Source organism: Zea mays, chromosome 7 (genome assembly GCF_902167145.1).
Source record: "Zea mays cultivar B73 chromosome 7, Zm-B73-REFERENCE-NAM-5.0, whole genome shotgun sequence".
Lineage (NCBI taxonomy): Eukaryota > Viridiplantae > Streptophyta > Magnoliopsida > Poales > Poaceae > Zea > Zea mays.
In genome coordinates this window covers 137,763,621-137,834,170 of record NC_050102.1, presented here as the reverse complement: position 1 = coordinate 137,834,170, position 70,550 = coordinate 137,763,621, and the positions used below count along the sequence as shown (strand labels likewise).

General features: G+C 51.1%; 2 protein-coding genes and 3 long non-coding RNA genes across 5 annotated transcripts; 4 read left to right on the top strand and 1 right to left on the bottom strand.

Moving 5' to 3' along the window:
- The first annotated feature begins 35,761 nt into the window (after positions 1-35,761).
- On the top strand, positions 35,762-36,393 carry LOC103632929 (uncharacterized). Its single transcript, XR_002748897.1, has 3 exons — positions 35,762-35,845; positions 35,917-36,040; positions 36,129-36,393. It is a non-coding gene; the product is annotated as an uncharacterized lncRNA (long non-coding RNA).
- Positions 36,394-36,674: 281 nt separating this feature from the next.
- Positions 36,675-37,157, top strand: LOC109940754 (uncharacterized). Its single transcript, XR_002263404.1, has 3 exons — positions 36,675-36,783; positions 36,867-36,938; positions 37,014-37,157. It is a non-coding gene; the product is annotated as an uncharacterized lncRNA (long non-coding RNA).
- Positions 37,158-38,473: 1,316 nt separating this feature from the next.
- LOC109941164 (calcium-transporting ATPase 5, plasma membrane-type) lies at positions 38,474-39,086 on the bottom strand. The gene is made up of 3 exons (XM_020541676.2): positions 38,951-39,086; positions 38,691-38,789; positions 38,474-38,617 (listed from the first exon to the last, which is right to left on the bottom strand). Exons 1-3 carry the CDS (start codon positions 39,062-39,064, stop codon positions 38,474-38,476), a joined length of 357 nt encoding a protein of 118 aa, XP_020397265.1. The 5' UTR covers positions 39,065-39,086.
- An 11,801-nt stretch (positions 39,087-50,887) lies between these two features.
- On the top strand, positions 50,888-52,596 carry LOC118473033 (uncharacterized). Its single transcript, XM_035961244.1, has 7 exons — positions 50,888-50,960; positions 51,050-51,204; positions 51,300-51,512; positions 51,598-51,723; positions 51,804-51,937; positions 52,011-52,086; positions 52,177-52,596. Exons 1-7 carry the CDS (start codon positions 50,888-50,890, stop codon positions 52,594-52,596), a joined length of 1,197 nt encoding a protein of 398 aa, XP_035817137.1.
- Positions 52,597-52,808: 212 nt separating this feature from the next.
- On the top strand, positions 52,809-53,160 carry LOC103632928 (uncharacterized). The gene is made up of 3 exons (XR_556223.3): positions 52,809-52,873; positions 52,957-53,073; positions 53,147-53,160. It is a non-coding gene; the product is annotated as an uncharacterized lncRNA (long non-coding RNA).
- Positions 53,161-70,550: the final 17,390 nt, after the last annotated feature.

Below are 70,550 nucleotides of genomic sequence, written 5' to 3'. Positions count from 1 at the left end.
ATTTCAAGTTAATATTGTAGTAACCACCTCATCCAAACGTGCAATGTTCTTTATACCTGAGGAGTTCGTTGGTGAAAACATCCGGGTGGTTAGAGATTTTCCGGATGTCTTTCCAGAGGAGTTACCAGGGATGCCACCAGATAGGGAAGTTGAGTTTGTGATTGATCTTCTACCTGGAACTACCCCTATTTCTAAACGGCCTTACAGGATGTCTGTAGAAGAGTTGAAGGAACTTAAGAAGCAATTGACGGAGTTACAAGAGGCTGGGTACATTCGTCCGAGTTCCTCACCTTGGGGAGCACCGGTGTTATTTGTACAGAAGAAGGATGGATTGCAACGGATGTGTGTGGACTATAGATCACTTAATGATGTTACTGTGAAGAACAAGTATCTGTTACCCCGTATAGAGGATTTGTTTGATCAGATGAGAGGAGCCAGGGTATTCTCGAAGATTGATCTCCGATCGGGATACCATCAAATGAAGATTAGACCATCGGATATTCCCAAGACGACTTTCTTGACTCGATATGGATTATATGAGTTCACTGTTATGTCATTTGGATTGACCAATGCACCAGCTTATTTTATGAATTTGATGAATAAGGTGTTTATGGAGTATTTGGACAGATTCGTCGTGGTGCTCAACGACGATATTCTTATCTATTCTAAGAATGAAAGTGATCATGAAGAACATCTAAGGTTGGTGCTACAGAAGCTACGAGATAATCAACTCTATGCCAAGTTCAGCAAGTGCGAGTTTTGGATTGACAAGGTGCCATTCCTTGGTCATATTATTTCTAATGGAGGAATAGCAGTGGATCCTGCTAAAGTGAAGGAGATAATGGAGTGGAGAGTGCCCACTACAGTTACTGAGATTCGGAGTTTCTTGGGGCTTGCAGGCTATTATCGGAGATTTATTGAAGGGTTCTCTAAGATTGCCAAGCCTATGACCTCGCTTTTGGAGAAAGGAAGAGAATTTAAGTGGGATGAGAAGTGCCAAGAAAGCTTTGATAAACTAAAGAAGAGATTGATGTCACCCCCAGTGTTGGTTATGCCAGATCTACAGAAAGGATTTGACATTTATTGTGATGCATGTGGCCAAGGATTGGGATGTGTGCTTATGCAAGAAGGACATGTGATCGCCTATGCGTCTCGTCAGTTACAAAAACATGAATTGAACTACCCCACTCATGACTTAGAACTGGCAGCCGTTGTGCATGCACTTAAGATTTGGAGACACTACATTATGGGAACTAAGTGCCAAGTATACACGGATCATAAGAGTTTGAAGTACATATTCACTCAGAAGGATCTCAACCTTAGGCAACGCCGTTGGTTGGAGCTCATTAAGGATTATGATTTGGAGATTCACTATCACCCAGGCAAGGCAAATTTGGTTGCAGATGCCTTGAGTCGTAAGGAGCATGTTCACTCTGCTATTGTTGTTCAGCTACCCGATGAATTAGCAAAAGACTTTGAGAGACTCAACTTGGGAATTGTTACACACACTGAAGGAGTTACCATCGAGTTGGAACCTACCTTGGAGCAAGAGATTCGTAAAGGTCAGGTTGGTGATGCTAAAATTCAAGAGATTAAGGATCTTATTACAGAAGGTCGAGTTCCGGAATTCATGGAGGATGAGCAAGGTACTATATGGTTCAAGGATCAGATATGTGTTCCAGAGATTGATAGCCTCCGTGAGACTATACTGAAAGAAGCTCATGATTCTGATTACTCCATCCACCCTGGTAGCACTAAGATGTATCAGGATTTGAAGCAAAAGTATTGGTGGTATGGACTGAAAAGAGATGTTGCTGCACATGTGGCTAAGTGTGATGTGTGTCAAAGAGTTAAGGCCGAACATCAAAGACCAGCTGGACTATTGCACCCGCTTAAGATTCCTGAGTGGAAATGGGAAGAAATTGGTATGGATTTTATTGTTGGACTACCCCGCACCCCTGCTGGGTATGACTCTATTTGGGTAATTGTGGACAGATTGACCAAAGTGGCTCATTTCATACCTGTGAGGACTAATTATACGGGAGCCAAGCTAGCAGAATTGTATATGACTCGGATAGTTTGTTTACATGGAGTGCCTAAGAAGATCGTGTCTGATCGAGGATCACAGTTTACTTCTCGATTTTGGAAGAAGTTGCATGAGAGCTTGGATACAAAGTTGAATTTTAGCTCAGCCTACCATCCCCAGACTGATGGACAGACAGAGAGGACTAATCAAGTGCTGGAAGATATGTTGAGAGCTTGTGCTCTCAAGCATGGTGGCAGTTGGGAGAAGAGCTTACCCTATGCTGAGTTTTCTTATAATAATAGCTACCAGACCAGTTTGAAGATGTCACCATTTGAGGCTTTATATGGCAGAAAGTGCCGGACTCCTCTATATTGGGATCAGACTGGAGAAAGACAATCCTTCGGACCTGAGCTTATTCAAGAGGCAGAAGAACAAGTTCGAATGATAAGAGAAAACTTAAGAATTGCACAATCCAGGCAAAAGAGCTATGCTGATAATAGGAGAAGACTACTGGAGTTTAAGGAGGGTGATCACGTGTATCTGAAGGTGTCACCAATCCGGGGTATGAGGAGATTTAAAGTCAAAGGAAAGTTGTCCCCTCGCTTCATTGGACCTTTCTTGATCTTAAAGCGAGTGGGAGAAGTTGCATATCAACTAGAGTTACCCGATCATCTGTCAGATGTACATGATGTATTTCATGTGTCTCAGCTAAAGAAGTGCCTCAGGGTACCTGAGGAGCAACTACCAATGGAGGACCTTAGTGTTCAAGATGATCTGACTTATGCTGAGTACCCTATCAAGATTCTGGACACTTCGACTCGAGTTACAAGAAATAAGGTGATAAAGATGTGTAAAGTACAATGGAGTCACCACAGTGAAGATGAAGCTACTTGGGAGAGAGAAGAAGAGCTTCGCATAGACTTTCCCCATCTTTTTTTCCTAGTCCTTCCTAAATCTCGAGGACGAGATTCTTTTTAAGAGGGGTAGGATTTGTAATACCCAATTTGTAAGAGATCATATAAAAGAAAAAAAATATTTCCTTTATGTGTATGTGTATATTGTATCTACTTATCATCACATGTGAAAACCTCACTTAAACAAATAAACAATTAACAAAAGACACCTAAACAACCTATGCATCATGTTGGATTTATTTGTTTGTGCATTTAATACCAGCAATATTAATAAAAATGTATTATTATCCAAATTTGAAGTTGACCTAAGTTACACTTAGGAATTTGGAACATAACATAGAAAAGGAGAAGAAAGAGAAAGAATATATATATATATATATATAATATGTATCTTCAAAGTCAGTATTTTTGGCACAATATAAACCTAAGTATAAAATGGCCACAAGAATGGAATTTAAATTTTAAATGAGTTTGAAATTGAAAATGAAGAAAAGAAGGTGGGAAAATAAAAAGAAAAAGGTCAAAAATGTTGTTTGGGTCGGCTCCTAACCAATTCGGCCCACTACACATGCTCTCCCCGCCAGCCCAAGTGCCCAACGTCGCCACGGCGGATCTCACTTGCGCGTGGGGCCCGGCTGTCAGCCGCCACCAGCTATTTCTTGCCCGCGCCGCTCTCTTCGCCTCTGTCTCTGGCTCTTCGGGCCCACTTGGCAGTTGTCTCCTACCTCCGTAACGAGCGGGGACCGAAACAGACGGATCCGCGGCGTGTGCGAGAACTCCGGCGGCCATCACAGATCTCCTTGACCAACCTATCTGCGTGTCGTCGGGGGATAAATGGGGCATCGTATCTTCATTTTTTTCTTCCTCTATCCACCTCGGCGCATCGTAACCAGATCGGAGAGAAGCGAGAGAGAGGAGAGAACTTTGGCGGCCGTCGCACTCGACTCCCCACCTCCGCTGACGGTCGGTGGTCGGAGAAGGGTCGTGAGGGCTCGCCATTGTGCAAGGATCGGGCAGGTGCGGTTCATCGGGCGCAGACATCGACTGGTGTGGGTGAAATCGCCCACCGGACTTCGGCTCTCACGGCCGAGCCGCCGTGCAGCGAGGACGAACTTCCTCGGAGCCTAATCGCCGGTAAAATCACCGTCTATACCCTTGTTGTTCTATTGGCTTCGTTTTGCACTAGTCAGGATGGGTAATGGACAACCCGAGAGCGCGTTTGGATTTCTCCGGCGAGCCTTTGCCGTGCACGCTGGGCGCCGCCGCCGCCATGCTCGTCCGTAGTCGGAACGGGGCTGTGTGCCGTTGGATCCGGATTCGATGGCCTTGATTAGACCTAGGTTACCGGTTCAGGGAGAAATGATCTTGAGCGTTGATAATCGATCGTGCGGGTGTGGTTTAATCTCACTTCATAAAATCTTGAACCTCGGATTAATATCGGACGATCGTAGCTTCATACCGATTTACTATTGAAAACTTCTAATCTGTGCCGTCCGTAGTGGATCGAGCGGCCGACACCTCGTGATACCCCTTCGCGAGCGTAGACTTGCATATAGGCCCCCGAAATATTTAGGTATCAACCCGCCGTCCCACGCACTGTGGGCGGTGTCTCGGGATTCTTGCGGGGTCATCCCTGCTCTTTCCGGTATTATTGTGCCCAGTCCAGACAACAGTAAAACCATAGAAAAATAAAACAGAAATTAGTTTTTAATGCATAAATAAATGCTAGAACTTGTTTAAATTGTAGAAAATTCATATGAACTCCAATTTGGTCCATTACAGTTCCTAAATTTTTATAATATTATTGTCTAACCATTAGTGTCTCTGTTTTAACATGAAAGATGATTTAAAATTTATCTAGCACTTAACCTTGTATTAAGCACATAAAACATTAGAAAATCCATAACTTAAAATCTATACCTCCAAATTTAATGATTCCAGTTCCTGTGATCTTATTTTAATGTCTAGTTTATTATTGTATATTCTATTTGCATGTTTGATGTGATGTTAATTTATGCTATGCTATGTATGTATTGTGTTGATGCGAGTAGACGAGCAAGCCACTGTGGAATCTGAGGTTCAACTGGTAGAGACTGCTGAGCAGGAGCTTGTTGAAGGCAAGTTGTGCCCTTGATCACTTCTTTTACCCATTCATGTTCTCATTATTCATAATGATCTGCATAGGTTAATTTTGATGGGACCCAATAGGATACCGTAGATTTGACTATCTTTATACCTTGTTTCACCACTGGTTTTACTACTAAAGTTTTGGGTAGTACATGCTATTGCTTTATGTGGATTTGGGTATAGAGCTATTTATCACTCATGATTACACTTTTTGTTATCTGTTCATTATTTTATGTTCATGATAAGATCATTATGTTAATGGGAACATGGAGAACCACCCGGGAAAACAGTGCTACCACAAGGGTTTAATGGGACGCCCTTGGCTGATTAACTAGGAAAGCTAGTGGAGGGCTACCTTACCCGAAAGGGGCAAGGGCAGTAGGGGAGTGGTCAGTGTAGGGAGGTCCTTGGGTTGATTTTGCTGCGATGGCGGTCAGGCGAGGGATTCCTACACTGGAGCTTCCTATAAACTGTAGCGGGTAGTCTGAAGCTAGTGGAACTTTGTAAAGGCCTCGTAGTGGTACCCTGCCTCGCTTCCTTGGTAGAGGTGTATGGGGTCTGATCAACTCCGTGGCAAATGGGTAACACAACTTGTGGGTAAAGACGCGCAACTTCTGCAGAGTGTAAAACTGGTATACTAGCTGTGCTCACGGTCATGAGCGGCTCGGACACTCACATGATTAAATTATGGAACTTAAATTCAATTTTGTCATTTGCATTGCATGGGTTGTTATTAATTTTGTTCTATTGCTTTACTTATGGTTTGGTATTTACTTACACTTAGTAACTGCTAATAAAATATTGACCAACTACTTAAAAGCAATGCTCAGCTTTAACCCCTATCATTGATTAGCCTTATACATCACATGAACTCACACCTTTGTGAGTTTATGTCCACTGGTTCCCCACAACTTGTTGAGCTATGATCATGTGTGAGCTCACTGTCGGTGTTTCGAAAACCGGGGGGTCCCTGGACCGACGAGTGAATTGTCGCCGCGTGCCCCAGCCCAGATGGGTTGGCGCGAGGCGGAACGCGAAGGGGGGAGAGAGCAGCCGGAGGGAGACAGGCGTGGGAGGTGGAATCTGTGGCCTTCGTGTTAGCCCCGCGCCCAGGTCGGGTGCGCTTGCAGTAGGGGGTTACAAGCGTCCACGCGGGAGGGAGCGAGCGGCCTTGCGCGAGCGCCGTCTCGCCCTTCCCCGCGCGGCCAACCCTCTGTAAGAGGGCCCTGGTCCTCCCTTTTATAGGCGTAAGGAGAGGATCCAGGTGTACAATGGGGAGTGTAGCAATGTGCTAACGTGTCTAGCGGTGGAGAGCTAGCGCCCTAAGTACATGCCATCGTGGCAGCCGGAGAGGTTTTGGCACCCAGTTCGCATGATGTCGTGGCCGTCGGAGGAGCGCTGGAGCCTGGTGGAAGGACAGCTATCAGGGCTGTCGAGTCCTTGCTGACGTCCTCTTGCTTCCGTAAGGGGACTGAGAGCCGCCGTCGTCACAGGGCATGCGGGGCGCCATCATTACTCGTATAGTAGAGCGAGCCAGATGGGACGCCGGTCTTGTTCCCCGTAGCCTGAGTCAGCTCGGGGTAGGGTAATGATGGCGCTTCCTATTGACGTGGTCAGTCCGTGCCCTAGGTTGGGCGAGGTGGAGGCTCTTCTGAGGTCGAGGTCGAGTCTGTCTTCCAAGGTCGAGGTCGAGTCCGAGCCCTCGGGTCGGACGAGGCGGAGACCGTCTGCTGAGGCCAGGGTTGAGTCCGAGCCCTAGGGTCGGGCGAAGCGGAGTTCGTCGTCCTTCGGGGCTGAGCCTGAGTGCGAGCCCTGGGGTCGGGCGAATCAGAGTTCATCGTCCTTCGGGGCTGAGCCTGAGTCCGAGCCCTGGGGTCGGGCGAAGCGGAGTTCGTCGTCCTTCGGGGCTGAGCCCGAGTCCGAGCCCTGGGGTCGGGCGGAGCGGAGTTCGCCGTCTTCCGGGGCTGAGCCCGAGTCCGAGCCCCGGGGGTCGGGCGGAGCGGAGTTCGCCGTCTTCCGGGGCTGAGCCCAAGTCCGAGCCCTGGGGTCGGGCGGAGCGGAGTTCGCCGTCTTCCGGGGCTGAGCCCGAGTCCGAGCCCTGGGGTCGGGCGGAGCGGAGTTCACCGTCTTCCGGGGCTGAGCCCAAGTCCGAGCCCTGGGGTCGGGCGGAGCGGAGTTCGCTGTCTTCTGGGGCTGAGCCCGAGTCCGAGCCCTGGGGTCGGGCAGAGCGGAGTTTCCTATGACGCCTGAGACCGGACTTGGCCGCTGTCAGCCTCACTCTGTCGAGTGGCTCTGCAGTCGGAGCAGCGCAGGCGGCGCTGTCCTCTTGTCAGACCAGTCAGTGGAGCGGCGAAGTGACTGCGGTCACTTCGGCTCTGTCGACTGGAGGGTGTGCGTCAGGATAAAGGTGTCAGGCCACCTTTGCATTAAATGCCCCTGCGATTTGGTCGGTTGGCGTGGTGATTTGGCCAAGGTTGCTTCTTGGTGAAGACTGGGCCTCGGGCGAGCCAAAGGTGTGTCCGTTGCTGGAGGGGGTCCTCGGGCGAGACGTAGGTCCTCCGGGGTCGGCTGCCCTTGCCCGAGGCTGGGCTCGGGCGAGGCGTGATCGCGTCCCTTGAATGGACCGATCCTTGACTTAATCGCACCCATCAGGCCTTTGCAGCTTTGTGCTGATGGGGGTTACCAGCTGAGATTTAGGAGCCTTGAGGGTACCCCTAATTATGGTCCCCGACAGTAGCTCCCGAGCCTCGAAGGGAGTATTAATACTCGCTTGGAGGCTTTTGCCGCACTTTTTTGCAAGGGGACCAGCCTTTTCTTGGTTGCATTTTGTTCCGGTGGGTGCGCACGAGCGCACCCGCCGGGTGTAGCCCCCGAGGCCTCGGAGTAGTTTGACTCCTTCGAGGTCTTAGTGCGTTTCGTAACACTTCGGTTGGTCTGGTTGTTCCCTCATGCGAGCTGGCCGTAGCCCGGGTGCACGGTCGGGTCCCAAGTTCTTGGGCTGGTATGTTGACACTGTCAACGGGTCGGCCGGAGCCGGGTTTTGCGAGAGCAGCCCCCGAGCCTCTGCACAGGGCGAGAGGACGGTCAAGGACAGACTCGACTTTTTCACATATGCCCCTGCGTCGCCTTTCCGCAAAGAGGAGGGGGGGAAAGCGCCATGTTGCCCTCGGAGGCTCGGAGGGCGCCGAACATGGTGTCTCTGGTGAGCTGCTGGCGGGTAATCCGAGCGGACGCCCGTGCCCCATTTGTTAGGGGTCGGCTAGAGGCCCGGAGGCGCGCTCCAAAAGTACCTGCGGGTGATCTGCCGGACCCGGTCCCCTTTTGACGGGGTCCGAGGGCTCGATGCCTCCCTCTGATGGGATTCCGTCACAAGATCGTTCCCGCTGGTCTCGGAAATGTCCTAGGGTACCTCGGGAGCGTAGCCCGAGCCTTGGTTATGTATCAAACGTACCCAGGGTCATCCCTCGCTCTGTGTCTGAGGCGACTGTGAACCCTTCGAGGGCCAGCCTACAAACCCCTGATCAGTAGTGGGCGCGGAGCCCGAGTGGCCTGAGGCGGCCGTTGAACCCTTCCGAGGGGCCGGCCATCGAACCTCTGACCAGTAGTGGGCGCAGAACCCAAGCGCTCTGAGGCGGCCGTTGAACCCCTCCGAGGGGCCAGCCTTCGAACCTCTGATCAGTAGGGAGGCTCGGGGCCTGTTTCCTTCACGGAGAAGGATCCTTTTCAGGGTACCCCCCTTTCCCGGTCCCTGTTGTAAGAGAGAGAAAGAGGAAAAGGAAAAGGGTACGAAATCGAATGACGTGGCGTACCTTTTTCGACGCGGTCATTATGGCGAAGGCGAAGCGTCGCTTGCTTCTCCCGCCTGAGGCGCCGCCTGTCCCGCCGCGGAGTTAATGTGACGGGGCGAGTGGTTCGCGAGGTGGCCGTTGCGCGTGTGCGAGCCGTTCGAGGAACGGTCATTTCGCTTTGAGTCTTTGCTTCCCGCGGCGGGTTCGGGCGACGCGTTGAACGGGTCTTGCCTTGGTCTTTATATACTCGGGGGAGGGCCTGGTGACGGTTCTTTGCTCTGCTTCTTGCCTTCTTCTTAGGTTTTCGCAACCTGAGAGATTCAGCCAGAGAAAAGGAAACCGCTCAGCCAGTCCTTTCCGCCGCCACCCCTTCTGCTCGGTGATGGCCGACCGGGTGACCATTATTTCGCCGCGCGACCCATGGCCTTTCTCCACAGTCACGGTGGGTGACCTGGAGGACCTCGTTGCTGAGGGTTTACTTTGCCCTCTCTCTGATGAGAGGCAGCCGGAGTGGATTCCCCCCCGAACGGAGCCGCCCCGTCCCCGCCGCCGGGGTACGTCGTGAGCTTCGTCTCCTTCCACGAGCGGGGATTTGGCGTGCCGGCGAGCCGCTTCATGCGGGCGATCCTGCATACCTACGGGGTGGAGTTGCACAACCTCAGCCCCAACTCCATCTCGCAAGCCGCCATCTTCGTAGCGGTGTGCGAAGGATACTTGGGGATCGACCCCCACTGGGACTTGTGGACTCATTTCTTCTCCGCGGAGCTTTTTGCTTCGCCGACGGGAGAGAGAAGGGTCCGCGTGGCAGTGCGGGCCGGCGGCTACATCCTCCAGCTGAGGCAGTCGCGGGCGTCGCAGTATATTCCCGCCGTCCTCACGTCCTCGAATAAAGGGTGGCAGCGCCGGTGGTTCTATCTCCGGAATGACGACGAGAGGCTCCCGTCGTTTTCTCAGCGAGTGGTCACCGTCGCCGCCGATGCTTGGCGCTACGGGACCCCGCACGACAGACAGAAAAATCTCGAGCCCCTTCTTAAGGCCCTGGAGGCGTTGCGGAAAGGAGGGCTCACCGCTGCGGGAGTGATTGCCGCCATTCATCGCCGGAGGGTGCTTCCCTTGGTGGAGCGGCGGTTGCCGCTTTGGGAGATGACGCCGGAGGCTGACTTGGAGGGCTCGCGGATGTCCTCAGATCCCCTTCCCATCGACGTTCTCTACGGGCGGGTGGCGGCCGCGTTGGGAAAACCGGATGCCAGCGCCTTCTCCCAGCCCTTGATGCGCCCTGACCGCGGGTGTGTGTCCCTGGTGAGTGTCCGCTCCTTCTTTCTTCTCGCGTCGGATTGCCCCTGGTCCTTACGGTCGAGACTTTTCATCTGTCTCCAGGAGGTAGGGTGTCACAAGCCTTCCCGGCCACGGGTCCCGGAGGACGCGGTGGACCGAGCAGCGCGGCGGGTTGCCGCGGAGGAGAAGAAGAAGAAAATGGACGCGTAGAAGGCTCGGGCCCGCGAGCGGACGCGGGCCCGAGACGCCTTGGAAAAGCTCCGTCGCCGGCAGGAGAGAGAGATGGACTCCCGAGGGAGCCGTCGCCGGAAACGCCTGACGACGATGATGATGAAGACGATGACGAGGATGACGACACGGCTGCCCGCCTTGGCCTCAGCCCGGGTTTGAGGCTAGGCCAGGAGTCGTCAAGCCAGCCCCCGAGCGGGCTGGCGCCGTCAGTTCTCGGGGTCAGGACGCCAAGGTCCCGGCCCGAAGAGCGGGGGCAGACCGAGGGGGTACTCGACCCCTCGGCTGGGGAAGTTGAGGTGACCCCGGGGAGTCAGGCCGAGGCGCCTGTTCCCCGAGAGCCGTCGCCCATGCCGGCAGCGTAGGAGAGTGACCCTCGGATCGCCGCGGCAGCGCCTGGGCAGTCCGTCTCCCGGGTGTCCGAGGTGCCCAAGGCGAGGATGGTACCGAAGCAAGCGGCGAGGCGGACCTCGGCGGTGTCTTCGGGGGTCGAGATCCGGGAGACCTCTCCTCAGGCACGGTTGATCATGGCCCGGAGCGGGTAAGTACCTTGGAACGTCTTCGTCCTGACCTCTCATCTGTATGTCCCGACCGTGACTTTCCTTTCCCCCTCAGCAAGCGAAGCCATGGCTTGACCGATCTGGCTCCCCGGAAAGTCCTTAAGACGGCGTCGGCTTCCGCAGCCGGTGCCGCGCCGGGCCTCGCCGTTCAGCTGTCCTTCTCGCAAGGCGCCCCACAGCGGGAGGCTCAGGCGGCACCAATCGCCATGGAGCGAGTTCCCAAGGCCGGCTCTTCTGTCGAGGTGGCCGTCGCGCTGGGGGAGGCGGCTGGTGCGAACGTGACCTCGGGCCCACCAGATATGCCGCTGGCGCTGGCGCCAGCTGCTGCCGAAGCCGCCGCCATCCCGGTCGGGGAGCGACCTGTCGCCGCCGATGCTGAGATGGCCGAGGCGTCGGCGCTTGGTGCCTCGGAGGAGGGGGGCGTGGAACCGCGACTCGTCCCGCCGAGCGGCGGCCTTGTCCCTGTGCGGCAGAGCTTCGAGGGGCGACGCCAGTTGCTCTGGTTCCGGACCCGTGGGGCTTCGGATCCCTTCTTCGTTCTCGACGATGAGCGGGAGGAGCAGTCTTGGGACGAGCTCCGTGTAATACCCAAATGATTGGAGTTGTAGAATGTATAATTATTGGGAGATATAAAAAGGATTATCTGATTACTTACATGTTTTTCCCCATTTTTGCTTATTCAAATTTGGGGTCACATAGCTACTAACAATGGTATTAAAACAAAGGGAATAGTGCATCATGTGGAGTTTAGTGTTTCAGCATTCAATTATGATAATAAAAGTAAAAAAATGTATTAGTGTTGGGATTAGGGTTAAAACTAATTTGGAATCTAGAATTTGGAAATTAACTAGAAAAGGAAAAGAGAATCCATTATAAAGAAACTTATATTTGAACAAATATATTTTTCATACTGGTATGATTAAAGTCTACCTTTGATTTAAGTATAAAATTCACATTCCTATTTGAAGTTCAAATTGGGAATTAAAAATAAAAGAAAAAATTGAAATGTGAAAGAAATAGGAAGAAAGAAAAGGGAATAACAGAAAAAGAAAAGAAGAAGATGCTACACGGGCCGACTAAATTCATTTCTGGCCCAGCTAAACTATTCCGGACGCGCGGCCCCCCTCTCCTCGCGCTTGCGCCTGCCGATCCGGGGTCCACTAGTCAGCCTTGCCGCCTCGCGCTCACTGCCGCTCCTGTGTGACTTCCTGGTGGGCCAACCTGTCTGCCGCGCCGACTGCACCTGGGAGTCTTCTCCTCCGCGCGACTCGCTCACGAGCTCACCGGCCGCCGGGAAATTCGGGGGGCACTTAGGCCGGTTGATTACCTCCGCTCACCTCTGATACTATGAGTCCCCGCGTGAATCGGATCCTGCTGACCGAATAGGTCGTGGGCGAGATCTCTGCGCGCGCCCGATTTCCGCTGACCGGGCTCAGCAACCACCGCGGATTTCTTGCTCCGTGCCTTGACCGGATCCATGGGATATGACTAAGGCCGAGCGTTGTCTCTCTCGTCGTGTCCAGAAAGTCTAACCGCACCTCACTTTGTCAAATCCCAAGCCCAATACCGCGGAGGAAGCCACCTCGTCGCCATGGCCGGAGAGTAGACAGAGACCGTGGGAGGGATACTTGCCGCCGTGGACCTCCTTGCCCGCCGTCAACGAGGCCTCAGCGTAGACTCTGGGTGCTTCGTATAATCGCTGGGGTGGCGCCCGTGGCCGAGACTAGGAGGTTCAGCCACTGTGTCAATCCCAATTGCTCGTCGGTGTTCGTGTTGACGCATCCAAAACCGCTGTGCTCGTGGGCAGCTCACCGCTCCATCTTCACCCAGGTAAATAGCGCTCCAACACTTTACCCATGTCAGTAGCTTCGTGTTGGACCGTGCGGGGTTGCGAATGGGGCACCTGGGCACCGTGTTGGATGTCTCCGGTGGAACCTCCGCCGTGGGTGGCGGCGGCGCCGCCGCCTGGACTCCCTTGGGTTGGGTTGGATAACCGTGGGCTGTTCGATCAGTCATCGACGACCGTGATCACATCTCGCGTACCGTTTCATTGGATAGAATCTGGGCCGTAGGATCGTATCGGATGGCTCAGAGTAACGCAAGCTTCATAAAATCTGAACCTTTGAATGTTAATCCAACGATAGCAATCACATACCACATCATAAAACGTCTTGATCTAATCCCGACGGTAGAAGGACGATCGGACGGATCTGGTTCGTCTATACCCTTTCGGTCGAGTAAAAATGCATAAGGCACCCTGTGCAATATTCAAATCAACCCGCAGTCCGCGCCGTAGCCTTCTGTGTCTTAGGAAGAATTACACCGTGGCCCCTGGACTTTCTAGGAATTGAGGCCTAGTCCAGAGCTGACTTAAATTTGAATAAATGAATTGAAAATAGATTTTTAATATGAAAATAATTGCTAGAACTTTAATAATTCCTAGAAAATTCATATGAGCTCCAAATTACTTCATTCCAGTTCCTAAAATTTTGTAATTTTATTATCTATCACTTAGAGTCTCTGTTTTATCATGAAAACAATAAGAAAAATAATCTCTCACTTAATCCTATTTTAAGCACATAAAACCTCTAGAAATTCATAACTTAAAATCTATAACTCCGATTTGATTCGTTCAAGTTGCGTTAGTCTCGTAGAAATGCGTAAATCATCGTTATACAGTATATTCTTATGTTTGGTGTGATGTTAATTTTGTCTATATCATGTTTGTCTGTATTGCTACGACTAGCGCAAGGACACGTGTCATCTGAAAAGCAAGTTGGTACCTGGAATCTCAAGTGCCAGGCAAGTTGTGCCCTTGATTCACTTTTGTTACCCAATAATGTTCTTTACAATCATTTACCATGCATAGGTTTAATTTTGATGGGACCCAATAGGTCACCCTAGATTGTTCTTCTCATTACCTTGTTTACCCCTGAATCACTTGGGTAGTTTGCTATTGCCTTATATGGTTTTGGGATAATCATTTATTATATCCATGTTCCAGTTATTTTGTTATTCTATTTATGTTCATGTCAAGATCATTATGTTATTGTTAATTGGAATATGGAGCTTAACTTGAGTAACACGTGCCACCACAAGGGTTTAATGGGACGCCCTTGGCTGACTAATTAGGAAAGCTAGTGGAAGACTACCTTACCCGAAAGGGGCAAGGGCAGTAGGGGAGTGATCAGTGTAGGGAGGTCCTTGGTTGATTTTGCTGCGATGACGGTCAGACAAGAACCCTGCATTGGAGCTTCCTATAAACTGTAGCGGGTTTTTGGAAGCTAGTGGAACTTTGTAAAGGCCTCGTAGTGGGTCCCTAGCAATTCACCTTGGTAGTGTCTAAGGGCCTAGCTAACCCTGGCGACATGGGAAACACGACTTGTGGGTAAAGGGTACAACCTCTGCAGAGTGTAAAACTGGTATACTAGCCGAGCTCACGGTCATGGGCGGCTCAGGACTCTCCGATGATTAAATTATGGAACCTAAACTCAATTTGTCATTTGCATTTGCATGGGATTTGTTATTAATTTTGTTCTATTATTTTATTATGGTTTGGTATTCACTTACACTTAGTAATTGCTAATAAAATTTTGACCAACTTATAAAAGCAATGCTCAGCTTCAACCATTCTCTTTGGTAAGCCTTACACTTCATGAGCTCCCACCTTTGGTGAGTTCATGTCACATTATTCCCCACAACTTGTTGAGCGATGAACATGTGTGAGCTCACCCTTGCTGTCTCACACCCCCCACAGGAGAAGAACAGGTGGTTTCAAGTGGAGTCAAGTATCGAGGAGTTCGATTCGATCTAGGTGGCGTTTCTCAGTTGACATTGGCGCCGACGATCCTTAGTTCGTTTTATATTTATCTTTTATTTTGTAATAAGACTTCCGCTATGTAATAATACTCTGATTATTATGACATTTATCTCTATACACTATGTTATTATATATGTTGTCTTCTTGGCGCATGTATGAGATGCACCTGGCTTTGTTCCTTAAAGTCGGGTGTGACAGAAGTGGTATCAGAGGAAATGTTGACTGTAGGACGAAACCCAGATAGAAATGGACTAAACCCTTCAATACTTACCTTACTCTGATTCATTCTATACTTACCTTACTCTGATTCTTTCTATACTTATCTTGATCCTGTCTCACCTTCTACTGTTCTACTCTGACCATTCTTATCGTCTCTATTCTAAGACAAGACAGATTTCACACTTTGGAATCCCTACCCCTATGACATTTTTAAGAGATAGGAGGCCTAAGACCAAACCAAAACTATTTTCTATATTTAAAAATGTTGTTTGATTGTTCTGATGATAAATGTCTGATTTGCTTCTTTGATTGATTGAGATATTATATATGGACATCTTAGCATGTACCACCATAAAGTAACGAATTAACTTTAGTAGGTGACCTACTAATGTACTTAGCTAATAAATCCCCCGCAGTAACATTCCTCGTAATTACTCGCCTTGTCTACAATCCTTTCTGTCGTACCATGTGTTTCTAACCCAGATGGGCTACCCCTATAGTGTTAGAAGAGAGCAGTATAGACATGATCCTTGGTATGTCATGGTTAAGAAAGGCAAAGGTAGTATATACACTGTGCTAAGGGAACCGTAGAACTCACCAGTTCTAAAGGACAAAGATTTGAAGTTGAAGTTGCAGTAACTACCACCATCAGACTAGCGACATTCTTAGTAGATGAGAAGTTTGTGGGTGACAACATCCATGCGGTTAGAGATTTTCCGGATGTCTTTCTAGAGGAGTTATTAGGGATGCCACCAGATATGGAAGTTGAGTTTGTCATTGATCTCTTACCGGGGACTACTCCTACTTCCAAACGGTCATACAGGATGTATGTAGAAGAGTTAAAAGAACTTAAGAAGCAGTTAACAGAGTTACAAGAGGCTGAGTACATTCATTCGGGTTCTTCACCTTGCGGAGCGCCGATTCTATTTGTACAGAAGAAAGAAGGATCGCAAGGGATGTGCATGGATTATAGGTCCCTTAACGATGCCACTGTGAAGAACAAGTGTCCATTACCCCGCATTGATGATTTATTTAATCGGATGAGAGGTGCTAGGGTATTCTCGAAGAATGATCTCCGATCGGGTTACCATCAAATGAAGATTAGGCCATCAGATATTCCCAAGACGGATTTCTCGACCTGATATGGTTTATATGAGTTCACGGTTATGTCATTTGGACTAACTAATGCACCCGCCTATTTTATGGATCTGAAGAATAAGGTGTTCATGATCTGGACAGATTCGTTGTGGTTTTCATCGATGATATTTTTATTCCAAGAGTGATGGTGATCATGAGGAACATCTGAGATTGGTGTTACAGAAGCTACGAGATAATCAACTCTACGCTAAGTTTAGCAAATGCGAGTTCTGGATTGACAAGGTGCCATTCCTTGGTCATATTATTTCTAATGGAGGAATTTCAGTGGATCCTGCTAAGGTTAAGGAGATAATGGAGTGGAGAGTACCCACTACAGTTACTGAGATTCGAAGTTTCTTGGGATTAGCAGGATATTATCGGAGATTTATTGAAGGATTTTCTAAGATTGCTAAACCTATGACTTCACTTTTGGAGAAAGGAAGAGAATTTAAGTGGGATGAAAAGTGCCAAGACAGCTTTGATCAATTGAAGAAAAGATTGATGTCACCACCAGTGTTGGTTATGCCAGATCTACAGAAAGGAATTGACATTTATTGTGATGCATGTGGCCAAGGATTGGGATGTGTGCTCATGCAAGAAGGACATGTGATTGCCTACGTGTCTCGTCAGTTGCGGAAACAAGAGTTGGACTACCCCACTCAAGACTTAGAACTAGCAGCCGTTGTGCACACACTTAAGATTTGGAGACATTATATCATGGGAACCAAGTGTCAAGTATACACGGATCATAAGAGTTTGAAGTATATATTCACTTAGGAGGATCTCAACCTTAGGCAACACCGTTGGTTGGAGCTTATTAAGGATTATGATTTGGAGATTCACTATCACCTGGGCAAGGCAAATTTGGTTACAGATGTCTTGAATCGAAAGGAGCATGTTCATTCAGCTGTTGTTGCCGAGCTACCCGATGAGATTGTTGTGGATTTTAGGAGACTTAACCTGGGGATAGCTGCTCACACTGAAGGAGTTATTATTGATGAGGAACCTACCTTGGAGCAAGAAATCCACAAAGGACAAGTTGGTGATGCTAAAATACAAAAGATTAAGGATCTAATTACTGAAGGTCGAGGTCTGGAATTCACGAAAGATGAGCAAGGCATGGTATGGTTCAAGGATTAGATATGTGTTCCTGAGATTGATAGTTTTCGTGAGACTATTTTAAAGGAAGCCCATGACTTGGATTATTCTATTCATCCTGGTAGTACCAAGATGTATCTGAATTTGAAGTAGAAGTTCTGGTGGTATGGATTGAAGGGAGATGTGGCTGCACATGTGGCTATGTGCAATGTGTGTCAAGGAGTTAAGGCTGAACACTAGAGGCCAGCTGGATTATTGCACCCGCTTAAGATACCCAACTGGCAGTGGAAAGAGATTGGTAAGTACTTCATTACCAGATTGTCTCGCACCTCAAAAGGATATGATTCTATATGGATTATTATGGATAGACTGACCAAAGTGGCTCATTTCATCCCGGTTAAGACTACTTATCAGGGATCACAATTGGCTAAGTTATATATGTCTCGGATGTGTCTCTACATGGTGTACCAAAGAAGATCGTCTCGGATAGAGGATCATAGTTCACCTCCAGACTTTGGAAAAGTTTTCATGAGAATTTGGATACGAATTTGAAGTTTAGTTTGGCCTACCATCCTCAGACTGATGGACAGACTGAAAGGACTAATCAAGTATTGGAAGACATATTGAGAGATTGTGCCCTTCAACATGGTAGTAGTTGGGACAAGAGTCTACCTTATGCTGAGTTCTCATATAATAATAGTTACCAGGCCAGTCTGAAGATGTCACCGTTCGAGACTCTGTATGGCAGGAAATGCAGGACTCCTCTATATTGGATCAGACTAGGAGAAGACAGCTCTTTGGACCTGAACTTATTCAAGAGGCAGAAGAACAAGTCCGTATAATTCGGGAGAACTTGAGGATAGCTCAGACCAGACAAAAGAGCTACGTTGATAACAGAAGAAGACCACTGGAATTTGAGGAAAGAAATCATGCGTACCTCAAGGTTTCACCACTTTGTGGAATGAGGAGAGTTAAAGTTAAGGGCAAATTGTCCCCTCGCTATATTGGACCATTCAGAATTTTTTTAGGCGAGTTGGGGAGATGGCATATCAACTCGAGTTACCTGCTAGTCTATCGGATGTGCATAATGTGTTCCATGTATCTCAACTGAAGAAATGTCTCCGTGTCCCTGAGGAACAGTTACCAATGGAAGAGCTCAGTGTTCAGGGTGATTTGACTTACACGGAGTATCCTATCAAGATTCTTCATACATTGGCTCGAGTTACAAGAAATAAGGTAATAAAGATGTGCAAGTGCAATGGAGTCACCATGGAGAAGATGAAGCTACTTGGGAGAGAGAAAGAGGAGTTTCGCATAGATTTTCCCCATCTTTTCACTAGAACTTCCTAAATCTCGAGGACGAGATTCTTTTTAAGGGGGGTAGGATTTGTAATACCCAAATGATTGGAGTTGTAGAATGTATAATTATTGGGAGATAAAAAAAGGATTATCTGATTACTTGCTTGTTTTTCCCCATTTTTGCTTATTCAAATTTGGGGTCACATAGCTACTAACAATGGTATTAAAACAAAGGGAATAGTGCATCATGTGGAGTTTAGTGTTTGAGCATTCAATGATGATAATAAAAGTAAAAAAATGTATTAGTGTTGGGATTAGGATTAAAACTAATTTGGAATCTAGAATTTGGAAATTAACTAGAAAAGGAAAAGAGAATCCATTATAAAGAAACTTATATTTGAACAAATATATTTTTCATACTGGTATGATTAAAGTCTACCTTTGATTTAAGTATAAAATTCACATTCCTATTTGAAGTTCAAATTGGGAATTAAAAATAAAAGAAAAAAAATTGAAATGTGAAAGAAATAGGAAGAAAGAAAAGGGAATAACAGAAAAAGAAAAGAAGAAGATGCTACACGGGCCGACTAAATTCATTTCTGGCCCAGCTAAACTATTCCGGACACGCGGCCCCCCTCTCCTCGCGCTTGCGCCTGCCGATCCGGGGTCCACTAGTCAGCCTTGCCGCCTCGCGCTCACTGCCGCTCCTGTGTGACTTCCTGGTGGGCCAACCTGTCTGCCGCCCGACTGCACCTGGGAGTCTTCTCCTCCACGCGACTCGCTCGCGAGATCACCGTCCACCGGGAAATTCGGGGGGCACTTAGGCCGGTTGATTACCTCCGCTCACCTCTGATACTATGAGTCCCCGCGTGAATCGGATCCTGCTGACCGAATAGGCCATGGGCGAGATCTCCGCGCGCGCCCGATTTCCGCTGACCGGGCTCAGCAACCACCGCGGATTTCTTGCTCCGTGCCTTGACCGGATCCCTGGGATATGACTAAGGCCGAGCGCTGTCTCTCTCGTCGTGTCTAGAAAGTCTAACCGCACCTCGCTTTGTCAAATCCCAAGCCCAATACCGCGGAGGAAGCCACCTCGTCGCCATGGCCGGAGAGTAGACAGAGACCGTGGGAGGGAGACTTGCCGCCGTGGACCTCCATGCCCGCCGTCAACGAGGCCTCAGCGTAGACTCTGGGTGCTTCGTATAATCGCTGGGGTGGCGCCCGTGGCCGAGACAAGGAGGTTCAGCCACTGTGTCAATCCCAATTGCTCGTCGGTGTTCGTGTTGACGCATCCAAAACCGCTGTGCTCGTGGGCAGCTCACTGCTCCATCTTCACCCAGGTAAATAGCGCTCCAACACTCTACCCATGTCAGTAGCTTCGTGTTGGACCGTGCGGGGTTGCGAATGGGGCACCAGGGCACCGTGTTGGATGTCTCCGGTGGAACCTCCGCCGTGGGTGGCGGCGGCGCCGCCGCCTGGACTCCCTTGGGTTGGGTTGGATAACCGTGGGTTGTTCGATCAGTCATCGATGGTCGTGATCACATCTCGCGTACCATTTTCGTTGGATAGAATCTGGGCCGTAGGATCGTATCGGATGGCTCAGAGTAACGCAAGCTTCATAAAATCTGAACCTTTGAATGTTAATCCAACGATAGCAATCACATACCGCATCATAAAATGTCTTGATCTAATCCCGACGGTAGAAGGACGATCGGACGGATCTGGTTCGTCTATACCCTTTCGGCCGAGTAAAAATGCATAAGGCACCCTGTGCAATATTCAAATCAACCCACAGTCCGCGCCGTAGCCTTCTGTGTCTTAGGAAGAATTACACTGTGGCCCCTGGACTTTCTAGGAATTGAGGCCTAGTCCAAAGCTGACTTAAATTTGAATAAATGAATTGAAAATAGATTTTTAATATGAAAATAATTGCTAGAACTTTAATAATTCCTAGAAAATTCATATGAGCTCCAAATTACTTCATTCCAGTTCCTAAAATTTTGTAATTTTATTATCTATCACTTAGAGTCTCTGTTTTATCATGAAAACAATAAGAAAAATAATCTCTCACTTAATCCTATTTTAAGCACATAAAACCTTTAGAAATTCATAACTTAAAATCTATAACTCCGATTTGATTCGTTCAAGTTGCGTTAGTCTCGTAGAAACGCGTAAATCATCGTTATACAGTATATTCTTATGTTTGGTGTGATGTTAATTTTGTCTATATCATGTTTGTCTGTATTGCTACGACTAGCGCAAGGACACGTGTCATCTGAAAAGCAAGTTGGTACCTGGAATCTCAAGTGCCAGGCAAGTTGTGCCCTTGATTCACTTTTGTTACCCAATAATGTTCTTTATAATCATTTACCATGCATAGGTTTAATTTTGATGGGACCCAATAGGCCACCCTAGATTGTTCTTCTCATTACCTTGTTTACCCCTGAATCACTTGGGTAGTTTGCTATTGCTTTATATGGTTTTGGGATAATCATTTATTATATCCATGTTCCAGTTATTTTGTTATTCTATTTATGTTCATGTCAAGATCATTATGTTATTGTTAATTGGAACATGGAGCTTAACTTGAGTAACACGTGCCACCACAAAGGTTTAATGGGACGCCCTTGGCTGACTAATTAGGAAAGCTAGTGGAAGACTACCTTACCCGAAAGGGGCAAGGGCTGTAGGGGAGTGGTCAGTGTAGGGAGGTCCTTGGTTGATTTTGCTGCGATGGCGGTCAGACAAGAACCCTGCATTGGAGCTTCCTATAAACTGTAGCGGGTTTTCGGAAGCTAGTGGAACTTTGTAAAGGCCTCGTAGTGGGTCCCTAGCCATTCACCTTGGTAGTGTCTAAGGGCCTAGCTAACCCTGGCGACATGGGAAACACGACTTGTGGGTAAAGGGTACAACCTCTGCAGAGTGTAAAACTGGTATACTAGCCGAGCTCACGGTCATGGGCGGCTTAGGACTCTCCGATGATTAAATTATGGAACCTAAACTCAATTTGTCATTTGCATTTGCATGGGATTTGTTATTAATTTTGTTCTATTATTTTATTATGGTTTGGTATTCACTTACACTTAGTAATTGCTAATAAAATTTTGACCAACTTATAAAAGCAATGCTCAGCTTCAACCATTCTCTTTGGTAAGCCTTACACTTCATGAGCTCCCACCTTTGGTGAGTTCATGTCACATTATTCCCCACAACTTGTTGAGCGATGAACATGTGTGAGCTCACCCTTGCTGTCTCACACCCCCCCACAGGAGAAGAACAGGTGGTTTCAAGTGGAGTCAAGTATCGAGGAGTTTGATTCGATCTAGGTGGCGTTTCTCAGTTGACATTGGCGCCGACGATCCTTAGTTCGTTTTATATTTATCTTTTATTTTGTAATAAGACTTCTGCTATGTAATAATACTCTGATTATTATGACATTTATCTTTATACACTCTGTTATTATATATGTTGTCTTCTTGGCGCATGTATGAGATGCACCTGACTTTGTTCCTTAAAGTCGGGTGTGACACTCCGCGAGTGTGCAGAAGCAACGGTGGGGTCGCTCCGGTCATCCTTGGAGGTTTTTTGCAGGGACGTCCCCAAGATCTTCCAGGTAATGACTTCAGGCATACCTTTTTTGTGATCAAGGCGTCCTTTGTGACGCCCTGCTTCCTTCCCTCAGGATCTGACGGATCTGAGCGCCGCCAAGTCGTCGTTTATCCGCCATGAGGTTGATGTCTGGGGCTCGCTGCGATCCCTAAGGACCTCGCTCGCCGGGGCTACCGTGCGCCTCTCCCAGCAGGGCGCCGAGGTGGCGGACCTTCGATTGCTCTATGCCGATCTGAGAGCAGAGGCAGCAGCGGCACGCGCAGAGGCACAGCGACGGCAGTCGGAGTTCGACCAGGTCGTCGATGAGCGAGATCAATCTCGGGGCTGGGCTGCCAAGGCCGAAAGCCAGGCCGGAGCCCTTGCAGCAGACCTAGCCGTAGCCTAAGCCGCAGCCTCGGAGCAGCGTGCCCGAGTCGGAGGTATGTCCTGGCTGTTTTCGATTTTCGTTTCAGCTTGTTTCCTCCACTTGTGTTTGAGGCCTTGCACTCTAGCTGTTCGCAGAGCTCGAGTCTGCCCTTGATGAGTCCACCAGAGCGCTTGCCCAGGCGACCGAGCAGAGGGAGGCCGATCATGCGGCCATGTCCGAGGCCATCTCGGACTTCTGCCAGGTCTTTGGCTTCAGCGACGTCCCCTCAGGAAGCTCCCCTCAGGGTCGCCTGCAGGCCTTGGGTGGCCACGTGCGCGGCAGACTCCGCGAGGCGCTACACCACGGCGTCAGGCGGGCCTTCGCCGTGCTTGCTTCCCACTACGTCGTGGATCTGGAGCGGGTCAGCGAGGGGTATTGCCTCCCTGATGAAGATGAAGCCGCCCTGGCTGAAGTCCGGAGGCTCGACGTAGCCGCCGCGGGCCCGAGCGCAGTGCTGGCGACCACCTTCGAGGCAGAGATCCTCCCGCCTGCGCCGTCGTCCGAAGCCGGGGTGGACTTTGCTGAAGGCGGGGACGAAGCCGAAGGCGCGGCTCCTTCCCCGGGCGACGCCTAACTCTGCTGGAGCAGTTTCCTTTGAATGCACGTGTGTCTTTTGCGGCCGCTGAGGCCCGAACACTTTTATTATCGTAGTATGAAGTCGTGGCCCTTTTTCTTTCATTTCGCGTGTCCGACCCCGTTCGTCAGTAGCAGGGTGGCTTGCCCGAATAGGAGTCATTTTTCGTGGTAGGTGACGAGTGAGGTGTCCGTAACCCAGAGGCATAGGAGTCCCTCGGCTCAGTCAGCCTTGCCACTTACATGCACTCGGGTTCGCTTCTTGGGGTCCTGCTACCGACATAGCCGGGGGAACGCGGAAGCCTTTTTGATTGAAAATTTTGACGCGAAGGGGGGGTTCCCCCCTTCTAGCCCCGAGGGAGGGTCGGGCTTTGCCGAGGTAAGGCTGACCCTTCCTTGACAACCAGACTTTGTGTGTGAACGAGGTATACGAGCAACTTGAAAGCATCTTAAGGGTAGAAGCGACGTAGCTGTTGGATGTTCCAAGCGTTGCTGTAGACCTCGCCTTGGCTGTTGGCCAACTTGTATGTTCCGGGCTTCAGAACCTTGGCGACGACGAACAGCCCTTCCTAGGGAGGCGTGAGTTTGTGCCGCCCTCGGGCATCTTGTCGCAGCCGAAGCACCAGGTCGCCCACCTGGAGGTCTCGGGACCGAACCCCTCGGGCGTGGTAGCGTCGCAGGGACTGCTGGTACCGTGCCAAGTGTAGTAAGGCCACGTCCTGAGACTCTTCCAGCTGGTACAGTGAGTCTTCTCGATTAGCTCGATTGCTTTGGTCGGCGTAGGCCCTCGTCCTCGGGGAACCGTATTCTAAGTCTGTGGGCAAGATGGCCTCGGCCCCATAGACTAGAAAGAACGTTGTGAAGCCCATGGCTCGGCTCGGCGTTGTCCTCAGACTCCAGACCACCGAGGGGAGCTCCTTCATCCATCGCTTGCCGAACTTGTTGAGGTCGTTGTAGATTCGAGGCTTGAGTCCTTGCAGAATCATGCCGTTGGCACGTTCTACCTGCCCATTCGTCATGGGGTGAGCCACGGCGGCCCAGTCCACCCGGGTGTGGTGATCCTCGCAGAAGTCCAGGAACTTTCTGCCGGTGAACTGGGTGCCGTTGTCGGTGATGATGGAGTTCGGGACCCCAAAGCGATGGATGATGTTGGTGAAGAACGCCACCGCCTGTTCGGACCTGATGCTGTTTAGGGGTCGGACCTCGATCCACTTGGAGAATTTGTCGATGGCGACCAGCAGGTGCGTGTAGCCCCCGGGTGCCTTCTGTAAGGGGCCGACGAGGTCCAGGCCCCACACAGCAAACGACCAGGTGATGGGTATGGTCTGCAGAGCCTGAGCGGGCAGGTGGGTCTGCCTTGCGTAGAACTGGCACCCTTCGTAGGTGCGGACAATTCTAGTGGCGTCGGCCACCACCGTCGGCCAGTAGAAACCTTGTCGGAAGGCGTTTCCAACAAGGGTTTGGGGTGCTGCGTGATGGCCGCAAGCCCCCGAGTGTATCTCTTGTAAGAGCTCCTGACCTTCGGCGATGGAAATGCATCGCTGGAGGATGCCCGAGGGGCTGCGGTGGTAGAGCTCCTTCCCATCTCCCAGCAAGACGAACGACTTGGCGCGCCGCGCCACTCGCCGAGCTTCGGCTTGGTCGAGGGGTAGCTCTCCTCGGTGGAGATACTGCAGGTACGGGGTCTGCCAGTTTTGGTTAGGCGTGACCTCGCTCCGCTCCCCCTTGACGCGCAGTGCCTCACCCTTGGGGCCGAGGGTACCTCGGGCTGAGCCGAGGGTACCTCGGACCGTGCCGAGGGTGCCTTGGGAAAGGCCTTCTCGGGCTCGGGCGCGTCGTCGGTCTTGACGGAGGGTTGATGCAGGTCTCGGGAGAATACGTCCGGGGGAACCGTTGTTCGCCCCGAGGCTATTTTAGCCAGCTCGTCCGCAGTCTCGTTGTAGCGTCGGGCGATGTGGTTGAGCTCAAGCTCGTAGAACTTGTCTTCCAGGCGCCGAACCTCATCGCAGTAGGCTTCCATCTTCGGGTCGTGGCAGTGGGAGTTCTTCATGACTTGGTTGATGACGAGCTGCGAGTCACCGCGAGCGTCGAGGCGTCGGACCCCTAGCTCGATGGCGATTCGCAACCCGTTTACCAGAGCCTCGTACTCAGCCACGTTGTTGGACGCCGGGAAGTGGAGGCGTAGCACGTAGCGCAGGTGCTTCCCGAGGGGCGAGATGAAGAGCAGGCCCGCGCCGGCCCCCGTCTTCATCAGCGACCCGTCGAAAAACATGGTCCAGAGCTCCGGTTGGATCGGAGCTGTCGGGAGCTGGGTGTCGACCCATTCAGCCACAAAGTCCGCCAAGACCTGGGACTTGATGGCCTTCCGGGGGGCGAATGAGATCGTCTCGCCCATGATCTCCACCGCCCACTTCGCAATTCTACCCGAGGCCTCCCGGGACTAGATGATCTCCCCCAGGTGGAAGGATGACACCACAGTCACCGGATGAGACTCGAAGTAGTGTCGCAACTTCCGCCGCGTCAGGATCACCGCGTACAGCAGCTTCTAAATTTGTGGGTAGCGGATCTTGGTTTCGGACAGTACCTCACTGATGAAGTAGACTGGCCTCTGGACAGGCAATGCATGCCCCTCTTCTCGTCTCTCAACCACAATCGCGGCGCTAACCACCTGAGTGGTCGCGGCGACGTAGATCAAGAGGGCTTCTCCGGCAGCGGGGGGCACCAAGATGGGCGCGTTCGTGAGGAGCGCCTTCAAGTTCCCGAGGGCTTCCTCGACCTCAGGGGTCCAAGCGAAGCACTCGACCTTCCTTAAGAGGTGGTACAGAGGCAGGCCTCTTTCGCCGAGGCGCGAGATGAAACGGCTCAGCGCCGCAAGGCATCCCATGACCCTCTGTACGCCTTTCAAGTCCTTGATGGGCCCCATGCTGGTGATGGCTGCGATCTTCTTCGGGTTGGCCTCGATGCCCCGCTCGGAGACGATGAACCCCAAGAGCATGCATCGGGGAACCCCGAAGACACACTTTTCGGGATTGAGCTTCACGCCTTTCGCCTTGAGACATCGGAATGTCACTTCAAGGTCGGAAAGGAGGTCGGAGGCTTTCCTCGTCTTGACTACGATGTCATCGACGTAGGCCTCGACCGTTCGGCCGATGTGTTCACCGAACACATGGTTCATGCATCGCTGGTACGTTGCACCCGCATTCCTCAAGCCGAACGGCATGGTAACATAGTAGTACATGTCGAAGGGCGTGATGAAAGAAGTCGCGAGCTGGTCGGACTCTTTCATCCTGATCTGGTGATACCCTGAGTAGGCATCAAGGAAAGACAGGGTTTCGCACCCAGCAGTGGAATCCACGATTTGATCGATGCGAGGCAGAGGGTAGGGAACTTTCGGACATGCTTTGTTTAGACCAGTGTAGTCTACACACATCCGCCATTTCCCCCTTTCTTTCTCACAAGCACAGGGTTGGCAAGCCATTCGGGATGGAATACCTCTTTGATGAACCCTGCCGCCATTAGCTTGTGGATCTCCTCGCCTATGGCTCTGCGCTTTTCTTCGTCGAATCGGCGCAGAGGCTGCTTCACGGGTCGGGCTCCAGCTCGGATGTCCAGCGAGTGCTCGGCGACTTCCCTCGGTATGTCAGGCATGTCCGAGGGACTCCACGCGAAAACGTTGGCGTTTGCGCGGAGAAAGTCGACGAGCACTGCTTCCTATTTGGGGTCGAGCTCGGAGCCGATCCGGATCTGCTTGGAGGCGTCGTTGCAGGGGTTGAGAGGGACAGACCTAACCGTCTCCGCTGGCTCGAAGTTGCCGGCGTGGCGCTTCACGTCTGGCGCCTCCCTAGAGAGGTTCTCCAGGTCGGCGATGAGGGCCTCGGACTCGGCGAGGGCCTCGGCGTACTCCACGCACTCCACGTCGCATTCGTACGCGTGTCGGTACGTGGGCCCGACGGTGATGACCCCGTTGGGGCCCGACATCTTGAGCTTGAGGTAGGTGTAGTTGGGGACGGCCATAAACTTGGCGTAGCATGGCCTCCCCAACACTGCGTGGTAGGTTCCTCGAAACCCGACCACTTCGAACGTGAGGGTCTCCCTTCGAAAGTTGGAGGGCGTCCCGAAGCAGACGGGTAGATCGAGTTGTCCGAGGGGTTGGACGCGCTTCCCGGGGATGATCCCGTGGAAAGGCGCAGCACCCGTCCGCACCGAGGACAGATCGATCCGCAGGAGCCCGAGGGTCTCGGCGTAGATGATGTTGAGGCTGCTGCCTCCGTCCATGAGGACCTTGGTGAGCCTGACGTTGCCGATGATGGGGTCGACAACGAGCGGGTATTTCCCCGGGCTCGGCACGTGGTCTGGATGGTCGGCCTGGTCGAAGGTGATGGGCTTGTCGGACCAGTCTAGGTAGACTAGCGCCGCCACCTTTACCGAGCAGACCTCCCGACGCTCTTGCTTGCAGTGCCGAGCCGAGGCGTTCGCCACTTGCCCGCCGTAGACCATGAAGCAGTCGCGGACCTCGGGGAACTCTCCTGCCTTGTGATCTTCCTTCTTAGCGTCGTCGAGGGCCTTGCCACCCTCCACGGGTGGCTCGACCTTGTGAAAGTGGCGTCGAAGCATGGCACACTCCTCAAGGGTGTGCTTGACGGGCCCCTGATGATAGGGGCATGGCTCCTTGAGCATCTTGTCAAAGAGGTTGGCTCCTCCGGGAGGTTTTCGAGGGTTCTTGTACTCAGCGGCGGTGACAAGGTCCGCGTCGGCGGCGTCGCGTTTCGCTTGCGACTTCTTCTTGCCTTTCTTCTTGGTGTCGCGCTGAGTTGACGCCTCGGGAACATCTTCCGGTGGGCAGCCCTAGGGCTGCTAGTTCTTCCGGAAGATGGCCCCAACCGCCTCCTGGCCAGAGGCGAACTTGGTGGCGATGTCCATCAGCTCGCTCGCCCTGGTGGGGGTCTTGCGACCCAGCTTGCTCACCAGGTCGCGGCAGGTGGTGCCGGCGAGGAACGCGCCGATGACATCCGAATCGGTGACATTGGGCAGCTCGGTGCGCTGCTTCGAGAATCGCCGGATGTAGTCCCGGAGAGACTCTCCCGGCTGCTGGCGGCAGCTTCGGAGATCCCAGGAGTTTCCAGGGCGCACGTGCGTGCCTTGGAAATTGCCGGCGAAGGCTTGGACCAGGTCGTCCCAGTTGGAGATCTGCCCCGGAGGCAGGTGCTCCAGCCAGGCTCGAGCGGTGTCAGAGAGGAACAGGGGGAGGTTGCCGATGATGAGATTATCATCGTCCGTCCCACCCAGTTGGCAGGCCAGCCGATAGTCCGCGAGCCACAGTTCCGGTCTCATCTCCCCCGAGTACTTTGTGATAGTAGTCGGGGTTCGGAACCGGGTCGGGAACGACGCCCGTCGTATGGCGCGGCTGAAAGCCTGCGGACCGGGTGGTTCGGGCGAAGGGCTCCGATCCTCCCCGCTGTCGTAGAGTCCCCCAGCCTGGGGTGGTAGCCTCGGCGTACCCTCTCGTCGAGGTGGGCCCGACGACTGTGGTGATGGTGCTCGTTGCCGAGGCGACCCGGGGCCACAGGCGCTGTGTTGCGCGTGCGCCCGGTGTGGACCGAGGCTTCCCGCATGAATCGGGAAGTCGCGGCGTGATGTTCCGAGGGGTACCCCTGCCTTCGGGAGGCGGAGCTTTCGGCCCGCCGGACCGCGGCGTCCTCCAGGAGATTCTTGAGCTCTCCCTGGATACGCCGCCCCTCGGTGGTTGATGGCTCCGGCATCGCGCGGAGAAGTATTGCCGCTGCAGCCAGGTTCTAGCCGACTCCACTGGAGTCCGGTGGCGGCCTTACCCTGACGTCGTCGGTGATGCGGTGCTGGATGCCCTGGGGGAGATGACGTGCTTCTCCGGCCGGAGGTTGGCCCGCCCATTCCTGCCCGATGTCCCGACGGATCGGCTCAAGCGTTCCTGCTCCCTCGTCGAGCCTGGCCTGCCTCTCGCGGAGTTGCGCGAGCTGTGGGTCAGGGCCCCCGTCGGGACGGGGACCACTGCTAGCTCCCGAAGGATGTCAACACGAGGCACGGGCCTAGGGGGATCACCGTTCTCCGGCATACCAAGATGGTTGCTTTCGCCGGGACCCCCTAGATCGACGTGGAAACATTCGCGACTTGGGCCGCGGTCCTCGTCGTCGAGGCCGCGGCTACCGTCGGAACAGTCGGAAAGACAGTAGTCGCATGCGGTCATGAAGTCCCGCATGGCACTGGGGTTACCAAGTCCAGAGAAATCCCAACAAAGGTCGGGCTCGCCATCTTCCTCGGACCCCGAGGGCCCGTAGGTCGAGACGGCCGTCAGCTGGTCCCAGGGTGACCGCACATGATACCCCAGAGGGTTTGGACTCGCCTCTATGAGAGTGTCCACCGAAGTGGAGTTGCTTGGCGGGTCGAGGCCGAATCCAAAAGGCGTGAGATGGGAATCAGTCGGTACCTTTTGGTCGACGGGCGGTGACGAAGTCACGTTAGGGACTGACTGCGCCGTCGTCTCAGGTACGAGGGTGACGCCTAGCAAGTCCTTCGCGAGCGTGCTGGCGTCGTCCGTTTGCTTGAAATTGGCGTGTTGCGGGGAGATGGCGCTCATCTTCGTCTCAGACGCGAGGCCGATGTCCGACGCGCTCCCCGTTGGGGCGCCGGCACCATCGACTCGCTTGATAGCCAACGAGGTGCCGCCTCTCGCTTGGCCTTGGTTGCCCCGCCTCCTCCTCCGTCGGCGGGGGAGGGGACGGGACAAGCCCGAATGTCGTCCTTCCACCGCGTGGGGAAGGTGTCGTCGATTTCCCTGCCGGCGGGCGGGTCGTCGACCGCCATTGTCGCTGTCGCGCGGCGGGGGAAGGAGTATCATGTCGTAGCTGCCGTCGAGGGACATGAACTCAAGACTCCCGAAACAGAGCACCGTCCCGGGTTGGAGAGGTTGCTGGAGACTGCCCATCTGGAGCTTGACGGGAAGCTGTTCGTCAACACGCAGCAGGCCCCTACCTGGCGCGCCAACTGTCGGTGTTTCAAAACCCGGGGGGTCCCTGGACCGACGAGTGAATTGTCGTCGCGTGCCCCAGCCTAGATGGGTCGGCGCGAGGCGGAACGCGAAGGGGGGAGAGAGCAGCCGGAGGGAGACAGGCGTGGGAGGTGGAACTCGCGGCCTTCGTGTTAGCCCCGCGCCCAGGTCGGGTGCGCTTGCAGTAGGGGGTTACAAGCGTCCACGCGGGAGGGAGCGAGCGGCCTTGCGCGAGCGCCGTCCCGCCCTTCCCCGCGCGGCCAACCCTCTGTAAGAGGGCCCTGGTCCTCCCTTTTATAGGCGTAAGGAGAGGATCCAGGTTTACAATGGGGAGTGTAGCAATGTGCTAACGTGTCTAGCGGTGGAGAGCTAGCGCCCTAAGTACATGCCATCATGGCAGCCGGAGAGGTTTTGGCACCCAGTTCGCGTGATGTCGTGGCCGTCGGAGGAGCGCTGGAGCCTGGCGGAAGGACAGCTGTCAGGGCTGTCGAGTCCTTGCTGACATCCTCTTGCTTCCGTAAGGGGGCTGAGAGCCGCCGTCACAGGGCATGCGGGGCGCCATCATTACTCGTATAGTAGAGCGAGCCAGATGGGACGCCGGTCTTGTTCCCCGTAGCCTGAGTCAGCTCGGGGTAGGGTAATGATGGCGCTTCCTGTTGACGTGGTCGGTCCGTGCCCTAGGTTGGGCGAGGTGGAGGCTCCTCCGAGGTCGAGGTCGAGTCTGTCTTCCAAGGTCGAGGTCGAGTCTGAGCCCCCGGGTCGGACGAGGCGGAGACCGTCGGCTGAGGCCAGGGTTGAGTTCGAGCCCTAGGGTCGGGCGAAGCGGAGTTCGTCGTCCTTCGGGGCTGAGCCTAAGTCCGAGCCCTGGGGGCGGGCGAAGCAGAGTTCGTCGTCCTTCGGGGCTGAGCCTGAGTCCGAGCCCTGGGGTCGGGCGAAGTGGAGTTCGTCGTCCTTCGGGGCTGAGCCCGAGTCCGAGCCCTGGGGTCGGGCGGAGCAGAGTTCGCCGTCTTCCGGGGCTGAGCCCGAGTCCGAGCCCCGGGGGTCGGGCAGAGCGGAGTTCGCCGTCTTCCGGGGCTGAGCCCAAGTCCGAGCCCTGGGGACGGGCGGAGCGGAGTTCGCCGTCTTCCGGGGCTAAGCCCGAGTCCGAGACCTGGGGTCGGGCGGAGCGGAGTTCGTCGTCTTCCGGGGCTGAGCCCGAGTCCGAGCCCTGGGATCGGGCGGAGCGGAGTTCGCCGTCTTTCAGGGCTGAGCCCGAGTCCGAGCCCTGGGGTCGGGCGGAGCGGAGTTTCCTATGACGCCTGAGACCGGACTTGGCCGCTGTCAGCCTCACTCTGTCGAGTGGCTCTGCAGTCGGAGCGGCGCAGGCGGCGCTGTCCTCTTGTCAGACCGGTCAGTGGAGCGGCGAAGTGACTGCGGTCACTTCGGCTCTGTCGACTGGAGGGCGTGCGTCAAGATAAAGGTGTCAGGCCACCTTTGCATTAAATGCCCCTGCGATTTGGTCGGTTGGCGTGACGATTTGGCCAAGGTTGCTTCTTGGTGAAGACTGGGCCTCGGGCGAGCCGAAGGTGTGTCCGTTGCTGGAGGGGGTCCTCGGGCGAGACGTAGGTCCTCCGGGGTCGGCTGCCCTTGCCCGAGGCTGGGCTCGGGCGAGGCGTGATCGCGTCCCTTGAATGGACCGATCCTTGACTTAATCGCACCCATCAGGCCTTTGCAGCTTTGTGCTGATGGGGGTTACCAGCTGAGATTTAGGAGCCTTGAGGGTACCCCTAATTATGGTCCCCGACACTCACCCTTGCTGTCTCACACCCCCCACAGGAGAAGAACAGGTGGTTCAGGAGGAGCCACAAGACGAGGAGTATGATCTGATCTAGGTGGCGTTTCTCAGTTGACATCGGCGCCAACGATCCTTAGTTCGTTTTATGTTTATTCTTTTATTTTGTAATAAGTCTTTCGCTATGTAATAAATACTCTGATGTTTTATGACATTTAACTCTATACACTCTGTTATTATATATGTTGTCTTCTTGGCGTATGTATGAGATGCACCTAGCTTTGTTCCTTAAAGCCGGGTGTTACAGTGATGTAATACCCAATTTGTAGATATAAAATAAAAGGAGAAAAGTTATTTTTCCTTTATCTATATGTGTGTGTTGTATCTACTTACTATCACAAGTGAACACCTCATTTAAAAACAAAGGATTAATAAAAGCCATTAAATTGTGCATCATGCTGGAGTTTAATTGTTTGTGCATTTAATAATAAAGAAAATATTAATAAGGTTACATTAGTGATGTGAATTGAAGATTAAAACCTAATTCAAATCTTAGAGTTTGGGAATAAAAATGTAAAGAAAGAAATATTATTCAATATAAAATAATATTAAAACTGAATAACTTCACCATATGATGGTGTGACTAAATTGCATAGTTAACATGAACTTGAATTTGCACTTAAGTGGAATTCAAAATTCAAATTCAAATGAATTAGGAATAAAGAAGAAAGCAGAAAAAAAAGAAAAGGAATAATCCCTGCAGTTGGGCCGAATTCACCCTCCTTGGCCCATTTCCAAACTGTACCCCGCGCAGCCCAGACCCTAGTACTCCGCTGACGTGCGGGTCCCTCTAGCCAGTGCCTCAAGCCACAGGCTCATGTGATCCGATCAGCACCAACGGATTGACCCCTTTGCCAGCGACCAAGTCGTTCCTGCCTTGCCATGCTCTGGCGTGTTCTCTACTGCCACTGGCTGGTGGAACCAGTGTGCTAGAATCTTCTTTCCCCACCTTCTTAACTGTGCGCTCCACTCTTCCACCTCTGCGCAACAGAATTCAGCGCAACAGAACGCCGATCCGCGCGCTCCTTGTGACCAATTCCGTGCGATCCTCTTCGCCCTCTGGTGAGTATAAAGGCCAGCGGCCAGGGTGTCCTATATCCATCGATTGGGAGCTAGATCGAGCTCTGTCGAGATCCCGTGTCACAAACGCCATTGCCGGCCCATGCTTCCGTCGTTCGTCGGAGGCCGCAGAGATGAGCGAGGCAAAACAAGTGCTATGTCACGACCCGGGCGCGAACATAATCATTAGTAGAGTGTTTGGTTTGAGGATTGAGATAGTCCATCATCTTCTCACTCCTCACTTATTTGTTTGGTTTGTGGAATGGAATGTGTTGATCCATCACCACCTCATTCCTCGTAGTTAGTTACTTAGTACTAATATAAGGAATGTGGTCATCCCACCAATTTTGAGGAATGAATCCATAATGCACCACCTCATTCTGAACGGAGTGATTCCTCAAACCAAACACCCCCTAGGTATGCTGCGACCAAGTCTCACACATATGATGAATCATGGCACATGATCGAATGTCACATCTTTACTATATAATCGGAGTTCTATACAAAATAAATAAATAATCTCTACTCCTATTAAGAACGTAACGAGGGCGTCCACAGTCTCTCGTGCCCCCGCCCGTGACGTCAGCAGCCGCCTACCCCGCGCGACAACGTCCGTGATGCCCGCCGCCGCCTACCCCGCGCGACAACGCCGATGGTGCCCTTCCTTCCCCGGCACCCGCCAGCTCCGCGCGAGCCGCCGGCGGGATAGCCGCCTCCCCCGCGCCCCCGACAACTCCGCGCGACAACGCCGATGGAGCCCTTCCTTCCCGGCACCCGCCAGCTCCACGCGTCCGCCGCAGTGATGCCGCGCGCGCGCCCACCACCAAGCTCGCCGCCTACCAAACCCGCCAGCTCCGCGCGAGAGCCGCCAGGCAGATCCGCTTGCTCGCCGCAGTGCTGGCGCGCGATGAAGGCCGCGCGGGGGAGACGCTGGGAAAGCCACACCTCCACGCCCCCATCAATCCCGCCCACCACCAAGCTCGCCGCCTACCAAACCCGTCAGCTCCGCGCGAGATCCGCCGCAGTTATGCCGCGCGAGGGAGACGGCGGGATAGCCGCCGGCCAGATCCGCTTGCTCGCGAGGGAGAGGAAGGAAGGCCGCTCGGGGGGAAACGCCGGGAGAGCCGCTACCTCCGCGCCCCCGCCAATCCCGCCGCCCACCAACCCCGTCCTCGAGCCCGCCCCCCTCCAAGCTCGCCCCATTCCATACTCGGCGACAGGATTCACCGCGCTCCCTTCCGCGCCTGCTATTAAAAGCTAGGACACAGGTGATCCCTCCAACCCATCCCCACTCTCCTCAGATCCACCGATTCACAGCTGTTCTTGCATTTCTCAGAGGTAGGCCGTTCTTGCATTTCTCAGAGGTAGGCCGTTCTTGCATTAATGTTTATGCCCGATGATGAAGGGACGGTAGATCAGGCATGCATGGTTGGTTGTGGTGCTTTCTGAATTCAGAACCTCACGCTTAACTGGATGTCACATCTAAAAATAATGATTGGAAACTTGTTGATTGCAGTGTTTCACTGTTGTTCATATAAAGGTAACTCATTCAGTCGTTCTAGCACGTACTACCTGTCAGGACGGATACAATATACTCGCGGATTTAGTTTGCTTTCTCCTCGCCTTTTTTTGAATTGAAATAAACTGGTCACAGCCTGGATTTACGGTTTTGTCCATGGCAACAGAGAATTCCGCATATTCGCGCTCAGATTCTCGCCCTCTGCTGATGCTTCTGAATTGTGTTATGAGCAGCTGGAGTTCTTGAAATTAGTAGTGCCAAGAGGTTTTGTTCATAATAATGTTGACACTGGCATGTTTTTTGTTTGTTCATACTTTTTTCATTGCTTGATCTATGATTTTGGCCAATACTGACTGCATCTTGGGTGTCATGATATTGGCAGCGATTCTTGGCAGCTGCAGGGAAAATGCCAGTGACCATGCTCCTGCAGTTTCTGTTCTACAGTTTTCAGATGTTAATTTAGACTGTATGCCAAAATCCATAGCAAACCTCTTTATCCTTTTTGCGGGTTTGGATTTAGAATTGTACTGTTTTTCATCTTATTTCAAAGCCTGATTAGAACTCTTTGTCTGGTTGGTTGGAGATATGGGGTGATTGGGGTAGTGTATTGTAGCATGTCTCCATATTCACAATTCTTCATCAATTCTCGGTGATGGACTCTTACCTATCTGCTCCAGCTCCTTACTTGCGCTAAAACTGAACTTGTGAGGTTGTTGGGGGACCTCATGAAATGGCATAAGATGTTTTGTTTTATGACTACAAGATGTTTAGTCTTGTATGATGTGGAATCTCTTTTTTACTGCTCTCCTGCTGCTTAAGTTCAATGTTTTTGTGAAGTTTGAATGTTCGAAATCTGCTTAAATTCAGCTGGTATATGCCCGAGGAGATTCCGAAGGTCTTGGAAATCAGCGGCGAGCGCAGCCTCATCTACAACTCCTTCTCCTACCCCGTGTATTAATCACGGTACACAAGTTTTCCTCAAATTTTTATTCTATGCTTTGTTTTTCGGTATATTTTTATTTTTGTTTCATACTTCCTGCAAAAGAAAGCTATATATACTTGGTAGATGAAACATTCACTATACATGTTTTTGATTTATTTCATGATTAAGAAAGCTTATTTCATGTTATAAACCTCAAATCTATGTTTTTTTGGTTTATTTTCCTACTTTGTTTCATACTTCCTTCAAATGTGGAGATTTACATGGGTTTTTTATGTTTTGATTTATTTCAAACATATTTTTAACTATGATCAATACTATAAGATCAATGGCACCATCTACACTTAACCAACATAGGTCGGTTGCAGCCCTACATCACGTCCCTACAAAGTTTCCGTAAGTACACATTTCACTTGTCGCATATATATATGCGTGGACAAAAGAATCTAAACTCACTTTTAATGTAGTTTCGTGTTATTTGATGACGTTGAGAGCGATGACTTACCAAAATTTAAGAGTATCGTAGCCAGAATCGTTGTTAAGTTCCCTAGACGTCATGACAGCCAACATTTTATTCTACAAGACATCACTGTAAGTCACTGGGTCAAACATTAAAACAAAAATAAATGACGTCAACGTATTCCTCTTACTCATACGACGTGCATTCTGAAATGACTAGGGGTCAAAAATAGAAGCAATTTCATACCGCGATAATGTCCAAAGATTTGACACCTTACTCCAACAAGGATCTACATATACATTATATGGAGTGGCGTTCTATGTAAGCTGGGGGCCGTATCTATTTCGGAATTTTGGACATAGGCTAGAATTGACCTTGGCAACTCGGACTGTTGTGGAACCATTCCACTTGCCAATTCAGTTCCCGCCGTATCCAAAACATCTTATGCCATTTCATGAGGTCCTCCAACAACCTCATAAGAGGTTTATAGGTATGTGCCAGCCTTTCTATATGGAGTATACTTATACCGCACTAAACCATAAAAAATATACTCGAAATTTAATCCCTCATATATGAATGTCTCAGATGTAATAGGAATTGTCATTCATTTGGCGTCGTTAGAGCACATCGGTGGAAGGCCGTACAGAGAGGCCATACTAATGGATTCCAGGTCATTAATTTTAACTACAATCTTTTTTAAACTGCAGACGTGTTATATTTTATTCAAACAATACAAGCTTTATTTATAGGTGGGATATAATCGTCGTGGGTATTTGGCCTGAACTGTTGCAAAGAAATGCTCTACGGTGGGTGTTAGCTAGAGAAAACAAGAGCATAATTATCGGAACTATGCTGCGCCGTAACAAGCTACACAGTAAATCCTATTATACTTAAACTTCTTTGTTGGAGTAATGTCAATGAACTTCTTTAGTAACTAAGTCTACTACATAACAATAGGATGCTTGCAAACCTCGGACCATAGCACTGTTGAATTCGATCCAGATCATCACACCACACAACGGTTGCAGAGTGAGTGTTTCTTGCAATAATTTAGAAATTATAATTAAGTAATCATGTTATTACATATCATTTACTAAATTGCAGCAATTCGGCGCTCCATGATCCAAAATCCGAGGAGTGCTTTAATCAACAATTATCTAGAGAGGAGACGGGCTTATCTGGCAACAGTGGTACCGGATGTGTAGTGTGATAGCTTGTTACATTATAGGATTTGAAGTTATGTGTCAACTAAAGATGGTCACAATTATTTGTATTTCGCAATTTATGTTATCAAAAAACAGCAATAAAGAATGAGCATGTCCTTGCTTCAGTTTTATGAGAAGTTCTAATTGTATGCATGAGTTGGCTTCGAAATTGTGAGTTATTATTTGTACAATCTATCTGTGTTGTATTTGCAGTCTTCTAGGTAGCCACAGCTTCATGCTGAGCCATGACAGTAGCTGTTGGTCTGTCGTGTAAAAGTTCAGATTATCAATAGTATAGTAAAAATACAACAGAAATATACAATTCAGCCAGCCAAAATAATACTAAATGAACTTAAAAATAAATACATTTTTCACTCGTACAAACCTTTTACCTATGCAGCGATATCTTATATTCCAGTTGAACACTACAGACCAGATTGTATCCCATAAATCAAAACCAATATCTGAACTTTTTGTTTGAATGTTTGACCCAGTGACTTACTCTAAACATATAAAAATCTGAACTTTCACTATACAGACAAAGAGGATTGATGACAGTTCTCTGCATTTCCCCTTTTGATTTGTGATAGCAAGTTGCGAAAGTGTTTAAGGGGAAAATATTTGGCCTATTTTGCAATGCACTGTTCACAGAGTTGGAGCTTGAAATGGAAGATGAGTAAGGCTGCTATAGATAGACTGTGCTAATCCAATTACATGAATAAATCACCATGAAAATATTTGGCCTATTTTGCAATGCACTGTTCAAATGCCTTTTTTTGTTTTTACTAGCAAGAATCTTCTGACAATGAAAGTCTTTTAAGCCATTGTCTGCTAATTTAAGCTAGGCACAGATTGTGCCAGTAAGCACAAAAGCAACCACATTCAGTTTATATTAGCTCTAGGACACCAATCATCAATGTGGGGTGACTATTGTAGTTATTCAGTCACCATGAATATGGTGCAACACTTTCTTTTCTTGTCAAATGAATAGGGAAAGATTAGATACTCAATCTGTGTCATTTTGCCAATTTTTTTAGCAAGGGTCATTCTACCAATAAGATCACTGTCCTAGAGTTAATAGGTTGTTTTGGATCCTTGTACTTCATGTAATCTGATTCTACCATCAAAACAAAACATAGCAGTAGAATGGTTATCTGAAAATTTCTTTGGAATAGTTTGGCCTGACGGTCTTGATACCCGAACCGTGAACATAATTCAAGAGGACCTAAATGAATCATTAGAGATTAGATAAATCAAAAGCAAACAGGTTGGCACATCCAATAAGTAGAGGGATATAAAAATCTTTCCAATAGATCTCTGTGGGCAAATACATATTTCATAATAGAAAAGGATCTGTACTCAAACCTGAACAGCATTCAACGACACGTTTCCGGAACTGACGGCAGCAACTACATTGATTATCAGAGCTGCGACATTGACTGTTAGTTGGAACTGTATAAACTTTTGTATGTTTGCATATACCAATCGGCCCCACCTGACAACCTGAAGCCAAAAACAAACACCATAAACTACAGTAGCACAAGGCTAACAAGAAAAGATAAAGCAGTTAACGTACCCTCACGACCGAGGCAAAATTGTCATCCAAGATAATAATATCAGAACTCTCCTTAGCAACTTCAGTTCCCTGAATCCCCATTGATAGACCAATATCTGCCTGCAAGTTTCAGAGTTTGTCGAGTACTAACAAAAGATGTTTCTTGAACATCTATGGAAAGATGCTTGTTTAAATTACATATTAGGAACTAGAAAGTTCATGTCCAAACCGATGCTGGTTTCAAAGTAATTAAAAATTCATAGAGACTACAGTCCACAAACCTCATGCAGTGCTGGGGCATCATTTGTGCCATCTCCAGTAACAGCAACAACGTGACCTCTTGCCCTCAGTGCCTTAACAAGTAAAAGTTTATCATTTGGTGAAGACCTCCCCATCACCTGTAGCCATTATTAGAGCATACTTTAAACCAAAAAACAGTAGATAGTATATCTGCATAGGCAATGCATAAAGCAAAATTGGTAAAAAGTCTATTGTTTGAAGATGTATATACCAACTGAAGGGAAATAGCAAAATAGATAGGCTCAAAACACATATTTCCACATGTTAGCATGGTTGTATATTAGCTCTAGGACACATATATACAATTCAGCCAGCCAAAATAATACTAAATGAACTTAAATGGAAGATGAGTAAGGCTGCTAGAGATAGACTGCGCTAATCCAATTACATGAATAAATCACCATGAATATGATAACCGAACCGTGAACATAATTCAAGAGGACCTAAATGAATCATTAGAGATTAGATAAATCAAAAGCAAACAGGTTGGCACATCCAATAAGTAGAGGGATATAAAAATCTTTCCAAGGTTATTTCTACATACATGATTGCATGACCAAATTATCCAAATCCCAATTATCCAAGCAGTATGCCAAAATGAATCTGTGTGCATGTTTGTTTGAATAGTCTGTGAACCTTGACGGGCTTGAAAATTATTAAAAAAGTCCATTGCCCCTATCAGGTTTTCTTTATGGAGAACAGAGAACAAACACAAACAAATCAGATGGGACATAATGTTGCTCGCACACCATGTGCAGACATCTCAAACACCATTAATACAGGTAAAACTTAGTACATGCGTGTATATTAATGAATGCAACGTAGTATATGTAATAGAACAGTAATATATAAAGTTACATTGTAGGTGATCAAAATGGATCAAACTCGTTTCGACCAATTGTTGATGCCAAGGAACGTAAGAGGCAAAGAGATAAGGAAAGATATGCCACGATGTCCGATGAACAAAAAAACGAGAAAAACAAAAAGCGTCGAGAAGCACGTCTACGAAATAAAGAGTTGAATAAGAAGCTGCCTGAAGCGCGTCAACGAAACAATTGCCAAAATATGATGCCCAACGCGCCAAGAGGTGATGAAATGCGTCAACTTTAGAGTAATGTTTCTGTGCATAAACCTACTACTGAAAAGTAATGTGTTCATATTTTTGTAGGTGGAGACAAAAAAGTAAATGTTGATCCAAATGATGATTCCGACTGTTTGCATATCAATTATACAGTACAGTCGAACGACATTGACGCACCGACAGAAGTTCTAACACCAGGTACATGACTGTTCATTAGACTAAACATGCAAAAAAATCAAGTTTCATACGGTTTAACGTAGTATGCCTTATTACAGGCAGTGTGCACGAAACTGTTGGCCACACACCTAAGCATACTACGCAGAGGACCGCCTACTTTAGCGAGCGGTACAAAAACTTAACTCCCGTCGAGAAGGAGTTTAGGCGTGAACGCCTTAGGTTGTATAATAGAACACCAAGGCGAAAAGAGGCAAAGGTAGACCACAACAGGAGACATAGAGTTATGCAAGCCGACACTTTGAATCCCACATCCATCGCCATGGAGGACCCAACATATACCCCTGAGTTTGTACACCCTACAGCAGATGCAAAGGGATCTGATGGATCCATATTATCTGTCTGCGACTGGGTTATCCCTGAATTCGTCAACGCACCTTTCTTGCCATCTCCAACCCAGACCGAGGATGTCGCTTCGCCCGATATGTCTACCAATACACTAAAGCGTAAACATCATGTTCCTCGTGGGGAAAGACAAGCTATATTAGCTCGTCGAAACCAGCTATTTGAATCAGCCATATCAAGGAAGGTGGGAACTTCGATTGAGGATACTAGCGGTGACGTTGTTGAAGGGGACGATTGGACACAGCGCCATACACCTATGAAGATCACCAACAATGGTAATTACTATCCTTGTTTATATGGATCTTGCAAGACATCGATAGTATGTAGTCTGACTAAACATGTGCTTACATCATCTTGGAACCATTTAGGTGATGACGATGAGGGTGTCATATTCGAAGACGATGATGATGAGAACGAGGGATACCTATTCGCTGCGCAATGTACTCTTTTCACTTTTTTTATCCTAGCAAGGCTTATGTAAATATTCGTGTCTTACTCATTGTTTTCAAAAAAATATCAGATGAGGATACCGATGAGGATATCGAGATCGATGGTACTCAAGATGAATCTACTGCCACTTATGTTTCTGACCCGTACGACAAGGTGTACAGCAACATCCCTGAAGAGACACATATGCTAAAGCTTGTTCCCAACTGCGGTTATTGCACCGCGAAGAAGTTTGAGTATGAGCCACCTGGGTTTTGTTGTCGTGGTGGGAAGGTTGAGCTAGCTCCAGTGGAGACCCCTCCCCAACTGAAGAGGTTGTGGGATAGTGCAGACTCTGATGCTAGGCACTTTCGTGATAACATTAGGTTTTTCAATGGCCATTTCTCTTTCACTTCCCTATACTGTTGCCTCGATAGTATGACAACTAATGTAAGGGATTCTGGTATATACACGTTTCGAGCACAAGGCATGATGTACCACAATATTAAGTCATTTGGTAGGGAAGATGGGGCAGAGCATAAACACCTTGAGCTTTACTTTTATGATGACGATCCCAGCCTCGAGCATCGGTACCGTAAGTGCCGTGAAGAGCATCAACAGAAAGACAAGGAGGTTATCAAACAGATAGTCGACATACTACGTGGAAACCCATACTCCGAGCACCTTAGGACCATGGGCCACGTTGACAACCTTGATGACTATCGTATCGCGTTGAACCTTGACCAGACGTTGAACCAGAAGACATATAACGCACCTCTCACTTCGGAGGTGGCCGCTGTCTGGATCGAAGGGAGCGAAGGGCGAGGCCAATTCAACAAGAGTGTTATGCTCCATGGGAAGGACAGTTCAAGACACTGCATCCGCTCATACCATGGATGCTACGATGCACTATCATATCCATTGTTCTTCCCTAGAGGCGAACTTGGATGGCATGCAAATATCCCAAAGGTTGGAGTATCCATGGACGAAGTGGATGCATACCGCGCGACACATAGGGCAAGTAATGCAAATGATGAAGATGCAGGTTAGTTGTTAATTTGATATTTGAGATATTTGCACAATATTAACTATGCTTTCGACATCACTCACTTTTCAATCCTTGCATATGCAGAATCTCCTAGCCATTTATGTGTCTCTGTACGTGACTACTACTGCTACAAATTCCAGATTCGTCCCGGGGTATTCAATCCAATACTTCATGGAAAGCGGCTTTTCCAGCAGTTCGCGGTCGACACGTACATAAAGATTGAGAGCTCTCGTTTAGATTTCATACGTAAGAATCAAGATCGGTTAAGGGCAGACCTATACCAGGGCTTGGTGGATAGCATGCTAGATGGAGATATTAGAGCAGAGAAGATTGGCAAGCGAACTGTGCTGTCAACATCGTTTATTGGCGGTCCTCGTGACATGAGACGTCGGTATATGGATGCTATGGCTCTGGTGCGCAAGTTTGGTAAACCAGACATCTTTCTTACCATGACATGTAACCCTAACTGGGATGAGATAAGGAGGGAGCTTCTCCCTGGGCAGACACTGCAAGATCGTCCGGAACTTGTAGTGCGTGTCTTTCATGCAAAGCTACAGGAGTTAAAGCATAGGCTGACTAAACAGGATATTCTTGGTAAGGTCCGAGCCTACGTCTATGTCGTGGAGTTTCAGAAGCGGGGTTTGCCGCATGCCCATTTTCTACTCATAATGCAGAGGAAGTACAAGCTCACATGCCCTGAGCAGTATGACCTTTTGATCTCAGCTGAGATCCCAAGCAACAAGTACCCTGAACTACGAAAGATGGTTATCAAGCATATGATGCATGGCCCGTGTGGGTCGCTAAACCCTAACTGCCCATGCACTAAGGGTCGTAAATCGTGCAAGAATCATTACCCTCGGCCTTTCAGTGACACAACCTTGCAAGGGAAGGATTCGTACCCTGTTTACAGACGTCGTGACGATGGTCGTACCGAAAAGGTTCGAGGGTGCGAATTGGACAATAGATGGGTTGTCCCTTACAACCCATACCTCCTTCGTCTCTTCAACTGTCACATCAATGTTGAGGCATGTGGGAGCATCAAGGCTGTTAAATACCTGTTCAAGTACATATACAAAGGCCATGATCGTGCTTCTGTTGTTATGAGAGATGCGAGCAAGGCAGATGATGATGTAGATGAGATCAAGCAGTACAGAGATGCAAGGTGGGTGACTCCTCCAGAAGCCTTATGGAGGATATACGGCTTTGAGCTTAGTCAGATATCTCCACCTGTGATGCAGCTGCAACTCCATCTTCCAAACATGCACATGGTGGCGTTTCACGAGCGGCAAATGGTCGAGCGAGTCGTCAACCGTCCAGGTGTTGATAGGTCAATGCTCACAGCATATTTTGAGGCGAATAGTCTACACAAGGAGGCTCGTGGCATCCTGTATCGTGACTTCCCTGAATGGTACACTTGGCAGAGTGGTAAGGGAAAAATATGGCAAAAGAGGAAACGAGATACGGGTGGACAAGTCGGTAGAATAGTCTCTGCTCATCCGGCCGAGGGGGAGCGCTACTATCTTCGTGTTCTCCTAAACCATGTGACTGGCGCCACTTCCTATGTGGATCTAAGGACAGTAGATGGTGTCACGCTACCCACTTTTCGTGAGGCAGCAGAGAGAAGGGGACTGCTTGAGTCGGACAACACACTAGATGAGTGTCTCACTGAACGTGCTCTTTTCCAGATGCCATCGGCGCTGCGACGGCTTTTTGCCACAATACTTGTGTACTGTGAGCCAAGCGATGTGGTTGTACTCTGGCAGAAACACCTAGATTCTATGTCCGAGGACTATCAACACAGGAATCCGTGCAAAACTCATGTTGAGCAGATGGTATTGATTGACATTAGGAACATGTTGCAGTCAATGGGAAAGGACATAAAGACATTCCCTCTTCCTCCTATCATGGACGCGTATGACGATGCTATTGGTACTGCTAGGGAGGTTTACGAGGAGGAAATTATCGAACCAGCAGCAGAAGATGTGGCTCTTAAAGACTGTCTTAACAAGGAACAGAGGGCCGCCTATGATAAGATTTTATCTGCCGTTGACACTGATCAGGGCGGATTATTCTTTGTGGATGGACCTGGTGGCACCGGAAAGACTTACCTATATAGAGTGCTACTCGCGACGCTACGCAGCCAGGGCAAGATTGCAGTGGCAACAGCTACATCTGGCGTTGCGGCTTCCATAATGCCTGGAGGAAGAACCGCCCATTCACGCTTCAAGATACCTCTCACTATTGACGATGGCGCTGTATGTAGCTTCACGAAGCAGAGTGGAACCGCAGAGTTGCTACGGAAAGCATCTCTCATTATCTGGGACGAGGCTTCTATGACTAAGAGACAAGCTGTGGAGGCACTGGACAATAGCATGCGCGATATAATGGGTCGGCCCGGACTGCCATTCGGTGGTAAAACCATTGTCTTCGGTGGGGATTTCAGACAGGTCTTGCCTGTTGTTCGTAAAGGGACAAGGGCTCAAGTGGTCGCTTCTTCGCTACGGATGTCTTACCTATGGGAGTCCATGTCCCACTTAAAGCTTGTTACCAATATCAGGGCAAAAAATGACCCTTGGTTTGCGGAGTATTTGCTGCGCGTAGGCGGTGGAACTGAGGACACAAATAGTGACGGCGACATCCGTCTTCCTGACGAGGTATGTGTGCCTTATAGTGGGAGTGACACCGATCTTGACAACCTAATAGACTTCGTTTTCCCAAATCTCAACAAAAATATGTCCGATTCGACCTACATCACTTCAAGGGCGATACTGTCAACGCGGAACGAATGGGTGGATATGATAAATGTTAAGATGATTGATCGTTTTCAAGGGGAACATATGGTGTACCATAGTTTCGATAGCGCCATGGATGATCCCCATAACTACTACCCACCCGAGTTCCTAAACACACTGACGCCTAATGGGCTGCCACCACATGTTTTGAAGCTCAAGATTGGATGCCATGTTATATTGCTTCGGAATATAGACCCTGCGAATGGACTTTGCAATGGCACCAGGCTGGTCGTTCGTGGTTTCCAAAGAAATAGCATTGACGCAGAAATTGTACTGGGTCAACACGCTGGAAAACGGATTTTCCTGCCGCGTATACCTCTGTGTCCCTCCGATGAAGAGATGTTCCCTTTCCAGTTCAAAAGAAAGCAGTTTCCTGTACGACTTAGCTTTGCAATGACGGTTAACAAAGCACAGGGTCAGACCATTCCCAACGTTGGTGTATACTTGCCCGAACCAGTGTTCTCTCATGGCCAACTATACGTTGCTCTATCTAGAGCGACAGCCCGATCAAACATAAAGATTCTTGCAATCCCACCCGTCGATGGGAAGAAAACTTTGAGGAAGGGTGTGAGAAAGAACCCCACAGTTGATTGTGGAACATATACTAAGAACATCGTCTACAAGGAGGTCCTAACAAACTAGACCTACAGTAAGTCTGTTAAAACTCAATTGTTTGTTTCAATAAAAATACACCGACACAAGACTAACACTCAATTGATTTTGATTTTTTTTGGGCAGGACTGAGAAGTGGAATGCTGACATCTTTGAGACAGTTTGAAAGCAAACCGAGAGGCATGGGTGTTCATCAACTCCTACTTCGCGCATTGCCAGAGTGAGCTGCAAGACACATGGTTCGCACCAAATTCTCCATCCATAGATAACAAGGTGGTCCATAGATAACAAGGTGGTGCAAACGATGAGGTACTCCCCTTGATCGCTGTTTTTGGCTCTAGCAAGCAGCTCGCCCTCTAAGGTCCTCAGTCAAACACTTGGCAGAGTGGACACGTCCGTGCACAGTCTGGTGGTCGGGCGCTACTGTCCGTGCACAGGCTGTTCCGGCGCGTCGCTTGGCAGAGTGGACACGATGGGGCTTGTGATTTCTACATTGTGAACTGATTATTCAATCCTGCTAGCTTTTAGTTGCAGAAATTTACGGTTTACAGATCAACTGATACAAAAAAAAATCCTCTACAGCCTTGTACATTTGGTTTTCTATGCATATTTCTTCTTAAGGTTTGTAGCATACAAATTCAAATACTACGAAACCTTTGGAGCAGTCAAGGATAGTTTTAGATTTTCTGTCACCAAAGGATTCAGTATGGGATAAAAAATGAAGAATGTTTACTGAGTTTGGTTTGCCTATCTCAACACGTGCTTTCAATTGTATATATAGCATATTTATAAACCTATATATATATTACCCATAGTCAGGTTGAGTTTATAAACAAACTATATGTACTTCCTATGATCATAATCTTGTAGTCATAAAACAATGCAATATCATGTATCTCCAAACTCTGCACAACACTGACAGCATCAACTACATGTTGCAGGTACCTTGAAAAAGGAGTAGCGCTTCTTATCTGTTGCAGAGCTAGCATGGTCGTGTCTTCTAAGTGATATACACATGTTGTCCAGGTATGTACAATTTAACAGTGCTGCAGAGTCCCCAGCACACCCCCAATGTCTCAGTGTACATTAGATATGTGATATGGCGTGTAGTAAATAACGCTAAAACTTGATTAGTTTTTCTTCCTTAAGCCACAGGAGCATCTTCGTTAAACCTTCAGTCAAGTTTCTCGGGGTATAGCCCAGCTCCGTCTTTGTACACATATATTTTTGCTCTCTGTTAGTTGGTTTTATACCTTGAGAAAGTACTATAATGTTCAGTGAAATACTGAAAGCTTAGTCCTTTGCATATTTTTGCTCTGGCGTTAGTTGGTCTTGGAATGTAGGTAGTGAGGGGTTTCTAATTAATTGTTGGTAATTCAGAATTGTTCGAATTTTCATGGGTGCACATATTTACATTTTATAATTGTTGTTTTGGTATACCAACTGAAACTTTAGTTCTTTGCATTTTATAAGAAGCATCAGCAAAGCTTTTAGCTTTGTCACTGTTTAACTCTATGATTTCATGACTTGGGCCCATTTTAAGATCATTGCCATGCGGGCCCATATGGCCATATTCATCTGCATAGTTGCCTCTCTTTTTTTCTCCTTTTTTTGCTGAAGAAAAGGTCAGGAAGAAGCTTGAATCTGTCATGCTGTCTCTAAAAAGGAATATATGGACCATAGACACCTTAGGTCTCTGGTTTGTTGTAGCCAACCATCTGTTTTGTGACGCTTCAGTTTTGAATTCATACCACCACTTCAGTTTCCCGGCTTGAAGGTTTTGTTTCAAACAAGGATCAGTCCTACGAAGATCCAATTGAAGAGTGAGTAGTCTCCATCTGTAGTCTTCTGTGAAGCTGTAACAAACTGCATTCCCTACTTAACTGTAGCCAACTGCTAGATTTTTATGTAGCTGTTAAAACCAATGCCCGATTTTTTTTACACCGCAGGCTACTGTATGCTGTATTCGTTGGTATCAAGTGAAAATGCCACGGTTGCTGAACTGGCTACGACTTTACAAGCCGACCTTTACCAGCTCCAGGCAGCTGCATCGTTTGCTTGCCGACTAGGATGGGCTGTGAAGCTTCTGGATACCGACTCTGTTCTTAGGGATTCGAGCACTCTTGCACTGTCCAACAACATTCTCAGCGATGAAGTTGAAAGCTCTCGTACGAGTGTCGCCTCAGAAAAGTCTGGTCATGAGTCGCTTAGCAGTGATTCTGATGGACACAAGAACTCCGGGATGGCTTATGTGGGCTTCATTGTCGATGCTAATGTAACTTCATACTTAATGATGGGCTCACTATCTCCAGGTTAGATATATTTCCCTTGCATTTAATTGCCTGACAGATGTTTGGCAGAAATCTACGCGCGATATCACTGATATCCAGCGAGATGTGTCTGAACTTTCTAACTGACAGTACAGTTGCCACTTTCATATTGCAGATTTGAAGTCGCATGCTGTGACACTATACGAGGCAGGAAAGCTTGGCGATTCTTGTAAGGCTGATCTATGCAATGATCTTGCCAGTTTAGAGGGGAAACGATTTGAAGGTGTGCTGCAGGAATTCGCAAACCATGCTTTCAGCCTCCGATGCGAACTCGAGTGCTCGCTGTCTGGCGGAACTTCAACTGAAACAGCTGACCTGACTACTAGGAATATACAATTCCATTCAGATGCTTCATATTCCATTTAGAGCGTTCCTTACTCTGCAACCGTTGTATTGTCTCTCGTTCTGTGAATGATAATGAGTTGCGCCTTCTCCAACCACCCTGTGTCTCCTGTTTCTATATCTTACAAGCGTGTTTGTGTATGTACAGCTGCTTGGTTGTATGTGTCGCAAGACTTTGTTTGGGCCTGTTTGATTTGAAGCAAACTGCTGTGTTGCGCCTTTCGTGCTTAATTACCTCACAGTGTTTGTATTTATTCATGGAATAATTTAGCTATTAGATATTTAGCTATTAGATAGACTGTTTGTATTTATTCAACTAATTTTAGTAGCGCCCTATTAGCTAAACATGAACTAAAATTTAGGTCCTCCTTCGGAACTAAATATCTACGAAACATACCCTGAACTACGAAAGTGGTAAAAAAGAAACCTTTCCACCATTTTAGTCATTTTTAGTTCTATCTTGCTTAAATCTTTAGCTTCTACAATGACTAAAATTTAGCTCCTGAGATCCAATCAGGGCCTTAGCTCACTTCCCTCCCCGATCCATATAGTTGAAAGGGAATAGTTTTTACAAAGTACTCATGATAGTCATGGACTCATGGTACAACACATCTCCTTCAGAATTAGTATGTTGCAAGTGCTAAAAGACCATACAGGCTCTCCACACCTCAGTTTCAAATAGCTCCAGTAATATGGCAGAATCTTCACTTCGCTAAATCGACAGGATTAGATGCAATCCCACAACATTCAGGCCACACATGACACATCGATATTTTTCAATCAGAAGTTGATTGTTGTTGGTGCAATTCATTTGCCTCTTATTACATTACAAATGGAACATAGAGTTCAAGCATTTCGATTAAGGAAACGAGAAAGAGGGGTCTAAATTTTTCATTCAACAGCATAACAGAACTGGCTGGCCAAACATGCGTTTCTGACAACTCCTTCACCTGCAGGGGGAATGTAAGCGTTAGGATTTCACAAAACTGTAGGGACAGGTGTGGGGTCCCAAATGCACAAGGGGCCGCTATGAGCAAGTGAGCAGTCTTAAACAGTGGGCACAGACGATGTGGAGTGTGGCTTTTAGCAGTGATAACTGAAAAACATAGGTGATCCTCCCAGCACTACTAGAATCTGCAAGTTTACCCACAACTTGAGTTCCTACTTCCTAGGGAGCAAGCAAAAGACAGTGAGGAAACAGCAAGCAAAAGACAGTGGGGAAGATGTTTCCCTGCAGATTTTAATTTCCTACCGGGGAACATTTTGACAGGAAAGGAAAAATGACCTTCCATTTTTTCAGGAAAACTGTAGGGAATGATGCTTTACGTAGGTTTCTAATGCTACTTATGGCATGGAAAGGTTTAAGGACTAAAGCAGTGATGCCTCTGTGTGTGTTGTGTCTGTGAGCGCAGGTGCTGTTTCTGTTGGTCGCTTGGCCAGCGACCGTGCAGGTGGTGCCAGAGCTGCTTGGGGTCATGGAATTGGTCAGCGAGGCGGGGGCGAGAGGATCCCTGGGATGCGCCTTCCATCGACCGAGCGTCGACGCGGGGCGAGAATGGCGGAGCGACGATTTCCCTTGCTGGTTTTAGAGCTCAGCGTCAATCTCGTCATGTCTCTACCGCACCTTAGTCTCCGCCGCACAGATCGACATGCCACACGTGCGCCCTGGACTGCAGCCCCTGCACCTCCCTCCATCGCCCTCGTCAATCCCGTCATGGAAGGCCCGTCCTCGCCTCCCCGCGCGCGGCGCCTCCCTGGATCTTCCCCACCATCCTCGCCTCTCGGCGCGCGGCGATTCCCTGGATCTTCCTCACCTCCCGTCAACAAAACAAAAGGAAACACAACGGCCTCTTACCATCTTTTTCCTCGCCTCCCGTTCCTCCTCCTACCTTGTACGGCGACTCCAAACAGCAAAAGTGAGGAGGAAGATAGTGGCACTGCAGCGCTCGTGGAAGAAGAAGCGGTGAAGCAGGCAGAGGGGTTCGAGGCTGTGGAGGCAAGGGCAAAGAACGTCGACAAGTTTGATCTCAGCTACCTTGACAACCAAGTCTTCTTTTGGTCTGTCCGCGACATCTTCAATAGGGATCTCCTCAATAAAAAGGTGCTCATTGTCTTGCGCCTTTATTTTTTCTTGTATTCAGATTCCATTTTGACTTGCCAAGGTGTCGTAGTTTTCCTTGGGTTTGGTTAGTTCTGTTTCAGCATGTGTGTGGTCCTCTGCTGCATGAAGCCAGCAACTTGTCTGCTCGTATAGACAAGAACTAACCTTGATTTTGAGCAGACGCTTTTATCAGGTTTTACTCTCATGCTTCAAAATTGTTGGGTGTTCTTGTGTGATACCCCCGGATTACATACGAAATCCGAGAATATATGTGTTCATATGTTATAGCCAAATCAAGCAGACTCAAGAATATATTTATCACTTAGGTACGAAGTCACCTTCTAAACTGCAGCTAACAATTTAGAATCACAGGTGATTTATTTATTACTAGGTGATATGAAACAACTAAAGGGGTTTCCATTTCCCGAGTAGGCATGTACGTATATGAAACTAGGTGATTTATATTTATTAGTTTATTATGCATCTAACAATTTGCTATGCATGTTGGCTTACTATCCTAAATCGTCATTTATTTTTTCCACTAACATGGGAAAGCATGGACACTGGCCTACCTTACCTTATAAATGTAGGTTTTTGTCCCGCGAGAATGGAATTTCTATCTGTAGGCTTGTGTCATAACAAGCCAAAAAAATCGGTGGCAACCGCAATAGTTCCGGAAGGTATTATAATTTTCGTAGTTCTGTATGGATCAATTTGTATTTTATTGTAATAACTAATTTTAGTTGTATCTCACGATTGTTTGCTCTAGACTATATTTGCACGCAGGGCGACCTTGCACTCATCGATTTTATTAAGGAAATCCCTTGTGAACCAAGGGTGGAAGTCGTGCTTATTGATGATGCCTTTGTTGAAAGAAAGTCGATGGAATGTTTATTTCAGCCGAATGCATATCTAGGTGACGAGGTAATCCATGCTTAGTTTTTAGATTTGGCGACCTTGTTATGTATAGATTTTTTTACTCATCTTGGTATTTTTAACCACAACTTACACACTTACAGGTTATAGACTGTTATATAAATTTGATAAAAGCTCAAAAGCATCTAAAGTGTCGATCTGGAGGTCGCGTTCACATAGAAAATGCTTTCCAGTTTAATTTCTTGAAGCGAGATGGCGATGTTGAAATTAAAACAGAGGAGCTATATCCAATTGAAGACATGACACAAATATGTAGCGCTGAACGAAGGGTGTTACTTTACCTAGACCATGACATGGTACATATGAGTTTATAATCTAAACAAAACAGTTAGTGTTTACATGTATTTTATTCTTATGCAAGTATTTATACCTATTTTGTAGGTGTTTATTCCGATAAACATCCGAGAGACGCACTGGTATCTTGCCGTGATCCATGCAAGAAATATGGAGATACAAGTGCTCGATTCACTTGCTACTTCACAAGATCGTAAAGACCTCACGGACTCTGTGAGTATGCACAAACTAAACAATTATGAATTCACTATTAACTTATCCCAATCTCTAATTTTGTTTTATAATATATAAAGATTAAAGGACTCCAAAGACAAATTGATATGATATCTCAACGTAAGGAGTTAAAAGACCACAGGTGGCCAAACCTCCAAGTTGCTTCTTGGCCGCTCAGAGAAATAGACATGAGATATGCAAAGCAGACAGATAGGTACGCCCTAAAATCTTCTTTACCTATTTTTTCATTCATACTAATCTTTATGTTGATATTAATGTATATGTAGCTCTTCATGTGGTCTCTTTCTTTTGAACTGTATCGAATACTGGACAGGGGATGAACTGTCTGACAGTTTTACCCAGGTATATTATTACTACTACGACATATATACACATCTACAGTCAGTGTTACATATATAATGCTAATATATAATAATTATTTCTTATTTGTAGGATGACATGTCACACTTTAGAAAGAAAATGGCTGCTATATTACTATCTTCAGAACTGAATAAGAGAAGGGGGTGTCTGTTATACAAAAATGATAAAGAAGTTGACTCTGGAAGCCCATCGGATGTTGAGATATTAGAAAACCCAACAGATTCTAAGAAGAGGAAGCTACTCCACGTGCTTGATGATAGCGAAGTAGTGTATGAAGATGAGGAAGGCCCTATTACTCAAGCAGACTTGCAAAAGTGGTTTGTTGATGATTGGGATAAAAGAACTCCTGTAAAAGTATCTAATGATGTGTGCACCAATGACTTTTTAATGGTTGGTCTTTCCACAAAGGACATGCCAGTGACCAAAGCCGATTCAATAGATGTTTTATGTGATTATATCATGACAATAGAAGACGATACGACACTAGAGTAAGTGCTCATTGATTTATATATTTTATGTATATCAACTACTTAGATTCTTGATATAGACTTTCGTCATGCTACATTACAGGATGACATGGGTGCGAAGTTTCAATCCTTTTAAGATAGAAATATCTGTTAAAGACCTACAAAACATATTAACGATAAATAAAGATATGACTCTAAGATGTTTTGACATGGCTGTTCGGCTGCTTGCCAATAAAGAGTCATGTAGGTCGAAAGGAGAAATCATAAATAATAGAAAGCATTATATGGACATGCGTTTCTGGGTAAGTTTGTTTCCAATCATTAATCTATTAATATATAGTATCTACATCTAATCCTCATGTGGACATGTATATATACTCTCCAGAGAATGGTTGGTTTTGGTAAACTTCCAAAGTACCACCAGGATCCTACAACAGAAGAGTTAGCCAAAACACTCGATTGTTGGCCATCAATGAATTATTATATCACGGGTTGTAGATATGTAAGTATTTGTTCATTTAGAATGTATTTATAAAGGACACTTCTTTGCAATCCTAATGACTGATATTTTGCAGGTTCTTATGCCATGGAAATTCAACGGATGTCACGCCCTTTTCGTAATAGATCATGTTAAAAAGCATGTGACTTTTATCGACTTTACACCGACTCAAGATTGGTGTAAACACATGCCATACAAGAGGTTTGCGGAAGCGATTATCATGGCCTCAAAGAAATATAAGATTGCTTACAGCAAAAAACGTTCTGGATGGGCGGAGGATATCTTTAAGTGGGAACATACAATTCAGACTGGTGTTCCAATTGACTTAAGAGGGTATTTTCTTCGTACCACCTTCTCAGCAGTTTAAATTTTTTCTATGATAATCATTGTATAAAACATAGTTGCCTAAACATTATATATATTATAGGTGTAATACCGGCTACCTCGTTCTACAAGCTATGGCCATGTGGGGGAATGACAGACGAATGAAATTTGTTGGGGTAAGTGTAGTATGTTCGTTCTATGTTCAAAACATATATTCCAGTTATCTCTTTTTACAATATAATATGTTTGTTCTCTTATGTCTTTGTCTGTAGGATGCAAAGATTGTTCGAAGGAACTTTGTGATTGATCTGTTAAGTTATGAGGATAATTCGTGCCGATATGCCATCCCTGCAAACATACAACAGAGACTTATCGATATCGCTAAAAAGGATTAGCTGATTAGTGTGATATTGATAATGTTTTCCACACGGATTTTGCATGTTATAGTGATGTTTGTCATTCCGTATTAATGTTTTATACAAATATTTTACTTCCGTCGCAACGCACGGACACATATCTATAACATACAACAGAGACATGTAAGTTATCATGTTATAATTCGGTTCCGTTGCAACGCACGGGCACCCTACTAGTTACATTATAAGGAGACAACGGTCCAGCAACCCAAAGTTGACTGGGAGACGACGGCTGTCGGCGTTTCGAGACAGGGGAGTCCCTAAGCCGACGAGTGAGTGTGTTGTGTGCCCCAGCCCAGATGGGTCGAGCGCGTGGGCGAGCGCGAAGGGGGGAGAGGCGAGGTGGCCGGAGTCGAGCGTGAGAGAGGTGGAAGTCCCGCGGCCTTCGTGTTCGTCCCGCGCCCAGGTCGGGTGCGCTTGCAGTAGGGGGGTTACAAGCGTCCACGCGGGTGAGGGAAGCGAGCGGCCCCAAGAGAGCGCCTGTCCCGTCCTCGGTCCCGCGCGGCCAACCTTCTCTAAGAAGGCCCTGGTCCTCCCTTTTATAGTCGTAAGGAGAGGACCCAGGTGTACAATGGGGGGTGTAGCAGAGTGCTACGTGTCTAGCGGAGAGAGAGCTAGCGCCCTAGGTACATGCCAATGTGGCAGCCGGAGAGGTCTTGGCACCTTGCTGGCGTGATGTCGTGGCTGTCGGAGGTGCGACGGAGCCTGGCGGAGGGACAGCTGTTGGAGCGGTCGAGTCCTTGCTGACGTCGCCCTGCTTCCGTAAGAGAGCTGGGGGCCGCCGTCGTCACAGAGCTTGTGGAGCGCCATCATTGCCCATCCGGCGGAGCTGGCCGGATGGGACGCCGGTCTTGTTCTCCGTGACCCGAGTCGATTCGGGGTAGGATGATGATGGCGCTCCCTGTTGACGTGGCGGGTCTGTGCCCTAGGCAGGGTGACGTGGGGGCTCCTCCGAAGCCGAGGTTGAGTCTGTCTTCTGTTGCCGAGGCCGAGTCCGAGCCATGGGGTCGGGCGAGGCGGAGGTCGTTCGGCCGAGGCCAGGGCAGAGTCCGAGCCCAGGGGTCGGGCGAGGCGGAGGTCGTTCGGCCGAGGCCAGGGCGGAGTCCGAGCCCTGGGGTCGGGCGAGGCGGAGTTTCGTCGTCTTCCGGGTCTTAGCCCGAGTCCGAGCCCTGGGGTCGGGCGGAGCGGAGTTCGCCGTCTTCCGGGTCTTAGCCCGAGTCCGAGCCCTGGGGTCGGGCGGAGCGGAGTTCGCCGTCTTCCGGGTCTTAGCCCGAGTCCGAGCCCTGGGGTCGGGCGGAGCGGAGTTCGCCGTCTTCCGGGTCTTAGCCCGAGTCCGAGCCCTGGGGTCGGGCGGAGCGGAGTTCGCCGTGGCGCCTTTGGCAAGGCCTGACTGCCTGTCAGACTCACTCTGTCGAGTGGCACCGCAGTCGGAGTGGCGCAGGCGGCGCTGTCCTTCTGTCAGACTGGTCAGTGGAGCGGTGGAGTGACGACGGTCACTTCGGCCCTGCCGGGGGCGCGTGTCAGGATAAAGGTGTCAGGCCACCTTTGCGTTAAATGCTCCTGCAACTTGGTCAGTCGGTGTGGCGATTTAGTCAGGGTTGCTTCTGAGCGAAACCAAGGCCTCGGGCGAGCCGGTGATGTGTCCACCGTAAAAAGGGGGGCCTCGGGCGAGACGGAAGTCTCTCGAGGTTGGCTGCCCTTGGCCGAGGCTAGGCTCGGGTGAAGCGTGATCGAGTCACTCATGTGGACTGATCCCTGACTTAATCGTACCCATCAGGCCTTTGCAGCTTTATGCTGATGGGGGTTACCAGCTGAGAATTAGGCGTCTTGAGGGTACCCCTAATTATGGTCCCCGACAGTAGCCCCCGAGCCTCGAAGGGATTGATAGCACTCGCTTGGAGGCTTTCGTCGCACTTTTTTGCAAGGGGGCCAGCCTTTCTCGGTTGCATTTTGTTCCGGTGGGTGCGCGCGAGCGCACCCGCCGGGTGTAGCCCCCGAGGCCTCGGAGGAGTGGTTACACTCCTTCGAGGTCTTAATGCCTCGCGTAATGCTTCGGCTGGTCTGGTCGTTCCCTCATGCGAACTGGCCGTAGCCCGGGTGCACGGTCGGGGCCCAAGCTCTCGGGCTGGTATGTTGACGCTGTCAACGGTTTGGCCGGAGCCGGTTTTTGCGAGAGCAGCCCCCGAGCCTCTGCACAGGGCGAGAGGACGATCAGGGACAGACTTGACTTTTTACATACACCCCTACGTCGCCTTTCCGCAAGGAGGAGGGGGGAGTGCGCCATGTTACCCTCGATGGGCACCGAACATGGTGTCTCCGGTGAGCTGCAAGCGGGTAATCCGAGTGGACGTCCGTGCCCCGTTCGTTGGGGGTCGGCTAGGGGCCCAGAGGCACGCCCAAAAGTACCTGCGGGTGATTTGCCGGACCCGGTCCCCTGGCGACGGGGTCCGAGGGCTCGATGCCTCCCTCCGATGGGATTCCGTTACAAGATCGTTCCCGCTGGTCTCGGAAATGTCCTAGGGTACCTCGGGAGCGCAGCCCGAGCCTCGGTTATGTATCGAACGTACCCCTGGTCATCCCTCGCTCGGTGTCTGAGGCGACTGTGAACCCTTCGGGGGCCAGCCTTCGAACCCCTGATCAGTAATGGGCGCGGAGCCCGAGTAGCCTGAGGCGGCCATAGAACCCTTCGGGGGGCTGGCCTTCGAACCCCTGACCAGTAGTGGGTGTCGGGCCCACGCGATCTGAGGCGACTGTTGAACCCTTCGGAGGGCCAGTCTTCGAACCCCTGATCAGTAGGGGGGGCTCGGAGCCCGGTTCCTTCGCGGAGAAGGATCCTTTTCGGGGTATCCCCCTTTCCCGGTCCCTGTTGCAAGAGATAGAGAAAGAGGAAAAAGGAAAAGGATACGAAATCGAACGACGTGGCGTACCTTTTCTGACGCGGTTATTACGGCGAAGGTGAAGCGTCGCGCGCTCCTCCCGTCAGAGGCGCCGCCCGTCCCGCCGCGGAGTTAATGCGACGGGGCGAGTGGTTGGCGGGGCGGCCGTTGCGCGTGCGCGATCCGTTCGAGGAACGGGTCACGGGTGCACCGTCTTCATGCCGTGGGAGGAGGCTCTCTTGCTGTCCCAGGAGGAGACGTGAGCCTGGCTGACGACGTGACTGCTGCGCCCGCCCGCCTGCCACCGCCATTACTGCCGGCCCACTTTCGGTCGCTTTGACCAACGCGCCAGGTTGGCGCTGCTGGGTCGCCTCGAGTCGCGGCATGGGCTCCGCAACCGAAGAGGCGCGACGGTGGCACAAGTGGCGGTGCGGTTGCCTGCATGCAGCAACTGGCGCGCCGGTTGCTCGACGCGTGGGCCTGGGCTTCCAAGCTGGCGTGTCAGAAGTCGGAGAAGCGCGTCCACCTGGCGCGGTTGCATGCCGCCTGCATGGCTGCCCGCCCCTTCCGCCCGTTGGTCTGGGCAAAAGTGGGGGGTCGCTCGTAACCGCTGGACGGTCGTGCGCACCATGCGCGGCGGTTTGGCTTCTTCTGCCCTGAGCTGGTTTGCATGACATGCGGGACCCAGCCCCCGAGTCGCAGGGGAGGGCCTTGGAGCGTATTGGAGAAGACTCAGCCCGCGGCGTCTGGGGGCGCACGTAGGGAGAGTTGCCTTTAAAAGGAGGGAGACTCCTTTCAGAAGGCAACCATGTCTTCTTCCTCCCTTATGCGTCGTGTCTTTCCATCTTCCAAGCCCCCGGATGGGGGGTATCCGCCGCCTTTCCGCCTCCTCGCTGGAGGAACGCAACTCCATGGGAGTTGGTACCTTTCAGCCATCGTTCGGCTTCAAGGATTTTCATCATGCAGCCCGGCTGCTCCCCTCCACCGGCGGTCACCCGAGATGGTGACCTCCGGCTTGATGGTGGGGGAAAGCGAGCCGGGCTGCGGCCTCTGCCCCTCCCTCAGCCTCAAGGATTTTCATCACCAGGGCTGGGGAGGGGAGTGCGCCGAGTTGAGGTCGGCCCCCGCGTGGGCGGCGGCCCGCTCCTTCACTCAGTGATGGGGGGGAGGAGCGGTTGTTGTCCGTGGTGCTGGCAGTTGCAGCGTGCCTGGTCTTCAGACGCGAGTGGCTTCGGAGCCGCTCGCGGCGCCGGCGTCCGCCACGGCAGCTGGAAGAGGTTCTTCCGCCGGCGCGATAGCCAGGGCCGGCCATTGACTGACCTCCAGCTCTACGGCCTTCTGCCCGTCCTTGCCTCACGAGTTTTGTCGTGGGTGGGGGCCTCCTGGCAGCAGCATCCGCCCTGAGGTCAGTGCTGCTGCTGTTCGACCCCCCGGAGCAGAAGTCGTCGTCGTCGCCGCTGCTGGGGCAGGTGACGGCGCGCCATTCGTCGGCCTTCCGTTGCTCCGCAGGCCTTCCCCCTCGGAGTGGGGTTGTTCGTACCTGCGGAGGGGGAACCGGAGTTCCGTTTGTAACGGCATTTCGAATGCCGGTGAGTTTGTTCATTGTGGCTGTCGGGGCCTGAACATGTATGTAATTTCGGCACGGAGCCGTGTTTTTTCCTCATTTTCGAGCACTAAGTCTCGCCTGTTGATTATCTGAACCGCTTTACCAAGCATGAGTCGCCCCGTGCCAAAGTGACGAGTGAGGTATCCGTATCCCGGAGGCGTAGGAATCCCTCGGCCCGTTCGGCCTTGTTGTCTGGGGCTCCTCTAGCTTAGTTAAAGTGACCCCTCGGCCGCCCTTCGATGAGCCGAGGCCAGGGGTAGCGATATCAGTATGAACAGAGGCGGAGTTGGCTCGAGAATGGGAACCTGGTTGGCCGGAGCCTAGCCGTGTTGTCCGTCAGCGGAGCCGACGCCAAAGTCGATCAACCGAGGCCTCGGGTCGGGCTGGCGCCCTTGGAGGCCGGTTGGCCGAGGCCCCAGGGGTAACCGGCCGAGCCGCCTGCTCGGGCCGGATTCCCGGAGGGGTCCCTGGACCGCGTCGCCGTCCGAGGCTGGGTCGGACTTTGCTGAAGACGTCGTCGATGCCGAGGGTGCTACGGCTCCCTTTAGCATGAAGACCCGAGCCTGCAGGATCAGATCGTCTTGTAGCGTGTGCCTTCTGCGGCCGCCGAGGCCAGAAAACACACCCTCGCCGTGCTTGCGAAGTTGTGTCTTTTTTCCTCTTGTTTTGAGCATCTGGACTCTGTCGGTAACAGGGATGTTTGTGTGAGCGAGAGTTGCTTCTCGCGGAAGGGACGAGTGAGGTATCCGTATCCCAGAGGCGTGGGAATCCCTCGGCTCGGTCGGCCTTGCCGCTTACGCGTACTTTCACCCGTTCATGAGGCCCTGTCCTCGACTTAGTCGAGAAAGCTTGAAGGACTGCTTCGGCAGGAGAGCTTCCGAACGTGAAGACTTGTTCGGTTCACGGAGTCGCTTTATCCGAGCGCGAGTTACTTATCGCAGAAGGTGATGAGTGAGGTATCCGTATCCCGGAGGCGTAGGAGTCCCTCGGCTCGGTCAGCCTTGGCTGCTTACGTGCACTCCGTCGTTTCCAGGATCCGCTTTCCGAAGTAGTCAAGAAGCACGAAAGTAATCCTGCTAAAAAGAGATCCTTTTTCGAGGAAAAATTCGACGCAGAGGGGGTCTCCCCCCTTTTAGCCCCCGAGGGAGGGTCGGGCTTTGCCGAGGCTAGGCCGACCCTTCCTTGACGACTAAACTTTGCGTAGGTGCGAGGTATATGAACAACTTGGAAACATCTTAAGGGTAGAAGCGACGTAGCTGTTTGATGTTCCAAGCGTTGCCGTAGATCTCGCCTTGATTGTTGGCCAGCTTGTACGTTCCGGGCTTCAGAACTTTGGCGATGACGAATGGCCCTTCCCAGGGGGGCGTGAGCTTGTGCCTCCCTCGGGCGTCTTGCCGCAGCCGAAGCACCAGATCGCCCACCTGGAGGTCTCGGGACCAGACCCCTCGGGCGTGGTAGCGTCGCAGGGACTGCTGGTACCGCGCCGAGTGTAGTAAGGCCCTGTCCCGAGCCTCCTCCAGCTGGTCCAGCGATTCTTCTCGGCTAGCTTGGTTGCTTTGATCGGTGTAGGCCCTCGCCCTCGGGGAGCCATATTCCAGGTCAGTGGGCAAGATAGCTTCAGCCCCGTAGACCAGGAAAAACGGCGTGAAACCCGTGGCACGACTCGGCGTCGTCCTTAGGCTCCAGACCACCGAGGGGAGTTCCTTCATCCACCGCTTGCCGAACTTGTTGAGGTCGTTGTAGATCCGAGGCTTGAGCCCTTGTAGAATCATGCCGTTGGCACGCTCTACTTGCCCATTCGACATGGGATGAGCCACGGCGGCCCAGTCCACCCGGATATGGTGATCCTCGCAAAAATCCAAGAATTTTTTGCCGGTGAACTGGGTGCCGTTGTCGGTGATGATGGAGTTCGGGACCCCGAAGCGATGGATGATGTTGGTGAAGAACGCCGCCGCCTGCTCAGACCTGATGCTGTTCAGAGGTCGGACCTCGATCCACTTGGAGAATTTGTCGATGGCGACCAGCAGGTGCGTGTAGCCCCCGGGCGCCTTCTGCAAGGGACCGACGAGGTCCAGACCCCATACGGCGAAGGGCCAGGTGATGGGTATTGTCTGCAGAGCCTGAGCGGGCAGGTGGGTCTGCTTTGCATAGAATTGGCACCCTTCGCAGGTGCGGACAATTCTAGTGGCGTCAGCCACCGCCGTTGTCCAGTAGAAGCCTTGTCGGAAAGCATTCCCGACAAGGGCTCGGGGCGCTGCGTGATGGCCGCAAGCCCCCAAGTGTATTTCTTGCAGCAGTTCCCGACCTTCGGCGATGGAGATGCATCGCTGGAGGATGCCCGAGGGGCTGCGATGGTAGAGCTCCTCTTCATCGCCCAGCAGGACGAACGACTTGGCGCGTCGCGCTACCCGCCGAGCCTCGACTTGGTCGGGGGGTAGCTCTCCTCGACGGAGATATTGCAGGTACGTGGCCTGCCAATCTCGATCTGGCGTGGCCCCGCTCTGCTCTTCCTCGACGTCCAATGCCTCGCCCTCGGGGGCCGAGGGTACCTCGGGCTGAGCCGAGGGTACCTCGAGCTCGGGCGCGTCGTCGATCTTGACAGAGGGTTGATGCAGATCTCAGGAGAAGTCGTCCGGGGGGACCGTCGTTCGCCCCGAGGCTATTTTAGCCAGCTCGTCTGCGGTTTCGTTGTAGCGCCGAGCGATGTGGTTGAGCTCGAGCCCGAAGAACTTGTCTTCCAGGCGCCGAACCTCGTCGCAGTAGGCCTCCATCTTCGGGTCGCGGCAGTGGGAGTTCTTCATGACTTGGTCGATGACGAGCTGCGAATCACCGCGGGCGTCGAGGCGTCTGACCCCTAGCTCGATGGCGATCCGCAACCCGTTGACCAGAGCTTCGTACTCGGCCACATTGTTGGACGCCGGGAAATGGAGGCGCAGCACGTAGTGCAAGTGCTTTCCGAGGGGTGAGATGAAGAGCAGGCCCGCGCCGGCTCCTGTCTTCATCAGCGACCCGTCGAAAAACATGGTCCAGAGCTCCGGTTGGATCGGAGCCGTCGGCAACTGGGTGTCAACCCATTCGGCCACGAAGTCCGCCAACACCTGGGACTTGATGGCCTTCCGAGGGGCGAACGAGATCGTTTCGCCCATGATTTCCACCGCCCACTTTGCGATCCTGCCCGAGGCCTCTCGGCACTGGATGATCTCCCCCAGGGGGAAGGATGACACCACAGTTACCGGATGAGACTCGAAGTAGTGTCGCAGCTTCCGCCTTGTCAGGATCACAGCATACAGCAGCTTTTGAACTTGTGGGTAGCGGATCTTGGTCTCGGACAGCACTTTGCTGACGAAGTAGACCGGCCTCTGAACGGGCAATGCATGCCCTTCCTCTTGCCTCTCGACCACAATCGCGGCGCTAACCACCTGAGTGGTCGCGGCGACGTAGACCAAGAGGGCTTCTCCATCTGCTGGGGGCACCAAGACAGGCGCCTTCGTAAGGAGCGCCTTCAGGTTGCCGAGGGCTTCCTCGGCCTCAGGGGTCCAAGCGAAACACTCGGCCTTCCTTAAGAGGCGGTACAGAGGCAGACCTCTTTCGCCGAGGCGTGAGATGAAGCGGCTCAGGGCCGCGAGACATCCCATGACCCTCTGTACACCTTTAAAGTCCTTGATGGGCCCCATGCTGGTGATGGCCGCGATCTTCTCCGGGTTGGCTTCAATGTCTCGCTCGGAGACGATGAACCCTAGGAGCATGCCTCGGGGCACCCCGAAGACACACTTCTCAGGATTGAGCTTGACTCCTTTCGCCTTGAGACATCGGAATGTCACTTCAAGGTCGGAGAGGAGGTCGGAAGCCTTCCTTGTCTTGACTACGATGTCATCGACGTAGGCCTCGACTGTGCGACCGATGTGTTCGCCGAACACATGGTTCATGCACCGCTGGTACGTCGCGCCCGCATTCCTCAAACCGAACGGCATGGTGACATAGCAGTACATGCCGAACGGCATGATGAAAGAAGTCGCGAGCTGGTCGGACTCTTTCATCCGGATCTGGTGATACCCTGAGTAGGCATCGAGGAAGGACAGGGTTTCGCACCCAGCGGTGGAATCCACGATTTGATCGATGCGAGGCAGAGGGTAGGGAACCTTTGGACATGCTTTGTTGAGACCAGTGTAGTCTACACACATCCGCCATTTCCCCCCTTTCTTCCTCACAAGCACAGGGTTGGCAAGCCATTCGGGATGGAATACCTCTTTGATGAACCCTGCTGCCATTAGCTTGTGGATCTCTTCGCCAATCGCTCTGCGCTTCTCCTCGTCGAATCGGCGCAGAGACTGCCTGACGGGTCGGGCTCCGGCCCGAATATCCAGCGAGTGCTCGGCGACATCCCTCGGTATGCCGGGCATGTCCGAGGGACTCCACGCAAAGACGTCGGCGTTTGCGCGGAGAAAGTCGACGAGCACTGCTTCCTATTTGGGGTCGAGCCCGGAACCGATCCGGATCTGTTTGGTGGTGTCGCCACTGGGGTCAAGAGGGACGGCCTTAACCGTCTCTGCTGGCTCGAAGTTGCCGGCATGGCGCTTCACGTCTGGCACCTCCTTGGAGAGGTTCTCCAGGTCGGCGATGAGGGCCTCGGACTCGGCGAGGGCCTCGGCGTACTCCACGCACTCCACGTCGCATTCGAACGCGTGTTTGTACGTGGGGCCGATGGTGATGACCCCGTTGGGGCCCGACATCTTGAGATTCAGGTAGGTGTAGTTGGGGACGGCCATGAACTTCGCGTAGCATGGCCTCCCTAGCACGGCGTGGTAGGTTCCTCGGAACCCGACCACCTCGAACGTCAGGGTCTCCCTTCGGAAGTTGGAGGGCGTCCCGAAGCAGACGGGGAGGTCGAGTCGCCCGAGGGGCTGGACGCGCTTCCTAGGGATGATCCCGTGGAAGGGCGCCGCGCCTGCTCGGACGGAGGACAGATCGACGCGCAGGAGCTTGAGGGTCTCGGCGTAGATGATGTTGAGGCAGCTGCCCCCATCCATCAGGACCTTGGTGAGCCTGACATTGCCGACAACGGGGTCGACGACGAGCGGGTATTTCCCCAGGCTTGGCACATGGTCGGGGTGGTCGGCCTGGTCGAAGGTGATGGGCTTGTCGGACCAGTCTAGGTAGACTGGCGCCGCCACCTTCACCGAGCAGACCTCCCGGCGCTCTTGCTTGCGATGCCGAGCCGAGGCATTCGCCGCATGCCCTCCATAGATCATGAAGCAGTCGCGGACCTCGGGGAACTCTCCTGCTTGGTGATCTTTGTTCTTGTCGTCGTCGCGGGCCCTGCCACCCTCGGCGGGTGGCCCGGCCCTGTGGAAGTGACGCCGAAGCATAACGCACTCCTCGAGGGTGTGCTTGACGGGCCCCTGATGGTAGGGGCAAGGCTCCTTGAGCATCTTGTCGAAGAGGTTTGCACCTCCGGGGGGCTTCCGAGGGTTCTTGTACTCGGCGGCGGCGACAAGGTCCGCGTCAGCGGCGTCGCATTTTGATTGCGACTTCTTCTTGCCTTTCCTCTTGGCGCCGCGCGGAGCAGACGCCTCGGGAGCCTCTTCCGATGGGCGGCCCTGGGGCTGCTTGTCCTTTCGGAAGATAGCCTCGACCGCCTCCTGGCCAGAGGCGAACTTGGTGGTGATGTCCATCAGCTCACTCGCCCTGGTGGGGGTCTTGCGACCCAGCTTGCTCACCAGGTCGCGGCAAGTGGTGCCGGCGAGGAACGCGCCGATGACATCCGAGTCGGTGATGTTGGGCAGCTCGGTGCGCTGCTTCGAGAATCGCCGGATGTAGTCCCGGAGCGACTCCCCCGGCTGTTGCCGGCAGCTTCGAAGGTCCCAGGAATTCCCGGGGCGCACGCATGTGCCCTGGAAATTGCCAGCGAAGGCTCGGACCAAGTCGTCCCAGTTGGAGATCTGCCCCGGAGGCAGGTGCTCCAACCAGGCACGAGCAGTGTCGGAGAGGAACAGGGGGAGGTTACGGATGATGAGGTTGTCGTCGTCCGTCCCACCCAGTTGGCAGGCAAGGCGGTAGTCCGCGAGCCACAGTTCCGGTCTCGTTTCCCCCGAGTACTTCGTGATAGTAGTCGGGGGTCGGAACCGGGTCGGGAATGGCGCCCGTCGGATGGCCCGACTGAAGGCCTGCGGACCGGGTGGTTCGGGCGAGGGACTCCGATCCTCCCCGCTGTCGTAGCGCCCCCCACGCCTGGGGTGGTAGCCTCGGCGCACCCTTTCGTCGAGGTGGGCCCGACGGTCGCGTCGATGGTGCTCGTTGCCGAGGTGGCCCGGGGCCGCAGGCGCGGTGTTGCGCGTGCGCCCGGTGTAGACCGAGGCTTCCCGCATGAATCGGGAAGTTGCGGCGTGAGGTTCCGAGGGATATCCCTGCCTTCGGGAGGCAGTGCTCTCGGCCCGTCGGGCCGCAGCGCCTTCCAGGAGATTCTTGAGCTCTCCCTGGATTCGCCGACCCTCGGTGGTTGATGGCTCCGGCATCGCGCGGAGGAGCATCGCTGCGGCTGCCAGGTTCTGACCAACCCCGCTGGATGCGGGCGGCGGCCTGACCCTGACATCGTTGGCGACGCGGTGCTGGAGACCTTGGGGCAGGTGACGTATTTCTCCGGCCAGGGGTTGGCCCGCCCATACCTGCCCGACGTCCCGATGGATCGGCTCAAGCGCTCCTGTTCCCTCGTTGAGCCTGGCCTGCGCCTCGCGGACTTGCTCGAGTTGTGGGTCGTAACCCCCCGCCGGAGCGGGGACCACAGCTAGCTCCCGTGGGATGTCGGCGCGAGGCACCGGCCTAGGAAGATCACCGTCCTCCGGCATGCCGAGATGGTTGCCTTTGGAGGGATCCCCTAGCTCGATGTGGAAACATTCGCGGCTTGGGCCGCAGCTCTCGTCGCCAAGGCTGCGGCTTCCGTCGGAACAGTCGGATAGGCAGTAGTCACATGCGGTCATGAAGTCCCGCATGGCACTGGGGTTGCCAAGTCCGGAGAAATCCCAACAGACGCTGGGGTCGTCATCTTCCTCAGACCCAGAGGGCCCGTAGGTCGAGACGTCCGTCAGCCGGTCCCAAGGCGACCGTATACGAAACCCAGCGGGGTTGCACTCGCCTCAATGAGAGCGCCCGCCAAAGCGAGGTCGTTTGGCGGGTTGAGGCCGAGTCGAAATGACGTAAGATGGGAGTTAGTCGGTACCTTTTGGTCGACGAGGAGCGACGTAGTCACATCGGGGACTGGTTGCACCGTCATCTTAGGTACGAGGGCGACGTCCTGCAGGCTTTCCGCGAGCGCGCCGGCGTCGTCTTCTTGCTCGGGGTCAGCGTGTCGCGGGGGGGACGGCGCTTGCCTTCGTCTTGAACGCGAGGTCGACGTCCGGCGTGCCTTCCGTCGGGGCGTCGGGGGCGTCGATTCGCTCGACGACCAACGAAGCGCGGCCTCCCGCTTGGCCTTGATGGCCCCGCCTCCTCCTCCGTTGGCGGGGGAGAGAACGGAGCGAGCTCGAATGTTGCTCTTCCACCACGCGGGGAAGATGTCGTCGATTCCGCCGCCGGCGGGCGGGTTGTCGGCCGCCATTGTCGTCGTCGCGCGGCGGTGGAAGAAGTATCATGTCGTAGCTGCCGTCGAAGGACATGAACTCAAGAGTCCCGAAACGAAGCACCGCCCCGGGCCGGAGAGGTTGCTGGAGACTGCCCATCTGGAGCTTGACGGGGAGCTGTTCGTCAGCACGCAGCGTTCCCCTACCTGGCGCGCCAACTGTCGGCGTTTCGAGACAGGGGGGTCCCTAAGCCGACGAGTGAGTGTGCTGCGTGCTCCAGCCCAGATGGGTCGAGCGCGTGGGCGAGCACGAAGGGGGGAGAGGCGAGGTGGCCGGAGTCGAGCGTGAGAGAGGTGGAAGTCCCGCGGCCTTCGTGTTCGTCCCGCGCCCAGGTCGGGTGCGCTTGCAGTAGGGGGGTTACAAGCGTCCACGCGGGTGAGGGAAGCGAGCGGCCCCAAGAGAGCGCCTGTCCCGTCCTCGGTCCCGCGCGGCCAACCTTCTCTAAGAAGGCCCTGGTCCTCCCTTTTATAGTCGTAAGGAGAGGACCCAGGTGTACAATGGGGGGTGTAGCAGAGTGCTACGTGTCTAGCGGAGAGAGAGCTAGCGCCCTAGGTACATGCCAATGTGGCAGCCGGAGAGGTCTTGGCACCTTGCTGGCGTGATGTCGTGGCTGTCGGAGGTGCGACGGAGCCTGGCGGAGGGACAGCTGTTGGAGCGGTCGAGTCCTTGCTGACGTCGCCCTGTTTCCGTAAGAGAGCTGGGGGCCGCCGTCGTCATAGAGCTTGTGGAGCGCCATCATTGCCCATCCGGCGGAGCTGGCCGGATGGGACGCCGGTCTTGTTCTCCGTGACCCGAGTCGATTCGGGGTAGGATGATGATGGCGCTCCCTGTTGACGTGGCGGGTCTGTGCCCTAGGCAGGGTGACGTGGGGGCTCCTCCGAAGCCGAGGTTGAGTCTGTCTTCTGTTGCCGAGGCCGAGTCCGAGCCATGGGGTCGGGCGAGGCGGAGGTCGTTCGGCCGAGGCCAGGGCGGAGTCCGAGCCCAGGGGTCGGGCGAGGCGGAGGTCGTTCGGCCGAGGCCAGGGCGGAGTCCGAGCCCTGGGGTCGGGCGAGGCGGAGTTTCGTCGTCTTCCGGGTCTTAGCCCGAGTCCGAGCCCTGGGGTCGGGCGGAGCGGAGTTCGCCGTCTTCCGGGTCTTAGCCCGAGTCCGAGCCCTGGGGTCGGGCGGAGCGGAGTTCGCCGTCTTCCGGGTCTTAGCCCGAGTCCGAGCCCTGGGGTCGGGCGGAGCGGAGTTCGCCGTCTTCCGGGTCTTAGCTCGAGTCCGAGCCCTGGGGTCGGGCGGAGCGGAGTTCGCCGTGGCGCCTTTGGCAAGGCCTGACTGCCTGTCAGACTCACTCTGTCGAGTGGCACCGCAGTCGGAGTGGCGCAGGCGGCGCTGTCCTTCTGTCAGACTGGTCAGTGGAGCGGTGGAGTGACGGCGGTCACTTCGGCCCTGCCGGGGGCGCGTGTCAGGATAAAGGTGTCAGGCCACCTTTGCGTTAAATGCTCCTGCAACTTGGTCAGTCGGTGTGGCGATTTAGTCAGGGTTGCTTCTGAGCGAAGCCAAGGCCTCGGGCGAGCCGGTGATGTGTCCACCGTAAAAAGGGGGGCCTCGGGCGAGACGGAAGTCTCTCGAGGTCGGCTGCCCTTGGCCGAGGCTAGGCTCGGGTGAAGCGTGATCGAGTCACTCGTGTGGACTGATCCCTGACTTAATCGTACCCATCAGGCCTTTGCAGCTTTATGCTGATGGGGGTTACCAGCTGAGAATTAGGCGTCTTGAGGGTACCCCTAATTATGGTCCCCGACAACGGCCTAGACCTCTCACGAACACATCGCAGCATCCTCCATGTGCCTCATCCTGTGATACATGTTCTTGACCTATGGGGGGGTGTGAGACAGCAAGAGTGAGCTCACATACGTTCATCGCTCAACAAGTTGTGGGGAATAATGTGAATGAACTCGCCAAAGGTGGGAGCTCACGTGAAGTGTAAGGCTTACAAAAGAGGATGGTTAGACCTGAGCATTGCTTTTAAAGTTGGTCAAAATTTTATTAGCAGTTACTAAGTATAAGTAAATACCAACCCAATTAAGAAAAGTAATAACATCACCTACGATGCAATGCATATGACAAATTGAATTTAGTTCTATAAATTAATCATGTGAGAGTCCGAGCTGCTCATGACCGTGAGCACGGCTAGTATACCAGTTTTACACTCTGCAGAGGTTGCGCATCTTTACCCACAAGTCATGTTACCCATCTGCCAAGGGATCGCGACTTCCCATACACCTCTACCGAGGAGGCGAGGCAGGGTAACACTACGAGGCCTTTACAAAGTTCCACTAGCTTCAGAAAACCCGCTACAGTTTATAGGAAGCTCCAATGCAGGGTTCTTGCCTGACCGCCATCGCAGCAAAATCAACCAAGGACCTCCCTACACTGACCACTCCCCTACTGCCCTTGCCCCTTTCGGGTAAGGTAGTCTTCCACTAGCTTTCCTAATTAATCAGCCAAGGGCATCCCATTAAACCCTTGTGGTAGCACTGTTTTCCCGGGTGGTCGCTCCATGTTCCAATTAACATAATGATCTTATCATGAACAGTAATAATAAATAGATAATAAAAGTGTGATCATGAATAATGTATCTTCATACCCAAAACCACATAAAGCACTAGCAAGTACTACCCAAAAAGTTCAGTGGTAAACAAGGCATAAAGATAGACAAACTAGGGTAACCTATTAGGTCCCATCAAAATTAACCTATGCAGATCATTATGATTAATTAGAACATGAGTGGGTAAAAGAAGTGATCAAGGGCACAACTTGCCTGGGACTTGAGATTCCAGTTACCAGGGTGATCTTCAGGTGACACGTGTCCTCACTGCTAAACGTATCAATACAGACAAACATGGTATAGGCAAAAATTAACATTACACCAAACATAAGAATAAACTGAATAATAATATTCTACGTATCGCTACGAGATCGTAGGAACAAGAATCACTACATTTGGTTCTACGGTTATTAAATTATGAATTTCCAAAGTTATTGCGTACCTACAATAGCATAACTCATGTGAATAATTTTAGTTCATGTTTCATGGCCAAACAAATTTACTAAGTGGTAAACAATATTAAAACAAAATTAATGTCTCTGGAATGACTCAATTTGAAATTAAAATAGATTTAATATGTATTATACAAGTTTCTAGCATTTATTTCTACATTAATAATCCATTTCTTTATTTATTTTCTGATTTTTCTAATCTCCAAGATTGGGCGCATTATAATTAGGAAGCGCATGGATCTCTATGCAAGAATTCCCAGACTCACTGCACAGATATCGCGGACCGCGGGTTGGTTTCTCAATAACGGAGGGGCTCTTTTGAAAGACGCGCTGGCCGAAGGGGTACGGGCGAGACTGAGCCGCCCGATTAGAAATGGAGGGCTCTGATTAGATCTAGGTTTCGCATGAAGCAGCTACCACCAGATCAGGAATCAGCGGCCGCAAATCGACCACGCTACCAGATGCTGCCTGCCATCGGATCGATAACATACGGCTCAGATTTAATCTCGCGAATGGTTACGCTCACTTCTAATCGCATCCGTCCGAATTGGATCGGACGATAACAGTGCCTTCTCCCTTCACTAGCCGGCCCGAGGCGGCGCCAGGAGCTCTCCATGGCGGAGACTCACCGGCGCACCGCCAAATTCGCCTGCTCCAGTGACATCGTTCCCATTGTGGTGCGCGAAAACGAAATTGAAGCATGGTCGATTACAAAGGGAGTGTCTCACCGGAGGGTTAAGCGATGGCCGAGCGGGTTCACGATGGAAGGTTACTTGGCGCAGTTTCTCACCTCCGGCGAGCAATCCTAAGGGCTCCGGTCATCTATAGTCCAGCCCGATCGATGCTACGTGGCTTCTGGGTGATCGCAAATCGAGCGAGAGTGCATACTGATAGTCGCCTAGAGGGGGGGTGAATAGGGCGAAACTGAAATTCACAAAAATAATCACAACTACAAGCCGGGTTAGCGTTAGAAATATAATCGAGTCCACGAGAGAGGGCGGAAAAACAAATCGCAAGCGAATAATGAAGTGAGACACGCGGATTTGTTTTACCGAGGTTCGGTTCTCTCAAACCTACTCCCCGTTGAGGAGGCCACAAAGGCCGGGTCTCTTTCAACCCTTCCCTCTCTCAAACGGTCCCTCGGACCGAGTGAGCTTCTCTTCTCAAATCACTTGGGAATCAAACTTCCCGCAAGGGCCACCACACAATTGGTGCCTCTTGCCTCAATTACAAGTGAGTGTTTGATCACAAGAAAGAATCAAGAAAGAAGGAAGCAATCCAAGCGCAAAAGCTCGAAAGAACACAAGCAAATCTCTCTCTCTAGTCACTAGGGCGTTGTGTGGAATATGGAGAAGATTTGATCTCTTTGGTGTGTCTAGAATTGAATGCTAGAGCTCTTGTAGTAGTTGGGAAGTGGAGAACTTAGATGCAATGAATGGTGGGATGGTTGGGGTATTTATAGCCCCAACCACCAAAAGTGGCCGTTGGAAGGCTGACTTCTGGGCCCGCCTTGATGTCCGGTGGCGCACCGGACATGCACTGTTCACTGTCCGGTGCGCCGGCATGGGCGACTCTGACCTCTGCGCGCGCTGCGCGCGCATTAA

Coding starts and splice junctions, on each gene's coding strand:
- LOC109941164 (XM_020541676.2), bottom strand. CDS start 39,064: ATGGGGAGGTCTTCACCAAATGATAAACTTTTACTTGTTAAGGCACTG. Junction 38,790..38,950: donor ATGCCCCAGCACTGCATGAG/GTTTGTGGACTG, acceptor TGAAACTTGCAG/GCAGATATTGGTCTATCAAT. Junction 38,618..38,690: donor ATTTTGCCTCGGTCGTGAGG/GTACGTTAACTG, acceptor TTTTGGCTTCAG/GTTGTCAGGTGGGGCCGATT.
- LOC118473033 (XM_035961244.1), top strand. CDS start 50,888: ATGGAATTTCTATCTGTAGGCTTGTGTCATAACAAGCCAAAAAAATCG. Junction 51,205..51,299: donor ATGCATATCTAGGTGACGAG/GTAATCCATGCT, acceptor ACACACTTACAG/GTTATAGACTGTTATATAAA. Junction 52,087..52,176: donor TGTCTGACAGTTTTACCCAG/GTATATTATTAC, acceptor TCTTATTTGTAG/GATGACATGTCACACTTTAG.